Below are 72,089 nucleotides of genomic sequence, written 5' to 3'. Positions count from 1 at the left end.
GGTTTAACTAACTAAAACATCAATCATCTCCAAATTCTTTTAACATTTGCTCGAAATGAAATTCATTGGATGGAGACGTGACACGACTGCACTTGGGCATTCGGGGGCTTTCGGGGCCGTGCCCTTGGTCCACGGGAGCTTTGAAGGAACTGCCTGCAGACCATAAAGGAGACTTTGAAGGCTGTGTCCTCATCCTTTTGGCGATATTTAGGGACTGTATCCCCATCTTATTGGTGAATTTCAGGGGATGAGTGTTTAATTTACTGATACTTTTAGAACCGTGTCCTCAACGTAATGGAGTTTTAGAGGACTCGTGCCTCTACCCGATTGGGAATGCGTCCTTAAATTTTCTGGGGGTTTCAGAGACTCTGTATAGAGACTGAACTAATCGTCCGTCACATCAACAACACATAATTCAACGTTACACAACAGCAACTAATCATCGGTTAATGTATGCCTCCTACCCATTTCTACGAACAATCGCTTCTTCATCCAGTAATTATTCGTTTATATACATGCATTTGAACAATCATTAGTTCTTCATTCACATGCATTTGTTCTTTCATTTACATGCAATTAAAACAACCCTTTAATAGATCTTTCATTCACATGCAACAGAACAATCATTTGTTTTTTCATCCACATTGCCTGCAATTAGTTATTTAATCATTGACTCATTTTCATTCACATTCAGAAGTCACATTCAAACATTCTTCAGATAAATGTGACAAAAGAATGTGATTGAGTGAATAAATAGCTGATCAAAGTGAAAAATCAAATAAATAATTGTTACGTTGTTGTGGATGAAAGAAGAATCAAACTGTTATGTAAAAAGGCGGTCAGAAACTTTGTACAATGAGATAAGTAAGATTAAGGCAACGCATATACTTGTACAAATAAAACAATTAAAAAGAATTTTAAAAACTCTGCAAACAATTGTTTCGAGGTTATAAAAGCAATTCCCTTCATCAGTGCAAGATGAAAAATGGATCAGTAAGTCCGATAACGGACAAGTGAACGAGATCAAGACGAGAATGAGACTGGAAAAGGTCAGAACGGGAAACGATACTTCATGAAAAATTGCCTTGGACATCTACAAAAGGCAAAGAGTCTTAAAGGAAAGATTTCCAAAAACTAGGGGAATAGTTTGTGCTCGACAAATCATTAACTACAGTAGAATTTTTCTGCTAGTAGTAAGATACCAAAAAATCTAGATTGTATGAGAAAGAAAAACCATGAAGAATAACTTAAATTTTACAAAATTGTATTATCTAAAATGGGACTTTCTTGAGTTTACTACTGTCTCTAACCAAACCAGACATCCTAATTTCAAAGGAAAAACAGTATATTTCTGCAAAAATTTGACATTTCAACAAATAAAAGAATGAATGAATACAATCTATTAGTCCTTAATAGTTTACCGACAATATTATTACAGTCTAATTTACTGAATGCATTTCGTATAAAACTGAACAATGAGTGCTCTGCATTTTCCATGAATGAGTGCTTAAAATTTTGATGAGATATCCATAGTTTTATTTCTACATTTTGAACTGTGGTACCGTGCTCGTTTATGCTTAATTTTTTGTTGTCTATCACTTTTATTCGTGCGTTATATATATATTTTTTTTTACAAATTTTTTTTCTGGTTGAGAGAGAATTATTTTTACTCGTTATTTTTCACATTTAAATTTCAAACGAATTTCAGCCTGCTAGTGCTTTTCCACTTACTTCATGTAAGATCCAGACATTAATTACGCAAGGTATAAACATGACAAAACATGCATCGATTCAATATTGAAGCTTAAAAATTTCATATTTCAAGAGTTTGGTCTCTTGGCATTTCATTATGGAAGAGCAGCTAGTTCCCAGTAATAGTTCCCACAAACTATCCAATTCAAGTCCTTTTAAACAATGTAATCCAAGAGTATATAAAGTTGATGTTAAAGCATATTTTTCTTCTAATATTGCATTTCATTGTTAACATGAATATGCCAAATATGTTACAGCTTCAGTAAGGACATTCCATATATGCTTCAATATCAATTCTTCGATCAAATTTTCAAATACTTGAAGTACTGTTGCGCTTAGTATGTGGTGTTGGTGTCCTATTTTCTTTCGAAATATCACTTTGATTGTCTTTCTCCGTAGTTAGTTCCTACTTGAGAGACTTCCAAAAACCTTTCTTTGCGAACTTTATAATTTAAAACTTTAAAGGTTATTCAAGTTCCCTTTTAAAAATCTAGCATATGTGTATCTTTTCCTAGAATATTTTTTTGTAAGATAAAACAAAATCAGTATAGCGATGAGAAGGACCAGCGGTTGTCGTCAGAAGCAGAGCATTTCCAAGGTAATGCTTACTTGCATTTTACCATCTAATGCTTCTTCATTAGCAGGCAAAAACACATCTTCACTACTCAATATCAAAATACTTTCGTTATTCTTATCAGAAAGTGCTGGCATTGAAAGTGTTTCGATTTTGAGTACTTGAAAATGAACATTACTATAATAATGCTCGGAGAATTGCTGGTTCTTGTCATCTCAAAACTGATCATAATCTGACAAAGAAGTTATTGCATGAAAAGTAATACATACTGAAGGAAACTTCGAAAAGAAATTGGTACTCACATTCAAAGTTGGAAATTATGAAGTTAACTAACGGATGAGGTTCTGAATGACGCTCAAATTAGAACAAAAGTCGATTTTTGAAGGAATATAGGAACCCAACACCGCATACTAAACGCAGCGTTAGCCACAACAGTTCTTCAAATGCTTGAAGACTTGTTATAAATGGGTACAGAAAAGCAGAAGAAAATGAACTGAAGAGGAAACATATCGGCGAAAGCGATTGGAATAACAGAAATATATGCTGCTATATAAATTGAATCACGTAAAATACACTCCGCATGAGGACGTAGTAACTCCTTCGTAGTTAGTTCCCATTTGAGACACATCCAAAACCCTTTCTTAGTCAACTTTAAAATTTCATGTTAAATCCGTTTCCTTTTAAAAATCTCCTAGCGTATGTGTATCTTTTCCTGGAAAATTTATTCTTTGTAAGATAATAAAAATCAGTATAGCGATAAGAAAGACCAGCGGTTTTCAGAAGCAGAGCATTTCCAAGGTAATGCTTACTTGCATCTTACCATCTAATGCTTCCTCATTAGCAGGCAAAAACACATCTTCACTACTCATTATCAAAATACTTTCGTTATTCTTGTCAGAAAGTGCTGGCATTGATGAAGTGTTTCGATTTTGAGTACTTGAAAATGAACATTACTATAATAATGCTCTGATAATCGCTGGTTCTTGTCATCTCAAAACTGATCATAATCTGACAAAGAAGTTATTCCTTGAAAAGTAATACATACTGAAGGAAACTTCGAAAAGAAATTGGTACTCACATTCAAAGTTGGAAATTTTAAAGTTAACAAATGGATGAAGTTCTGAATGAGGCTCAAATAGGAACAAAAGACGATTTTTGAAAGAAATGAAGAACCCAACACCACATACTAAACGCAGCGTTTGCCACAACAGTTCCTCAAATGCTTGAAGACTATAGATAAACGGGTACAGAAAAGCAGAAGGAAATTAACTGAAGAGAAAACTTATCGGCGAAAGAAATTAGAATAAGAATATATGCTGCTATATAAATTTAATCACGTAAAATATACTCTGCATAGCGTGTGGTCAAAGTATTAGTACCCATTACTTTTCTAGAACATACCAAATGACCAAGATTGTGATTTTAACGCTTTGACAACATCCGCACAGGTTTTGGGTAATATTTTGGACCTTGCTGAAAATCAATGCCTGGGTTCAATATAAAACTGTAACTGGAAATTCTATCAGTAGGTGGCAAATCATTTGAGACTTTTTGCTGAATAGCGAGAAAAAAAAAAGGTCACTCCCGAAAGAGAAATATGGTACATAGTAATAAAAAAAGTGACCGAAAGCACAGTTCGATATGTGGAAATAAAACAAAAGATATCCGTTCACAATGTAAAGCACTCATTTGTATAAAGTGTACAAAACATGAAACGAGTTTTTTTTTTGCACAACGCATTCAGTAAATCAGTTGTGATAAAAAGCTTCTTTTCTGCAGGTGCACATGTCATTAATTTGTCAGTTATTTGAATCACTAAATCTTATGACCTAGGTTATATCGCCCTTTCGGACATATCCTGATTTTTTTCTTGTCTCTTGCCAAGAAGCGATATAACGAGGGATTACTGTACTGCTGTCCTACTCAATTAAGAAAATGTATGCCACAATTTGTTAGCGATATTTTACAAAACTCAAAGCATGACATTTTGAGCAATACAATTTTCAAAGCAGTTATAGTTGATTTCTATTTTTTTTAAATCGATCATTTAATGTAAATGCTGAGAAATATCGGTTATTACTTTTAAAACAATGTTTCAGTGAATTATATTTAGCTCTTATGCATATCTTGTTGCTTCACAAACTGTCGAGCTGCTCCCGATCCTTACTGTTTCTAAATATTTCCTTCCAAAACCTTTTTTGACATGACATTTTTTTCCTTGGTGAAGATGTCCTCAGATTGCAGATCATTTCCAGAGCTGGACACAGTTTTTTTTTTACCCATTCGGTCTGTATTTCTCCTTCACTTGTCCGTTGTCGGACTGTAATCCATTTCTTTTTTTTTTCTTTTTTTTTGACACTGATAAAGGAGTTTACTTTTTTAACCTTGCAACAGCTGTTTGCAGCGTTTGTTCTTTCTGTTTTTATTTGTACATTTATCTACACGTTGTCAGAATTTTACTCATTTCAATGCATAAAGCTTGCCTTTTAAGGTAACAGTGTGATAGTTCATTAATTCACTTTCAACACAACAATCATTTATTTGATCATTCACTCACAGTTCATTTGATTAACTATTTATTTACTCTATCACATTCGGTTGCAACATTTGAAAATATCATGATAATTTTCAAAAATCTGATATTTTGATCTACATCCAATATTTTCAAACAGCGCCAACTTAAGTTATTAAATAATAAATACTTTCTCAAACAATGTTGTTAGTATACTTATGCTTTTATAATACATCAACTTTAAATTTAATGTTTCTTCATTATTTATATTCATAAATATACAATTTTTATAAAAAAAATTACATACTAAGAATGGCATTTAAAAATAAATGATATTTACAACCATTTGTAAAATGTAATAGTTAAATCTATTAGATATAAATTTAACATAATTGATACATTTCTATTAATTTTAATTGAATTACTGAAGCATAATATGTTTTACTCATTTGTTCTTTGGTTAACTACTTTTACCAAATTTATGTATTTCAGAAATAAAAATATGCATTGGTCAGTACACATTCATAAGATTTTCCTTTTTTTGTGACCAACTTTTAACTCCCATTAAAACATTTTTAATTAAAATAGTTTCATTACTAATAAATTTATAAATATAAAATAGAAGGAATATTATAATATTAACATTATATAAATGATACATCAATCTGCTTTTTAAATATAGCATATTACTTTTGGTTATTTATAATATTGAAAGAATATTAATTAATGATTCATACATATAATTTATGTATTGCAAATTTTGTACTTCAAAGAATAACTATCAAAACTATCATGATATTTTCAAAATAAATATCGGATATATATCAGAATATATATCGGCAAACACTGTACTTGTCACACTCATTTGACAAATGATTGACTATGACTACTGAATGTGAATGAAAATGAGTTAATGAATAAATAACTGTATGAAGGTTTTCTGAATGAAAGAACAAATAAATGATTGTTCTGCTGCATGTGAATGAAAGATCGATTAAGTGATTGTTCGAATTGCATGTAAATGAAAGAACAAATGCATGTGAATGAAGAACTAATGATTGTTAAAATGCATGTATATAAACGAATAATTACTGGATGAAGAAGCGATTGTTCGTAGAAATGGGTAGGAGGCATATATTAACCGATGATGAGTTGCTACTGTGTAACGTTGAATTATGTGTTGTTGATGTGACGGACGATTAGTTCAGTCTATACACAGCCTCTGAAACCCCCAGAAAAATTAAGGACGCATTCCCAATCGGGTAGAGGCACGAGTCCTCTAAAACTCCATTACGTTGAGGACACGGTTCTAAAAGTCTCAGTAAATTAAACACTCATCCCCTGAAATTCACCAATAAGATGGGGATACAGTCCCTAAATATCGCCATAAGGATGAGGACACAGCCTTCAAAGTCTCCTTTATGTTCTGCAGGCAGTTCCTTCAAAGCTCCCGTGGACCAAGGGCACGGCCCCGAAAGCCCCCGAATGCCCAAGTGCAGTCGTGTCACGTCTCCATCCAATGAATTTCATTTCGAGCAAATGCCGAAAGAATTCGGAGTTGATCAATACCCCCCATCCCCTCAACGATCGGAAGATGGACTACGAGGGCGGCGCACCCTTCGGATATTCCGCACGTCTTCACGACGGCGAGTACGGCGGCTGGGGGGCTGGAGCCGGGGACGGCGGCCCAGGGAGTTGGCAGGCGCCTGGTACAATTGCACCTGCCTGCGTACTCGGCGCCCGAGCCTACCCCCGGTGGAGGGGGTGGGTTCGGACACCTCATCCGTGGCGGCGACTGTGGTTCCATGCGTCCCTGAGTCGTCGCTCGACTCGCCCCTCGCCTCCTCCTCCTCCTGCCGCTCATCCTGCACGGAGCTTGGCTCCTCGGAGCAGGTGGGCGTGGCAGGGGGTGCGTCCCCTTGCGAGCCTCCCTCCGGTCTTGAGGAACTAAGCCTAGTACGCTTACGAGACTTACCTGCACCACGAGACCTAGTACGCTTACCTGCTACCCTCCCGGAAGGTGCGGCCCGGGCCTCGGGCACGTCCGGGAGGGCTGAAGGTGCGGCAAGGGGGGCTGGGGCGGGTGCGGCCACTGGGACGTCGCCTGGAGCATCATCATCGTCGTCGCCGGAGGAATCCTCTTCCTGGCCGGGGTCGACTGCATCCGGGCGGCTCCTTGCAGCTTGGAAGGCCAACATGGCGATATTCAAAGCCCGGTTGGCGATGTCCATGGCGGCGCCAGCGTCCATGCGGGCAGGAGGCAAGGGTGGAAACTCTTCCCCCCAGGGAGCATCTGTCAGAGAGAAAAACACAAATTTAAGTTTGCATTAGAAATTGAACTTTACCTGTTCCTTTACCGCAGTGCTTAGTTTCTATCAAAAAGTTAGTAATATTTGCATTCGTAAGAACATATATTCATACGTAACTAGAATTATTGGCAGCTCCATTTAAATAAAAAGCTGAATTTTCCCGTGTCTAGGAAAGCACTCAAATATTTCAAGTATTCAGATCGTTTAATTATTTCTTACAGCAGACTGCACACATGTATCTATCCCACAAGCTAGACTAAAACATATATTGATTTAAGAAAATAATTGTATTTTTTGACAACTTGTTTTACAGCACAAAAAAAATTATCTAGTTTTGTTTACTTGTATTTCAGTTTGAATTAATCGTAACACTGCAAAAATATGAGGAATGCAATGGCCAGAGATTTAGGAAGTGTATCGTAAACGCAAACAAGAAATAAAAGAATTAAAAGGGAGAAATAACTAGCTTTAGTAATAGTTTAACTTCGATTTAACAATTGTCGAGGGACTGGAAAAAGTTACCGTTACATCAAGGATATCGTTAAATCTAGGAACAGACATTCAATGCAGTCAAATCCGGGCCTAGTGAAATGCATCATTAAATTGAAGAAATCTCTAAATTTGGTATCGTTATATCATATACTGCATTTAACTGCCACATTTTTAATTGAAGTAAATGGAAAGAATGTCAAATTAGTAAAAGTTTTGGCACGTTCAATTTGGAATTCAGAGCAGATTATAATAAATAAGTTTAAAAAATATATGTCAACTTTGATAACACAAGTAAAAATTCATTAATAAAATTTGAACAATTTTCTGCTTAAATTATTCGTAAAACTACGACAATTTATATTATTAGGTAACTTTATACATAGAATTACTTCATTTTTAAAAGAAAAACATTTGGATAAAAGTTAATTTTGTGCATTCGTAATAAATGACTACGCAAAATGAACCACACCAAATGTTTTTGCTTTGTGCCATTAGCGAAATAATTTTAGCTCTTTAATTTATAATAAAAATAAATTTTCCTTAGCTATAAGCATTTACTGCTGCATTACTCAGTCCAGCGATGTTTTTAACGGAACTCCTTACCACACAGATTAACAACTGTTAGCATAAGGCTTTCATTTTAATGTTCTTGGAGCAATTTCATAAAAAGCTAGGAAGTTTATAAAATGTTTAAACTTACTTGTGAATTCAAGCTATCCTAGATATAGATTGCCGTTTTAAAATGCCATAAATAACCAGCGAGCGAAAATCCCCCAAGTTTCTAAATACCTAAACGATAGATAACGTGTTTTGCCCATCGGCGGAGGTGATGTCATATCTCAAAAGTTGATCTTTTCGCCGACAGCATCGCAGAAAGTAAATTAAAAATATTAACAGATTATGCATATGTTACATCTCTTAGCAACCGAGTTGAGTTGCTAAGAGTTGTAACATATGCAAATTTTGACGATGTCACGTCGTTTGCGCAGGGTGTAACGGAGGCTGCTTAAATAGGAAGTCAATCGATCTCTTATTTGGTTCCGTTCTGCAGACGGTGTATGTTTTTATGTAAGCATATGGGCTCAATGTATTTATCGAAGCAGAGGACGTGGAAGTTTTTCTTCAGATATGTGATAACAAAATTCCTTTGCCTGCTGAAAGTGCAGGAAGTTCTAAAACAGCACCCTTACAGTTTCAAAGAAAGTTTAATAAGGAATTAAAATTTGAAGAGTTGATGTGTTTTAAGAATTTAGCCTACAGGGCTGGAAGGTTCACCTGGCATATACCAGATTACGGAGCCGGTCGGGCTGGACTGATTTCAGTACACGGTGAGGCATCAGGCAACCTCTGCTACTGGATGGTTCCTGTTTTGCCTTAAGCCTGGTAAAGAATTTCCTGTGCGACTTCTGTGGCGTGGGTGTGTCTGGGAATGATTGACCATTCATTTGTTCCGCCGTCCACGAATAGACTTTTCCAACTCGTTGAACATCTGACAAATGGATGTTGCCTTTGTATTTTTGAGTGGCCAAGTTTTAGAGTATGGACTGCCAACGGTATGAACTTTTCAAAATAGTTTTCTGGACAGTTACAGTAGTTGTTTCATTGTGGAGGGTGAATTTTTCAAAGAATAATAGGAATGTTTTGGAACTGAAGTTTATTTTAAGTAACGAAATCTTGAATCTCGTGATATTTCTGTGATGTTTGTTTGTTGGGGGGGGGGAGGTATTATTTTATTTGAGTTGCTAATAGAGGATGTGATTCTTATAAATGTTTAATAATTTTTCCTATTTACGTTTTTACACTAGTTTTTGAATAATTGTTATTTAATTTAAAAAATAAGTTCCATTTTTCATTTCTCCGGGATCGATCATTCCACACAAGTTGGTCTCTCGGTCAACAACTCATTAGAAAACTACACTACTACAAGAACTTCCCGTATTTTTTCTGAATTGAAAGCTGAAACTTACCCCGGCGGTGGATGACCTCGTAGAGGTGGTCCACGTTCCGCTGGGCAAATTCCTGGAACTGCCAGTGACGAAGGGAACTGTCGAACAGTGTTGAGGTCTGCCCCTGAAGACCTTGGATATCTGCCGAAAAAAAATCAGAAGTTTTCAAATAGGTCAAGGATATCATTTTAAATCTTTCAACACACCAAATCACATTTAAACTTAAGGATTCAATCCTTTATATCATTCAAAATGACGAAAACCGATCGCATCCTCCTTGATGGTCAAACTTCATTTTCTAGCCTGCTTTTCCATAAAAGCAAAAAATAATATTAATAATGAAATGTAAGAAACCCTACTGTATTGCAAAAATTGCGCTAAAACAAAACAGAAAAATAAAACACTAGATAAAAGTTCAAAAATAAATCGAAAGTAGATTATCAAGATTTAAAAATTGTGTCATCCTGTCTTCAGGAGTCGGATTCAAACGAAATGTGTCAAAGGTCAGCGCAAGCCAATCATATAGGAAAAACTTTTTCGTGGGGAAAAAAGCGACCCTTCGCACCCAACGACTTGCTTTTAACTTTTTCATAATGCAAAAGGAAATACGTTTAAAGTGGTGCTTGTACGCTACTAAGTTCATTGCTTCGTCGATGAAAGTAAGATAATGTAATAAATTTTTTTTCTATCAGCCGACACTACAAATGAGTTGAGAAATACTCAATCTATAGGCCCATTTATGTAAGATTCGACTACTTGAACACAGTTCCCCCTCCCCCATCTGCCAACTGTTTTCTTTGACCAAAATTTATCCAAATTATTATTCAAGTTTTCATTCAACTGTTCATTTTGATTAGAATGTGGTTTGTAAATTTATTATTTTTTTTGTTAAGTGTCAAGATTTAAAACCGAAAGGCCTTCATTGTAAAGTTCGTATCGTCTATTTATAAAGTTTGAACACACATATATACATAAAAATTAAATGAAAATACGTTGAAAACTGGAACAAACATTGATACTATTATAATTCCGTCCTGCGAACATATTCAGTTTCAGCAAGAAAAGCAATAAATATTTTAGTGTTTCACAGCCTACACCTAAGTGCTTTAACGTAGGATGCTCATTATTCAAAAGTATTTAAAAAATATACATTGAAATGCATGGCTGGAAATTTATATTGCCCAAGATGCCAGAGTCATGTAAAAATTCCGATCGGGAATGAATCTTATACGCTACATGAACGCCTGGGCATGTAATTATACTATTTTTTTTTGATTAAGTCAAAAAAATTTTATGACTAATTATGCACTATTTATTGAAACTTATTTTTTACATTGAAAAAATTCTTCATCTAGATCTAAAACTGTTAAATTAGTTTTTTGTCTGATTAATGCTATACGACAAGTTATATTTTTGTTATTATCCAATAAAAAACTGACCAATGCAAAAAATATTTAGGCATTTATTCTTTAGACAAACATGCTGGCTGGGCATGTAAAATTTAAGACTTTTCTAGCCCTGTTGGAATGTACTCATCAAGTTTGACCCCTTTTTTCAGCCAGAAATTCAAAAATTTTAAATTTTTTCCGGATGGAAAAAAAGCTTCTTTCGAATAACAAACAGAAGAAAACTTTCTTTTCCCAAACTGTACCGTTTTCATAATTGTATAGTGCCATATGTAGTCGATTCCAGTCAGGAAAAAATATTGCCGAAGATCAAAACGTTTGGCAATGCATGAAATTTAAAAAAATTGATTCTCATAATGTAATATTTTGTTACAAGTCAAAAATTATTTGTTACAATAAAATGATAATTTTCTTGTTAGGAACAATTTTTGCATTAATTGAGACCTAATATTCAATGCAGTATTAATTTAGTCAATATTAAGCTTATTCGTATTTTAAATAAATTGTACAATTCGTCAAGTACATATGGGGCAAAGTGAAATAGTTTGTTTCATTTACTCACTGAATCATCTATCTATACATATAATAAGATATGTTGTGTGTGTGGCGCGCTTCCCGGGAAAGCGGTTAGGCCTAGAAAGATGAAATTTGGAACACAGGTGCAATTTTTACCTAAAATGTGCACCTCGGGCTTCGATTTTTGATACCTTAATTAGAAGAACGTTATTTAACGTTTTATGTGGTTTTTTTTTTTTTTTGCACTTTTTCCTTCACATACCCTAAAGCAATTGCGCCAGACAAACATTTTCTGCACTATAGTGTAGGAAATTTAATTTTAAATTTGATGAACGAAAAAATCGAAGATGGAGCAATTTTTGTATTAATGAATTTGAAAAAACCTTTATTTTGCATTTTTTCCTAGGTTTACTTTTTTTCGAAACTCGTCCTGCACAATGTTTTAAAGCCTTTTAACTAAAATTTAAATATATGATATAGAAAACATTTCACCACCCTCAGAAAAAAAAAAGTTTTCAAAAATACGCAACAGCTTTTTTTACAATTTTTTTAATGCAGACCCTCCCCCCCCCCCCCCCCGTCCGTTTTCGCATGCCCGTAGATCGGCCTAAAAGAACATTCTTTCTGCTATGACGTCACAACCTGGATTTCGATTCGGTATTGAAAAATCGAATCTTAATCGCTACAATTTTTATTTGATTTTTTTTACTATTGCTTACTTATATATTTTAACGGTAGCGCTTGCTTTTTTACTTTCTTTTAGTTTAGGGGTATTTTTTTTTTTTTGATCCTCCCTCCTCCCCCGAAAGACGTTTTGCTGCATCTACACTCATGTTTGTGAAAACTGCAACACCATGAAAGAAGCATCACACTTGAATTAAATTTAATACAGTTGAGTGGTAATGGTACAAATAAATGATTACATTTTCAAACCAAGTAATAAAAAGATAGAAATTAGTTTTTTGTGTGGCCACCACGCGCCGCAGTAAGAGCTGCTACACGACTCGGCATGGAGTGAAACAAAGTTTGAATATCTGCCTGCGGAAGAGTATTCCATATTGTTTTTATGTGCAACCAAAGTTCGTCTGTCGAAGCAACAGGACGAGGATCACGAGCGAGACAAGGCCCAACGAAATCCCACGCATGTTCAATCGGTGACATATCCGGGGAATATGCAGGCCAATGAAGAAGCTGTACCTGCTGCGAATCAGTCCTGGTAACATTGTGGACGGGCATTATCCTGCTGAAATACAGCGCCTGGCAATCTTTCCAGGAAAGAAATAGCTTGGGGCTGTAAAACTTCGTTTATGTATCGGGTACTGTTCAAATTGCCCACAATTCGCAGAAATTGTGATCGTCCATGATATGCTATGGCACCCCAGACCATAATTCCGGGTGTTCGTCCACTGTGGCGTTCGATAACGCACTCCGGAATGTGCCGCTCACAGGCATAGCGCCTGACACGAATTCGGCCATCATGGTGCCACAAAATGAAGCGGGATTCATCAGAAAATGCTGCCAATCAGCACTCCAGCTCCTACGCACAATGGCCCATTTTAACCGCAGTTCCGCGATGGTTTCGCGTGAAAGGAATCTTTTATAAAGGAATCCTTGCGCGCTGCCCATGCTGCAGCAGACGTCTCCGAATTGATTAAGCACACAATGAAACACCTGTAGCTGTTGACCACTGTGCTGCACAATTGGCTAAAAGAAGCTGTGCGGTCCGTCAGCGCCATACGCACCAGGTGTCTCTCAACGCGAGCTGACGTCATATTTCGGGGTCCATTCCCAGGTTTTCGACCCTCGTCCGTTCACTGCTTCCAAACACGCATGGTTGTGCTGCTGTTACGTTGCACACGAGCGGCTACTGCACGATAAGATAATCCAGCTTCAGCTAGGCCGACGATTCTGCCCCGATAAAACTCCGAAATTTGCTCAAATTTTGCTTTCTTTTGTCGAAGAGGCACAGTAAAGATTGAGTTAACGTTGACTATCATAACCACCGATAATCATACATGCCTCACTATAGCCGTCTATATATATTCGGTTCGATCCGCCGTTCTTAGGGCGCTGCTCAGCGTACGCATGCGCTACCGGTCTGCAATTTTAATCATTTGCATATCATGCCCTACTTTACATTTCCTGCCATATTCAGCTCACTCGCGCAAGTCCTTCGTGGTGTTGCAATTTTTAAACATGAGTATTTTACGTTACATATTTGCTCGATAAAAAGTTTCTTTGGAAACTACTTTTTGCACACTACGGAGAAAAGACAGCTTTTTTTTGTTGTTTTTGTACTTTTTGATTTTACAAAAATAAAACCACGGTTTTGAGTGTTTTTTTTCTTTTTGTAAGGGAATAGGTGGTTATAAAATACAAAAAGAAAGATAGATCGTATATGCAGATATAAGCCGCCGAAGGCGGCAATTTTAGCGTAAAACTGAATGACAAACAAGCCAAACAGTCGCCATAGACAGCTGTTGTCAAAAAAGGCGAATGGTGGAAAAAGGCGAACCAGCTGGGTGCTGCAGACTGCTAGTTTAATATAAATTACTTTTGTTTTCTTATTCAATCATGCTTTTACTCGCTCGTTTATTATTTTTCTTCGTATAGTAATTAATTTATTCATTTAATTACTCGTTTATTGTTTCATTATATTTTCATTTCTTCATTCTACCTTTTATTTACCGATTATTTTGATCAAAAATAAAAATATTCTACAATCGATGAATTTTCATTGAAAATAAATTTTCATTGAAATGAGTGGTAGATAGTATTCAGAAAAACTAGAGTTAATTTTCAAATTCGTATTTCAAGTAGAAAAACTTTTAAAACCCAAAAAGCGCTTTTGAGAAACTATGCCTAGAATCTTGCATTCAAACTACAGTCGGACCTCCATATATCGAAGTAGCAAATTGCCGGAAAAAAATTCGATATATAGAAATTTTAATATATAGAAACGATCTGTTTTTATCATAAAAATCTCCTAAAACATTAAAATTAAAGCTAATTTTTGCGTATGAAACTCAATTTCTAATTTATACAAGCATCGGATTAAATGAAATCGATTAAAAAAGTAAATGGAAACATTTATTGGAGCACGGCATAGTTTCTAAAAAACCAACTGTAACGTTTCATGTTTTGAGTGAAAGTTTTTTTTAAGTTTCAGTACTTTTATTACGGCTCGCCGATTTCTCATAATAGCGGGCACTCTGCTTGCGGAAATAATATATTTGCCAAAGGTAACATTTTTGCGTCTGCATACATCTTCATTCTGCGGTAATTCAACTTTATCCGCAACATTGAGATTTTCGCTTTGACAATGTAATGGAGAGAAAAATAAAAAATCAATCTACTTAACTTGAATGATTTTCACTGAAGCTAAAGAGACTAGGAATGATAATCAACAGATGGATAACTTAACGTAACAACGACCTTTCTACACACCTCTCAACATCAAATTCCTTATGAGTTTTGTGGCAACGATTTTTTCAATATATAGGAGCAATTTTTCTGTGCAATGGAAATTTGCTAGGACTTCGATATGCGGAAAAATTCCATACATTGAAGTTTGATATATGGAGGGTCAACTGTATACTACTAACACAGGTTTTCCATGAAGAAAGGACATTCAAAAGGACTTCCACTAAATGAAGAAATGCTGCCTATACATGAGCGACAAATGAGATAGTTCTTACCTAATCCCAGCGTCACAGCATTCCTCCTTATGTCCACGACGTATTGGCCCAGTTCACGGGTCTCCCGCTGCAGCTCCAGGATGTGCCGCTGCACACTGCCCTTCAACTCCTGCAGCTCCCTTATGGTCTGAGCCTGCGCATTGACTTTGTGGTTGAGGAGGGCAATCTCACCACGCATCATCCCCATGGCCCGTATTGTCTCATCCTGAGCATTTACTTTGTGGTTGAGACGGGCCATCTCCCCACGCATCATCCCCATACAGTGCCACATGTCATCTACATTTGAACGATGAGGGTGCTGTACAATTGGCATGTTATCCTCTGAAATAATTGGTAAAGAAATTCAAGATTAATTCTGGCATACTATTTTAAAGAAATAAAAAAACTGAATTTTTATTTTTTTTTCTGTCCTGACCTCCCTTCTCCTTGCACATTAAAACCAGCAGGATTTCGTTAATTTTTGCTTATAATTTTAATCATGGTAGTAGCAAAATCCTGGAAAAAAGTTCCCGGATATTTCCCTGATTTAACTCCAAAAATTTCCCCGATTTTATAATTGTGGCAAGCATAGCATTGTTCAAAAATACATATAAAAAAGTTTATCCTAGATACCAGGACACCCGTCAATATTTTTACACTTGTGAATAGCAGTATACTTTAAGAATTTTAGCATAATATTTCAACTAAAAAATGGTTCTCAACCCCCTTTTCCCAATCTTCCAATGCATGGGGAGAGAAGTTAAAAAGTATATTGAACAACAGAGTGCTACACATTATAATATACACTAATATGCATATACATTGCAATAAAATAATTTATAAAAAAAAACAGCTGGGAAAACTATATTTCTCTAAATTTTTGCCATTTTCTTTGCTACGGCTTAAGTTAAATTGCGGGGTCATTAAACACCGTCTTAAAATTTGCGTAAGAAGCTAATATTTTTACAACATAATACTATTAGTAAGTGTAAAAAAAAGTGTCCTGGGCTGTAGTGGAAAAAAAGTTTTTTCAACCACCCTAGGCAAGCAGTAAAAGTTAGTTTGAAAAATGTGCGAAAAAACAGTAGATCAAAAAACAAAAAAAGATAACAGTATGATTAACATTCAAGATACTTTAAGATTAACATTCAAGATACTTGAAGATTAAGCTTCCATTAAATTTTGTCTTTGGTTCAACATTTAACTTGTGACATTTGAAAACTCGCTCTCAAAATGATTCCAGAATTTCAATTAAACATTTCCGAACGAAGGTTAATAAAAAAATAAACAAATTTTATTTAAAAGCCTTTTAAAAAGTTTAATGATGACTGAAAAAACAAGAAAAAAAAAAAAAAAAAACAATTCTTAACACAGATGCAAAAGTATTCTGATCAGCTGTATGAAATAAAATATTAAAATAATATTAAGAATTACAGACACGATCATCATAACTTGAGTAAATTAATAAGTAATGAAAAGAAGCGTATCTCATTTAAGATAGTTTTACAAATTTTTATCATCTTTTGCTGGTTCAATCTCTAGTCTTTGCTGGTTTGTAGAGGTTAAAAATAATTTTAGAATGTGTATAAAGTTTTGTTCGGTAAAAATAAAAAATCTTTGGTGTCAAAATAAAAAGAAATATCATTACGAAAAACTTCAAGATGTTTGGCAGTTCAAAATTATATTCTTCCGTGATATTTGGAAAAATCAAAATACCCTGATAATTCAGATTTTTTTCAGAAATTTAAACTTCCCTGTGAATTCCCCGATTTCCAGGTAATGTTACCACACTGTTAATGTAAATAAAAAGAATTTTTTTCCTTTAACGGAACTTACGAATAGTTGTAGTTAAAAAAATTTCAATTCTTGTTTGGGATGTGGAGAGATTGCTTATTGACTGCGTTCTCTCCTTTTCAAGAAAAAGATTTTTTTTAGAAAATACTAAGCACTTTTCATATTGGCATTCAAAACGACAAAATGACTTTTCTGGGTCAGAATGGACAATTTAAATATTCAAGTATTTTTCAAAAATTGACAAGAAAATGACACTGCAAATGAAGAAAAGTGTGGCTCAAGTCATGAAGAGAACTTTTCCTCATTATCTAGCAATTTCAATTTCTAAATAACATTCCTTCGGCCAAGCACTTTTTCCCCCTCTAAAAGTAGCAGTAGAGCATAATGGTAAATCATTTGCATATATTTAACCAACAAACCATTGCTAAGACTAAATGAATCTATTAACCAACATTTTGAAGCACAAAAATTGCAAATTACAGCAGGCACGTGTTTGTGCTACAAGGAACTTTTTTTCATTTCAATACAAAGTGTGACCTTTTGGATGACTAATTTGAAAATAAAATATTGCCAGAATTTAAAACTGTTTGAAATATATATATATATATATATATATATATATATATATATATACTGTAAAAAAAACTGTAAATTTTGAAGAAGTTATCCGTATTTTTTACAGAAAAAAACTGTTCGTAATAAAATACAGGATTTCTCTGTTTTTTTTTGAATCTGTAACCGGTTATATTTTGTTTTTCTTCGAATCTTCGAAATTTCGCCCGCGTGTTTGGATTTTCGTTCTCGTGCTCGAGTTTTTTATCTTATATTTATTTGAAGCGAGTAAGTTTTAAATCGTTTGCAACTTCCATTTCATTGCATTCTAATCAATATTTTATTATTATGTTTTTTTGTCATCTGTTACAGAGGCATATTCGGAAATTTACCTTTGTATACATGTATTTCGTAGTAGTATAGTAAATATTGAAATGGATTTATGAAAGTATAGTTTCATTTTTTAATCTTCATAAAATAATAAATCAGCTTGAATAAATAATAAAAATACGGAAGATTTCTGTAAAATAAACGGAAGAAAACTGGCGTCCTGGCTGACAGTTTTTTTCTGTAAATTTTACGGATTTTTTTTACAGTGTAGCAGAGAAGTATGTTGGGGTACTTAAATGTGACTTTTAAATTTTTTTGACGTAATTGACGTTAAAAATTAAAATATTAAAAGTGTTAAGGTATACACAATATTAAATATAAGCTCTTCTACCTCAACAGGCAAAAAGTAATAACAGCAAAACTACCCTATACTAGATAAACTTTAATTTTTCGTGCTTCTGGGAAATGACATAACCCGTCTGCCCAGAAGACTAGTTTTAAAGTTCATTAACAAGCATATTTACTATGAATAGTTACAATTTTATCAAGAACTAAAATTGTTTAACGGATTTAGTTGTCACATACTAATTAATCAGTGCTACTTAAATATAGGGTCATGGGAACGAACAACCATTGTAATGATCCGATACTGCGATGAGCAAGTTGTACTCAAGAGTTAAATTCGTGAATAAAAGTTCTGCTCGAAATAGATTATCATCTATTACTGATGCAGTTTAAAGCCGAACTTAAAATTTTTATTGGTTGTTAAAACATGCGCTTTATCTTCATGTCATTGTTTATCGCGCTTAAAAAATCCTTCTGTCCACCGCTGAAATCATATTCACATGTCACACAGAATGCATGTTTGTCCGACTTCCTCGATTTCTTCAAAATCGAAACAGCTTCGTGCATTCTAGGAAAACTTGACTGAGCGATTTCTTTGAAGGAATTACAACGAACATTCATTAGATGTGCGAAACTCCGTTCTAATCAAAACCAAAACAATCGGATTTGAGATGAGCCTTTGCCCAAGTAATAACAAACGTTGCCAAACACAAACCAAAGTCTTTGCTAAACCGACAGGCCAAGCTCGGTTCTGCGTACCAAGAAATTGAAGGAAGAATATTTAAAAAAAATCTAGATCTGAGATTATTCGATGGCCTTGGATTACTAGTTGCAAAAATACAATGCTGGCCTCTGGGTAGGGGCTCTACAACAAGTTTTGTTGCCAGGGGGTCCACAATTTATACATCGGTGCCTGTAAACCGAGATTTTTCGCGTAGTGAACTTCACTTTAATGGTCAGCGTAACCAAAAAATGTTTAACAGGGTGATTTTCAAATGCATTGATGCATTAGGTTCGACGCAATTTGAAAAAATTTGTTGTTTTAAACATAAAAATTTCATGGGTATAAATTCCTTAGGGTCTGGTGGGGTAAAGTGGTCATAAAATCGTAGGTTTTCAACTTAGGTGGATAGTAAATGCAACAAATTCTTTAAACACTTCAACTTTTTTTTGTTGTTATTTTACATTGCATTATAAAAGAACATGGTACATTGAATTTTAGGAAGAAAAATATTGATTTTATTAGTTTTATAGAACTTTCTTTTCCCTATGTTTTTATGAACACTTTACCCCATGGGGTGGGGGAAAGTGGTCATAGCATGGGGTAAAGTGGTCATAGTTAAAAATAGTAGCAAAACCATTATATAGAACCCTAATACTTGTAATTATAAAAACAATTGAAATATACAAGTGTATTCACGAGTACATGCGTGTGTACACGAATATATACGTGTCGTGTTATACACGAGTAAACACGTTCCTATATGAGTAGATACATGTATACATCAGATACCTGCATGCACGTGCCTACTCAAGTATTATACGTGTATATAATATCATGTATACTTGATTACCTATAGGAGTGTAAATGTGTCTACATGAGTACATACGTATCACATGTATATACGTGTCATGTATATGTACGTGTCACGTGTATATACGAGTATATACGCGCATGCACTTGTATTTCGAGAAAATACGTGCATACTTGAGTATATACGTGTATAGTAGACGTATATACGCATATATAAGTGTACATGCATACATATACGGGTATACACGAGTTAATTCGTGGATACATCCAGTGCGTCTTTGTACGTGTCTACTCACGTATATATAATATGGAAGCACGAGTATATACACATGTACACACGATTATATACCTGTATAGACGTATATACGTACTTTAACGTATATACACCAGTATATATATATATATATCGACCGCCGCACCCAGCCGTGCGGGGGGCGTGGCTACACGGTACGAGGTACAGCGGATTTTCGATAAAGGCTCGGTTAGAATCAGCTATATTATAACAGAACAATATTGTTACTAAAGACAAATTTAGATGGTGTACAGAAGATATAAAAGCAGATTTTAAGATTAAAATTTAATAATTATAAACCTCATTTTGAGAATTGAAATAAATTTCGTAAAATAATTGAAATAAACGAAGTTATATTAAACAAAATATCATTATGCAACAACAGTTCATTTTAAGCTGGAAAACATCGAAAGTCTTTCAGAAATGATTTTTTTTCGTAACCTTCTTAAGCTATTGGTTTTAATACAAGAAAGTATGACATAATTGGAGACAAAAACCCAGAATAGATTCAGATTATAAGTTATAAAAACACATTTAACAGAAATGTAATAAGTAATATCAGCTGATATATACGCCGTTAAATGTCGTTAAAAATCAGTTTAGTTAAACTAAAACCTCAAAAGTCAATGCCTACTAAGAATTTAATTTTAAATTTTGATGTCCTAAAATAAATTTATTTCGCATTATATTAAAATGTTGAATTTATAGTGGGGAACGTTGGAGATTTAGCAGGACACTGTCCAACTGTGCCCAGAAAGCAGTATTTTAAAACTGCAAGTCCAAATTCCACGAAATACAGAACGTTACGTACTAATAAACTAGTTTCAAAAACTAGTCATTGAAATGAGTTATAAACTAATACTTTATACTTCGAATTCAAAAAAGTCAAACTAGCATGATTGTAAAAACAATGATAGCAAAAATTTAAAGGGATATGCTTAAATACAGATTCCCTCCAAGATGAAATATGGCAGTGGCTAGTTTTACGATAGTGCTATAAAGCACACAAGTGGTGCCCAAACTTTATACAAGAGGGTCGCACCTTATTAAAATGATTCTCATGTGGGTCAGAACACAAAATTTAAAAATATTCGAAGTTTTCCTAAATAACATGGGAAACGGAAAGAAAAATAAAAACGAGTAACTGTTATTGTTAATTACCGTGCATCTTTTATTAAGTGCGTCTGTTTGTCAAAAAAAAAAAAAAAATTCTGAATATTTGACTTCAAAATTATAACATTATTAATCGTATTTTTGGATTTTGTAACACTAAACAAAACAGGCCACGCGGATGAGCTTCGTGGACCGGATGTGGCCACTACAGCTGCATTTTTAGGAGTCGAATTTGAAAAATATACTGCAAGAAATTTTTGACACTGAACCTCATCGTTTTCACTAACATCATTAAAGTAAGTCTAGAATTGCGTTTTTAAGACTTCAGTGAAAAAAACATTTCCTGGAGGGAACCCAAAAAATTCCAACCTTTCCTCTTCCTAACATCAGGAAGGTCGTCTAGAGTTACTTTTCGACAACTCCAATACCTAGGAACTGCACGGGTGGGGGAAGAGCCCTTAAATCCCATCTTTTATTTTACTGTTCCCAGTTTTAGCACACAGTCGCGTTTTTAAGACTTCAATTTCAAAAATTTGGGTGTGAAGTCTTCAAACCTCCTCTTTCCAAAGATCGTCTTTAATTGCGCTTTCAGAGCTTCAATTTTGAAAGTTTCCGAACGAGACTCTCCCTAATGCCAGCAATGGCCAAAATTGCATTTCAAGGACTTAAATTTCAAAAAAAATTCGGGGAGATCCCTCGAGCCCTATTTTTCTATCATTGTACAAAGTCGTCTTTTTTCCTAAACGTCAAAACAAGAAAATTTGCAAATACAGTAAATCCTGTGAAGTTGACTACCTGTTTAAGTTGACCATTAGAGTAGTGCACCGCAAGTGGTCAACTTACACATCTGTTATTTTGGAAAACTACCATAGGAGTTACCTCTAACCCCCTTTTTCTCTTAATTTTTCGAAGGCTCTTCTGTTATCTAGTTTCAGAACTTGAATTTATAAAAAGAAAAAAATGTACGAAACTATTTCTAAACATTTAGAGAAGGTTCATGTTAATACAATATATTGCTCTTTGTCCCCATATGTGATGCAAAACATAGATTTCTGATGATGACTTACTCTTAAACAAAACGCTAGATCCGCTATGTCTTCCATGTTTAAAAAAGAAAATGTAGGCCTCCGAAGGCCGCCCCTATTCCCATAAAATAATTTAGAAGTGCCTTGCCATGCAAGCTAAGTGTTCTCAGCCTTTTTTGAACAGAGGACCGGCAAAAGCTTCTAAAAAAATCGCGGAAAGGTGACTTTTTACTTTTCTCTCTTTAACTTGAAGAAAAAACCCTTTAATTTTGGAACATATAATAAAATCATTCGTTTTCTGCAAATGAATTAACAAATAAATACAAATTTATTTTGTTAAAGAACTGCTGGAAAACCTATGTAAATATTAAGAACAAGAAAAGTAATTATTGAAAAAAATATTGTTGAAAATCATAGAAAATTTGAAAAATTAATCATAAAAATTACGTAAAAGCTGCTGTCGTACTGGAGAGTAAATTCTTATGTTTCCTTTTTTTTCTTTAAACAAGAAAGATTAACGAAAAATAACCCCGAGAACCGGTCAAATCTTTCTGCGGACCGGTGCCAGACCACCGGTTGAGAATCGCTGCTCTACCTTACATCACTGCCTAGCTACGGTCCTACCCCAGCATTTCCTTTGCACCCCCACCCCACTTTTATGGTGCACCGGCCGTTTATACGGAGGGGCGACATATTCTATTTTGCACGCTGGTGCTCCGATACCAGGTGGCGAGATTGGTCATGAAAGAAAAATTAATCAGTTCAAAGAACAAATGCATCAAAATATTTCGGCATCTAATGATAATATCAATGAAATAACATGAATCTTTGACGATGATTGCTATAATTACACTGATGTCTGCACTAGAACAACTATGAACAATGATAATTATATTCAAACCAGGAGTGGACGATATCAAGGCCTATTTAAAAGAATATGTAACTTAATTTTCTTTAATTTTTCTTGCCCAAAAAAAAAAAGCATCAAAATCAATTTTCGAAGTTTCAGCTTTTTGTCAATTAGAGTGATTTTTACCAAAAAAAATCCAAATGAAAGTTAGTCGGTCTTTAATTATATACTGGGGGCTCCGCCCTATGCTCGATTCGCTCGCTAATCTCCGTTCGCCACCGCCGGCGGTGGTTAAATGCCACCTGCAGCGGGTGGCAATTTCTAGCGAAAAAAAAACCGACTTGTTGCATTTAATAAACAAAAAAGAGGAAAACATTTAAAAAAATAATCGAAAAGGTATGCTATATGAGCAGTGGCGTTGCTAGGGAAGGCCAGAGGGGGTGGTACACCCCAGGGGGTACTTTTTGGAGGGCGGCAATTTTACACTTTTGATGCGAAACAATTTAACGCGTTTTCCCAATAAGGAACTCATGCTTTTGATCTATTGGCACCGACTTGGACTGGAGATTTGACTGGAGGCAAAAAAGGTCTTCGAAATGTAAGGTTTTGGAACGACTGTGATAATAAAATTACTATTGTGCGTTCATGAGGAGAAGAGACTTCGGAACGCCTTCCCGAAAGCAAAGCTAAGTGAAGCTAAGCTAAGAAGCAAGCTTGAAAGCAAAGCTAAGCAAAGCTAAGCGCGGGGGTGATCGCTACCGCTTTCAATTGAGACAACCCTAAATTTGGCGGGCATTTAAATTTGTAAAAATGTCTGTGTTCTTTCCTTTCGTTTCTAGCTTCGCGTAATTGTCGTCTACGGGGAATCTATACTTTTTAAACTGAAAATTTCAGAACAAAAATATTGTATTTACAAAAAAAAGTAAGGCATTTTGTTTTCCGAATGAAACATTTCTATTAAGGATAGGCTTTCTGAATTTTGAACGATATCCTTTTAAACACTAACGTTCTATATTCGAAATTGCAAGTGCGCTGATGAAAAAAAAAGGGGGGGGGGACAGGAAAACTTCATTGCCACACAGACTGTGGCATTGAAATGCTTAAGGGTTGCGTTCGTTTTGAAGACTGAATATCTCTCTCCATTTCCCTCTCCCTTTTCTTGAGGGGGGGGGGGTGACTCAGTAGCTCTTACGGGTTGGGTCTTTTTGATGCATCTGTATGGATTGTACAAAATTTCAGATCATATAGAGCGGATATACAGTCAGTAGATCTACAGTAGGAGTTATTTTTGAAAAATGATGAAAACATTATTCGAACAAAAGTTGCCCCCCCTCCCCCCCCCCAAAAAAAACTTGGTTGAACCAAAGGCGGGGACTGGGCAATTGTTCCAGAAAGGATTTACATGTGAGAAATAAAAGTAAATGAGAAAACAATAAAAAATCAATCTGAAATATTTAAAGCAATTGACTATTAAAATCAAGGCTATTTCTCTAAGTATTGCATGAATATTAATGTTTAGAAATATGTAATATTTTGCGATGCGTTATAAAAAGTGTCTGTGGTTTGAATACTGTTTTAAAATTATAGGTTCATCGGTTGGGCCGGCTTAAGAGATGACGACTACCCCCAGGGCGAGTATTTTCAAGGCGGGGGGGGGGGGGGGGAGATAACCAACTTCGTTTCTGGGGGGGGGGCAGAAACGAAGTTAGTTATAACACTTCAGTACACAGTAGCCTAACGTAAACACGGATTGTCCATAAAGGACGTTACACTTCACCTTAGCCACTCCCCTCGTCACATCTCACGCAATGTTCGATGAACATATTGCTATAACGAACGCTTTTATTTGGACCAAAATATGTGAAGTCATATTTCTTATAATCCCCTCCTTCCCCCTTGAGACTAACTGTCCGAAGTTCATGAACCCCGAACCCTCTCTCCCTACCCCTTTCAAGCGTGACATCATTTGTGAACGACGCCTTAGGTTTGCTCTAAGTCGCCAAAATCGCAGTAACAATTGTTTTAAGGGAAAAGACCGGCTCCCCCCCCCCCCCTGGATAGCTCTAGTCACAATTTGTTTATGATCATGTATGTTTTTAATAAAGAATCATATCGCACTCCGGCAAGAAAAGTGACAATTCAAAATCTGGGAAAACCGTACCGGCTATTGATTTAAAATCTAAATTTAGTGCTTTTTCTCGACACAAAAACCGCAAAGTTAGCTCACCTAAATGGTGCGGAGGGGGGGGGGGCGTAGAAACGATTTCATCAATAATGACACATCATTAAAATTTCATAATTTGGAAGAATATTTTTCGAGCTTAAAGTATGCATTATATGTATCTATACTTCAAAAACTAATTAATAAACATCACATAATAAGTTGACTGCGCATATTGTAATGTTTGAGACTAAATCACTTAAAATTACTATTGCGTCAAACCTTAATTTTCTCCATTGCTGTTTTTTTTTTCTTGTGGTTGAGTCAGTTTCCTTGCCAGTGTGCCAGTGTGGGATATGTTGAACAACTGAATAGGTTGACTATAGCAACGTTTCTTGATAAAAATAACGCACTTTACATTCAGAGCCAAGGACGGATCCAGAAACTATTCAAGGAGGGGGCGATTGATTTCACACCCTTACCCTTTTATAAATTCGCAAACCTCCGCCCCCCCCCCTTTCCAAACACCATGAAAGATCGTCTCATTTCAGTTATTTTGGGAAGGGGAGGGACTTCCTTTTCTACAAAATTGCGGAGGAGTGTACCAAACCCCATCCCTTACCTTAACGCCATCAAAGGTGTCCCATTAAAGTTCCTCTTTTTTTTTGGGGGGGGGGGGACTTCAATTTTCCAAACTTTCCTGAGAAGAGCCCTTGAACCCTATAACCCTATTTAATATCATCTAAAATCTTCTAAAATTGAGTTTTTGGAACTTTGAAATACTTCCTATACAAAGTTCAGATCTCTATCAGTAATGTGTTAAGAATAAGATATGTGCTACACTTTCATTTTCCAGACAGCAAGAGCTTCGTCAAGCTATTGAAGATAGGCTAAAACAATTTCCAACTTCAGTATCAAAGACATGCCGTGGAAGAGTTCTGCATCTCGACTCAAGGAAGGGGCGGTCGCCCCTTCCTCCCCCCCTCCCTTCCCCCCAGATCCCTTGTTCGGATCTGTATTAGAATACGGGCAACAAACTTTTGCCTATTTTATGATCCCCACACGTAACGCTGTTCTGTAAAAGTACTGGAAGAACTGAATTACTTTTAGAGTAATCGAAAAAACTTGAATAAAAAAAGCATGTATATTTTTTCGTATTTACAAAAAAAAAATAGGTTAAAACAATAACATAAAACGTTGTTTCAGGCACTTATTCAATTATTCTGTAGATAATCATATTGGCATGTGAAAAGCTTTAATTTTTGTTTTGTTCCTTTTTTCATTTCTGAAGAATAAAAGCCATGTTGGAAAAAAAAATAGTACTAAAGTATTGAAATGTGTCACACAGAGTGCAACTTACCTACTGAGGCTTCCAAAATTGTTCGTTGGCTTTAAATGTGTATGGTTAAAAATGAAGTGCCTAGGAATCGAAATAGTAGTTCAATACTTTTTCATACTGTCTCTACATGATTACATCAATTCAACATTTTTTTAAACAAAATATTGACTGTTTGAAATGGGCCAAAAATGAGGTGACAGAGAAATATTTTCAGAAAAATTCGAAATTAAAGTTATCGTCTGTCGTTTTTTTTTTTTTGTTATTTTTTCAATGCGGTGATAGTTAAAAAATCTTTTGGCATTAATTTTTGCTTGTTCACTTTACAAATCTACGTATTATTTTAAAAATGACTCGTATTCGCAAAGTAACAACAAACACAATTCGAAAACGCATTAATTCTTCATTATATTCGAAGTAAAACAGTTCGAAATATTGCAAAAATAGTTCATTTATCCCTAAGCACTGTGTAATATTTAATAAACGCTTTAAAGAAGAAAATCGGATCGAAAATAAGGTGAGAAATGGTTGACCAGCAAAGTTGACAATATGCGATTAGAGATTTATAATTAGAATACCTATGAAAAACCCACGTTTGAGAGCTGTGAAAGTTTCAGCAGAATAGAAGGAAAAATTTTCCTTCCAATTTCACCTGCAACTGTTCACCGTGTTTTCAGAAAATGTTTACTTAGCGTGAAAGACAAAGTTTAGGATTTCCTTCGCAAAATCAATGATAAATTAACCCAAAACGTATAGAAATACACTGCAAATCTTAAAATACTTTTAGTCGAACAAATGTCTTAGTAGCACACCTTTTTTTCGGGAAAGAAGGTGGGAGGTAATTTCTTAGAAAATTATAGAACACTTGTCTTCTTACAGCGCGATAACGATGGCCAATTGCAACCTTTCTCAGTGTTGGTCTGAAGCCTCATCCCCAAAAGACGCATATAGAATCTTCCGATACCACGTGTTGGTGGCGTGGCCAAGTCTCAACTAGTGAAAAACGGACAATAATACAAAACATGTGTTTTTCTTGTTGACATCTCAGCCCTATTGCTTGTTTTTTCTCTTCCTCCGCCTGAAGCAACAGACTGCAGGTGGTAGTGTAAAGTCAAGGGACCATGTTTTTTTGCTGTTAAGGTAAATTACGGAGGAAACAAATTTCAAAACCTTCCGAAGCTATCACTTGATTTTGAGTAAGTTCGGAGGAAACCACCGTATTAAAAAAAGAAACATTTTTAAAAGGAAAGTGACAACAAGAGAAAACGGAGAGAGGTCACAAATGGTGGGCGGTTTATTACTAATTTCCAACATAGCATTCCCTGTTTCAACAATCGATTTGATTGGTCATTGACTACAAAATTTTCAGTAAGCCAAAATGCATTTTATATAGGGCTAGTGGTACCCGCACGGCTCCGCCCGTAATAGCAAATTAAAAGGTCTTTTGGTTCGCCTGTATATTTACAAATGATGTGTAGTGAATTTTCTCGCCAATTGGCTTGTGCCCACGTTACCGTTCCACGTTATAATTTCGTATCTCGCCAATTGGCTTGTGCCCATGTTACGGTTCCACGTTATGATAATTTCGTAATTTATTCGTCCATCTTATGATAGTTTTGTTCTTAAAATTGGAATAGAAAAAGAACAAAATCGAATTTTCGAAAAATCGCTTCGAGGTGCACACCCCCATGCTACATACTAACTTTGTGCCAAATTTCATGAAAATCGGCCGAACGGTCTAGGCGCTATGCGCGTCACAGATATCCTACAGATATCCTACAGACATCCAGTCATCCTCCGGACAGAGAGACTTTCAGCTTTATTATTAGTAAAGATTCACAACACTAATAATAATTGCTTGTACTACTGCACTATATTAACTAATTCCTTTAAACAATGAGTTTCACATTTAGTCATTCATTTTAAGTAAAGTTTTTTTTTAATAGTAAAATGATCTCTAGGCAAAGCCTTTCACATTTCAACCGCTATGAATGAAAAAGAGAATCATCTAAATTTGGTCTCGAAACATTTCTAAGGGATAACGCCTACCCCATCCCTTCACATCTCATCTCATCTTTTAGCCTTGTATTGATTATTGAGTTTTTATAACTTCAATACCAAGAAATTCCTGAGGGTGGTCAAGCCCTGACCCTTCCTGTATAATGATTAAAGATAGTCTAAAGTGTGTACTCAGGACATCAACGTCGAACTTGAAAATTCCCATCTTATCCAATGTCTCCAAAAATTGCTTAAAGTTAGCTTTTCGAAATTAAAACTTCAGAAAAATTCTAAGATTTCTAAGGCGTTGAGCCACAGTAAGTGGGGAACAGGGATTAGCGAGCGAATCGAGCAGAAGGCGGAGCTTCCAGTATGTAATTAATTGCTGGCTAACTTGTTGCATTTATTAAATGCAACAAGTCAGGTTTTTTCCGCTAGAAATTGCCATCCGCTGCAAACGGCATTGAACCACCGCCGGTGGTGGCGGCGTGCGGGAGTTAGCGAGTAATCGAGCAGGTGAAGCCCCTAGTATATAATTAAAGACCGACTAACTTTCATTTGGATTTTTTTTTGATAAAAGTCCCTCTATTTGACAAAAAGCGAAAACTTCAAAAATTGATGATTTTGAGGTTTCTTTTTGCATTTACTGTACAAAGCTATCGATTTCCGCCTTAGCCTATTCGTAATCTACGCAAAAAAAAAAAAAAAAAAAAAACGAAGAAAATGACACCTCACCCAGCTTTATCACAGAAATGACATTTTTCGCTCTAGCTGATAGACTATTAGATGTAACTGAACCGAAAGTATTGTTTAAATTTTTAAAATGTTAGTTGGTTTAAAAGAAATATATTGTGTTGTTTTTAAGTTTGGCTCCTACTTTTAACATCGTTCTCTAAATAAACCAACTGACAAAATCAGCCAAATTAATAAAATCTGCTAGTCCAGCAAAAAAAAAAAGAAAAAGACCCTTTCGTTAAAATCGAACACTGGGAAAAACAGTGTTAAACGGATTTAAAGAAAACTTAGAACTTAGTAAACAAAGTCGCTAATCGCAAGTAGTATTGGCTCTATTGCTTTACACACAAGGGGCATAAAACGTTGTATATTTAGGTGAAATATATGATCAAGAACAACCTGGTGAACGTAGCTATATTTTAATGAAAATTGCAGGTACAGTCAAGTGCCCATACTTGGGACAGTTTTGAACTTTTACCTTTAGTAGCATATTAATCATATGTTTTCCATTCGAACGAAGCATCTTATTTTTAGGATGTGCCTTAGTACTTCACCTCAAGACAAGTTAGATGTGTCGATACGTCCCTTTAAAAATGTTTAGTGTCCCAAGTTAGAGACCTCCCTCCCTAACTCGGGACACTTATTATTTTGATCTTTCGTTGGTGTATTTAGCAATAAATATTTTGGGACACCAACTATCATGTTAAATCGTTTGAGTTCGTTCAAACTTGACCTAAGCGCATTTTACTTTTAAATAAAAAAGGGGGGTGGGTAAAATTACGTTTTTTCAGAGGAAAAAACATGATTTCAAAATGCAAAACTTCATCTAAATACAACATTTTCCAGGTTACTAATTCCCTTCATTTAAGATTAATAAGAAATAAAAACACATAACGTAAAACCCTGTCTTTTATATGTGTACAGGTAGATATCGTACATAAAATCTATCACCAGTTGTAATACGACGGGTACAAATTTCTTGGCCATTTCAATTCCATTTGTACAAAAAAAAAATTAACGAGTAGAGTCCTATTGCAATTCGTGATTGCGAAATACATAACTTAAATTCAAGACGTCAAAATTCAAATGAATGCTGGAATTTTCTTTTTATAAAGATCAAGTTTATTCATGTTTTCTTCAAGCATGTTGTGCATACGTATCAAAATAGCATATTAGGATTTTTTTTTTTTTAACTCATGGAACCCCGGGTCCGGGGGATAACGCCCGAAGTAGAATTGCAAATTTTTTAAAGATATGTATACATAAATTCAGAAATTTAATCTCCTTTTAAAAAGTTGGATTTACTCTATCAAATGCAGTTGCATCACCATGGACGGGGGGGGGGGAAGACACCCTCTTGAGGGGGTTGATACCAAATTGAATTTAAGAGTAATATCTACATTATTAAACATTAAAACATTTTTCACCTTTCTTATTCTTTTGCGTTTGAAGGGGGGGGGGGGTGACACCACAAATTACCTCCCTGGGTGTCAACCATGCTAGGTACGCCACTGGTATATACAACCAACTTGGCAATTCTGTTCCCTAACTTTAGAAAAAGTAACCTTTAGATTTTTTTTACGTAGAATTAGTTTATAGCTCGGAACACTAATTACAATTTTAAAGACATTCATTTTACAACTAAACGCAGAAAATAAGATTAGCTAAAAACAACTCCTTCTTCTAGATTGTTAAAGAGTAGAATGTATATTTGTAGCAAAATATATATTGCTTGCTTTCCAACCCTCTTAATTCTTCTGAATGTTATACTTCGTACACATTTTTACTGTCTCAATACCAAACTTTGAACAATGTTCCAAGCTAGGAGCACATTTGCAATTTCAAAAGTTTATTAACAAGCAAGGTAAACTAAATTGGTTTAGTGGAAATTAATCTGCGTAAAACTTATAGCTGAGATAGAGCAAGTATTCATAAGTAAATTATATATTTGGAATTTACTTACCCATTTTCTGATGAAATGGAGCGTGATTTTAACACTCAAAGAACTCATGAAAGACGCAACTAACTCTGCGAATGAATCGCAACTGAAATTGCATAAGCAAACTGACGAAAAAGTAGGTGGAGCCCGCGTTTATTTGTATTTGAGTTGTATAGTTGCTGTACAAATGAATTAATTGCAGTCAACCGTTTCAGATGAAGGTATACTTGATCAATGTAAGATTTTACAATGCTTTTTTTTTTTAATTTATACAGCGGCAATCTCAAACCTGGATTAAAACTATTTATTTCCACATTTTTGCGTCATATTTTTAAATCGATGACTACAGTACACTGAACCTGCAGAGATGTTTCGAATTTTTATTTTATTTTTATTTTCCCCTAAAGTCCCACGCACCTACAATTTTAATGGTGTATCATTCTTAGGTGCTGAAACAAGCTGAGCAGATGGGACCCCAAGGACAATTCAATACAGCACAGCAAATACAAAAGCAATTGCAAACACAATTACAATAAAATTACATAAAAAATTACAAATACACGTTAAGTCGATGCTTATTAAACTAGTATCTTGTGGCCATCACGAAACTTTCTTTTATATCCAAATCATGAATTCTTGGATCTAACACTTATTTTAACATCCGAGGTTGCTTACATTGTTCAGCTCGGTATTTTGATTGCAAATGCATAAAATCTAGATTCACACAGTTAAAAAAGCGTCTTAAAAAAGACGATAGTGTCAAAAACATTCACATCTGACTGCGAAGTTGAATGAGTTATAGTTACTTTTATTCATTTACTTTATTTATTTCATATAAGGTGCGGCTAGTTCGCTGAATGGAAGCAAGAAATAAATGTAACATTTGTACAACACGTGAAAACGAAATTTCTTTATTCACCGTCAAAGTAACAACCGTCGGGCACAATACGTTTGACATCATTGATAAAGTTGCTGGAATGAGTCAGCGAAAGCCCCTTTCGGGATGGATGGAAGAACCGATGTCACACGTCGTCGAATGTTTGGTTTATCTACAAAACATGTGCCCTTTGGAACACCCTTGAGGCGGGGGAAAAAAAAGAAATTTGCTTGCGCCAAATCAGGCGAGTACGGTGGATGTGCAATAACAGTCACATGGAGGTGGGTCAAGAAGGTGCGTAAACGGATTGCAGTATGGGGGTGAGCGTTGTCATGCAACAGACACTACTTTCCATTTCTCTACAACTGTAGGAGAACACGTTGGACGCGCAGCAACAAGCGCTTCGAAGCGGATTCAGAGAATATGGCATAATCCGTTGCTCCAGTTCAATTTGGCGTAAGTTTTCGCACACATATTGTTCGGATGGTTGTAGCAGAGTAATATGTGTCGCTTTATTGAGGTACTTGCTACGCGGCGTCTCTCCATAAGTCTCTCTATGCACATGCGCGTAGTCGCATTTTTCACTCATTTTGCTTTTGAGCCATCCATCTATTCAACGAACATTTTAAGCTCCTTGTACGTTCATGCCTCCCTTGAAGTTCTAAGACCCCGTGGGGCTGCTACCCCCCCAGATTGAAAATCGCTGCTATATAGCGTGATCGGAAAATGTACTTTTGGGTTACTTGAAAATGAAATTTACTTTATACTTCGGTAGTATTTACCAGCTGATACACTGTAAAAAAAACTGTAAATTTTGAAGAAGTTATCCGTATTTTTTACAGAAAAAACTGTTCGTAATAAAATACAGGATTTCTCTGTTTTTTTTTTGAATCTGGAACCGGTAATACTTTGTTTTTCTTCGAATCTTCGAAATTTCGCCCGCGTGTTTGGATTTTGGTTTTCGTACTCGAGTTTTTGATCTTATATATTTATTTAAAGCGAGTAAGTCTTAAATCGTTTGCAACTTCCATTTCATTGCATCCAAATCAATATTTTATTATTGTGTTTTTTTGTCATCTGTTACTGAGGCATATTCGGAAATGTACCTTTGTATACATGTATTTCGTAGTAGTATAGTAAATATTGAAATGTATTTATGAAAGCATAGTTTCATTTTTTAATCTTCATAAAATAATAAATCAGCTTGAATAAATAATAAAAATACGGAAGATTTCTGTAAAATAAACGGAAGAAAACTGGCGTCCTGGCTGACATTTTTTTTCCGTTAATTTTACGGATTTTTTTTACAGTGTACTACCGCCTTTCCATGGGATTTTAGTTGCGTTCTGTTATACGTATCGAGCTTCGAAACATCGGTATTTTTTTTTAAGCAAGCTGCTTTACTTTCCAGAAAATGAAACTCATTACTACGTAATTTTTATAATGTTTAAAAATTTTTCTTTTTATTATTAACTTACAAAAAAGAAAACATTTATATATACACTGGCAGAGGAAAGTAAAGCGCAGTAGTTGCAGAAATGAGTTTTTCAGATACTTGAAGAATTGCGTTTCGGACTGCGTATACAACAATAGGGAAATGTTGGAATTTGACATTTTTTCAGGCGGTTTTTCGGCGGAAACCAAATAAGCAAGCGCGTACAATAAAGCTGAAATATATGACAAAAATGCAGGCACTTAAAAATAAAAAAAAAAGGAAATACTGCCATTTACCTTCCCTTAACAATACAGAAGTTTGCAAAATAGTTAAGACAGGGTAACACTAGAATGCTGGAAGTGTTCCTTCCCCTTGAACTCCGATTGGTGTCATTTCGACACTGGTCATAACTAAGCAAGATATTCGAACAAAATACATGCCATTTTCATTTTAATATCTTTATAAGTTATGATTAGGGAAAAACAATAAAATGACACCAAATTTACTGATATATTAATTATTACATCTACAGAAAAAAAAAATGATGCAGAATGCATTTCAGAAAAACTTTCCTGCATGCACATTCAACACAGAAGTATTTTATATGTTTGGGGCAATTTCCACATAGTACCACTCTTTTACAGACATAACTTACTTTAGTTGCCACATTTGTATTATATTTTTTATCTGACATTTTTTTGCGTTTCAGTGGATCGTTATTTCGGAATTCATGTCCTTTCATGTCATTCCTTTTCTTTTTTCCTGCGTAATTATTTATATATTCTTCCCGCATTTCTTCAGATAATCTTTGAGTGAATGTACGTCTGGGTAATTTCTTTCCTACGGTTGCTTCAAAAGTGATACAAGCATTTATAGCAGCAGAATCTAAAATATTGTAAAATGTACATGGGTGCAGTAGGATGGGCCGAAACAAAACCGAAGTTCTGCAGAGCACTTAACTTTACCAGGGAACCTTAGGACTTCAGTAATCATGGAAAAAGTTCAAAATGGTCGCATTCGAAATAGAATATCTAGACATTTTTTTGACTCATAAATTGTGTGCCATTGTTTTCTCGTTTTCGAGATACAGGGCCTTAAAGTATGCCGAAATCTCAAGAATAGTCGTCAGATTTAAAGACTTGGCAAGAAATTTAAAACACAGCGCGATTTCATCGTTTGCATCTTGTAAGACATCTCATTTCCATTTTGAGTCATCTGAAAAGCGTGTGAAAGATGTGTTGTATTAACCTTTTACTTGTGCGTGTTAAATTAAAGGAATCACCATCAAGCTTTTGAAGTAAAAAGTAGTAAGCTTTATCCAGAGGACCAGAAGAACGACAACTTTACAATGAAATTAAGCATAAATTGTATCATTTCATTCGTGATAATAATACATTTCAGAATTTTTCAGTATTTTAAGTGTATTTAATTTAACTTATTTAAGTGTTAATTCTTATTAACGAAATGTGTTGTACTTCTTAATAATCTGGGAGAATTAATATGAATAAGTATAAAAAGCAGACTAGGTTGAGTTCATATACAGATAATAAAACGAATGGTCTTTGTTGTTGAAATAAAATGGTCATGGATATTGGTATCATTTTTTTTAAAGTGATACATAAAATTTATTGTCTAACCACTGTGAGGAAAAATATTTAATTTTTAATTTAAAATAGAAAAAAAATTCTAAAAAGAAAACAGCAGATAAAAAGTCAATAACCTAAGCTTCAAAATTATCGATATCGGAAATTACATCATGTATGGAGGGAAATAGTTATTTTTGTCCTTAAAAACTGTTGATATAGTCGATGTTCGTTACAACTACGCCTGACAACCGAACAAAATCTGCCACTACAGCTAAAACTAGGTATAACGTAAATGCACAACATATTGCATGTTTTTTTATTCATTTTTAAAAATACCGGAATAACTTTCACAAGTTAAGTTTCGATCAAACTACAATCACTTATTTATTTCCTGATCATTACAACCGCAATACTCAGACATGATACTATATGCTTGGCATGAGTCTGGGTTATTGAAAATTCGGCCACCTTCATTTTAAACAACTTCGCAATTTTGCATTTCAGAGGAGTTTGACGGTTGAAATATCTGTAGAAGTCTTAAATTCATGACATGCTTCTAGTGCCACAATTTTCTATTTTTTAATCATTATTTTGTTCAGTGTCATATTTGTTCAAAGTCAGAACCGTATTTTTAACCTTTCGACAGGCTTCTTTCATTTTTTTACTATATCTCTCATTTGTATTTAACATTAATCTGTCAATTAAAATTCTTGAATTATATATTTTTTAAATTTATATTGCCTTAAGCATACAAATTGACTTATTATTTCATTTTTATTTTATTTTAGCTCTTGTCTGTATTTAGATTAATCTTTTGATTAAAATTTCTGAATTAAAGGTATTTTTAAAATAAGTTATATATAATTGCCTAAAGTAAACATATAAGCTTTGCACAGAATCTAAAAGAAATACTCATAATTAATACTTATAAGAATTATAATAAGAAATACTTAAAATATATTATATCAATAATGTTGTAATTAACACTTAAAGTACCAAGATAGAATCTACTAAAATGCAAAAATATACTTTTATCCGGCTCGTCTCTTCAAAATTTTACTGGGGAAAATGTCAATTCTGCGCATCTTCTGGGAAGTTAAAACGCAGTATCTGCAGAAATGAAGTTTTGAGATATTTAAAGAAACGCGTTTTGGATTCAAAAAGGGAAACGTTTGAATATGACGTTTTTTTCGTGCTAATTTTCAGGGGAAACCAAATAAGTAATTTTGTACCCTAAAGCTAAGGCAGAGGTGCCCCACCCCAAGGGCAAGGGCGCACCCCCCTAAATATCACTGAGACCCCCCCAAAAGCAAGAGACTCCTTCCCAAAATGAGAAAAATACCTCTCAAAACACTGCTTCCTAAAAATTTCATTAGCGCAGTCTGCCCTACGACCCTAGGTGGGCACCCCTGGCTAAAGTACAGAATGTGGCAAAAAAGCTAAAAAAAAAAAAAAAATAGAGAAAGAGAGAAATTTGCCGATACCACGCTTTGCTTTCCCACGGCAGAATTACAGAATTATACAAAATGCTTATCATGCCGAAAAACAACTGAAAACACACCCACCTACAAATAGTTAGATTTGGAAATAGTCTCGGAACTCAGCTTGGGGTTTTGGGACTTGCCAGTAAAAAAGGTGGTTTGAAATCAATTACATTTGCATTGCTTTATACAAAAAGGGAACAAATATTTCCGGTGACATCGTTCCCCCGTCTGTATCCCCCTTCCCTACCATGTTACACTTTTGCAAGTACATGTAAGTACATTTTTGTTAAGGGTCAACCTTAGCCCCTTAAATCCCCCCCCCCCCCGGGCCTGCTTTTGGCCTGATTTTATCATTAATAATAAGATAAAACTTAAGCTTATTTTTGATTTAAAATTGTTCCTCTGAAAAACTTTCCACTTCATAAGCTTGATAGTGGTTTTTAACTTTGATGCACACAAGTAAAACTGACTTTATTGCGTTTAAATTTTTAAAGAAGAATTAAATTATACAAACCATCTTTCACGCGTTTTGGTAAAGGCCAAAAATGACAATGAGATTTCTTGTCAAATGCAGATCTTGAATTCGCGCCATACCTACCATTTTTGAACAAAACTCGCAAAATTTGGTGACTTAAGTAAAAATTTCGGCAAGTTTTAAGAACTCATATTTCGATAACGGGGGTCGCGAGGGCACGTAATGCTTGTGCCATAAACATGTTTTACGATGCTACCAATTTCAATTTTTTTCGAACTTCCTTGATCGTGAGGTTTCCTGGTTAGTATGGAAAATTTGACTTCCTAGCGCTAATTACTGTGTAAAATGTCGTAACTCTGAGTGAATATCTTCTGCTTTGGCAAGAGACTTGAATTTTTGAGATTTTTAAAAAATATAAAATAAAGAGAAAATTTGTAAAATATTTTTCAATTTCGCTGAGCTTAAAGCTTTAGTGCGGTTATTTTGTTACTTCCCAACACAAACGACTGTAAAAATTCAATTCAAGCTTGTGGGTTAATTATTTCTGCTCCGGAAGAGGATTGAATTTGGAGAGTTTTATACGAAATTCCTTAAATACGAGTGACACATTACAAAGTAGCTACATACCTATTACTCTGCTATACTTCGAATTTTTATTCATATCAACGACATCAGACCACCCTTGAACCAGGTCCGCCATTTTTGTTAGGGGGAAAGGGGTCAATTACTCCCCCCTTACTTAAAAACAGCTAACGTTTTCACATATAAGTCGGCATGGTTTTATGGTTTTCAGAAAAAAAATCATTTAGTTCACGCCTTTATCCCCCCCCCCCCTTGTTGTTGAAAAATTTGAAATAACGGGACTGTCTTTAATTTTGTAAACTCATAAAACAAATTATTATACAAAATTACCTACCTCTGGGTTCCCTTTGCTCTGGCAAGAGGTCTGAATTTCAACGAAAAAAATCCACCTTTTTTTCTATCGTATGTGTGACTGTTGAAGTGGGTAAAGTTTCAAAATTTACAAGGTTTTTAAGTATAATATAATCGCATGTAAGAACAAGTTCGATTAAAAATTTAAGTTTGTCTACGGTTACAAACGTTCTTTAAGAAATAGCAAAAACTAGAACTGCATTTAGGATTTAAACGTCTGTTCATTAAGGAAAAAAATATAAAATGACATATAAAGCTTGTCAACTGTGCGTTATTAAAGCTACAAAATGTTCCTTTTCGAACAATTGACGAGATTAATTACTTTGATATATTTTACGCAAGTATCTTGATGAATGAATTCCCAAGCCTTTACTCCGACTCGAATGGTTGTTTTTCATTTTAAACCAAATGGAGTATATGCAATACAAAAAAAAAAAAAAAACTTGACCAAGATTTGAAATTCAGTTGGTGGTTTTATAGTAGAAATCTATAATCTCAGGATTCTATTAGTTGTGTTCAGTCATCAACACATATTTAGCGCACAGAGTTTGCGGTTAGTAAGATAAGGAGAGCATATGCCTTATTTTGCGCAATGTGATATATGAATAATAAATAGTGTTTATCTTCACTCAATACCCTTCAGTCAACTTGCAATCTACTGGCTTACGCTTAAAACTAGCTATAGGACGCTTTTCAGAGTCGCACAGGAGTTTTAGCTCATTCCAATTTTACCGGAGTCAGATTTATTGCCTGACGTTGTACCATCAACAAACTGGAGAGATACTGCAATGAGAGTTCTTTAAAATGTAAAAGGCAAATAGACCACTCGAGAGCTCTGCGATGATTTCGCTCTTATTGTCAAATGATTCTAGCTTTTAATCCAGTAAATATTGAAATTATTTGAAAGATTTATCAGACACAAGAGGCAACATCTAACACATATTGAAATCGCTTGACTTCCTCATCATTTCACCCGTATAAACATCGAAGTAGAGCCTATTTCAGTTCAAGACAGACCTGTTATTTTGATTTTTTCCAGGAGAGCGGGAAGGCATTAACCCGAAGAAACTTTATCGAAAAACCACAAAACCACTCCCACTTATATGCAAAAAACATTAGTTTTTCAAAGTAACGGGGGGGGGGGGCAGTGACACCGTTCTCTCTTAAACCCTCTAAATGACAGGAATGGTTCAAGAGGTGGTCTAAAGTCGTTGATGTAAATAAAAATTCGAAGCATTGCAGAATATTAGATACGTAATGCGTCACTCGTATTTAAAGATTTTTTTGAGAACAGAAATCATTAACTCACACGCTTGAAATTTTGTAGTTAGTGTTAGAAAGTTATAAAATTCCTGCACTAAAGCTAAAAGTTCAACGGAATTTAAAATATTTTGCAAATTTTCTCTTCATTTGATGTTTTTTTTAAAATCTCAAAAATTCAAGTCTCTTGCCAGAGCAGAAGACATCAACTCAGTTACGAAATTTTGCACAGTAGTTAGTGTTACGGAGTCACAAATTTTCCGTGCTAAGGCTAAGTGCTCTGCAGAATTTCGATTTTTTTCGGCCTATCCTAAAGTACAGGCCACCTTCTTGAGCCAGCTTTGAACGAATATTGTTTTGTCATTTGATCAACAATTGCATTTCGTTTGGTTATAGAAAGATATGGTTTTAGGCGCTTTCTTTGAATTGTTTTCAATGGCAATGCTTGAATGATAAGGACTAATTTTTCAGTTTTCTTAGTTTTAAATTGATATATAGTGAGTGTTGCATCAGAATCCTTATTTTTTTATATTTTTGTTGAGTATAACTCCTTTTTTTCGTTTTTTATACGCAATATGTAATTTTTCTACTTTTTTTGTTTATTGTATCGACTTAACTCGTGCGTTTCTTTCTCAGTTTCTTTGCCAACTCAAAGGAAGTGAAAAAGTTGTCAACAGTGACATTTCTTCCCATGTTCTGAAAGAGTTTAAATTAGTTTTGTAACCACATATTTAGGGAATCTTTGAGTTTTATCATCTTACTCATTTTTCCCGAAAAAACGCAATTAGTATGTATTTAGTTTCTAAATTTGCAGTTATTCAAAAATTTTGCCCATTTTTATCAAGTTTTGTAGCAAGAACTGACTACCAAACGGCACGACATTGAGGATAACGGATCTGGACGAAGTTAAAGATTTAGGTCCATTCGTATTAGATATGAACCAAGGTAAAGCGGTTTCTCTGCATAGGCCCTAGTCTGTCCGCAATGGAGGTTCAAAGTTACTAGTTCAAATACGGGAAAACAATGGTTTTTCCTTTGAAATTAAACATTTTTACCCTTTTCTTGCTATTGCATTGCAGTATCACCCAACTGAATACGTTCACAATATATAATAAATTCCCCCGCCCCTGCATTTTACTAACCAAAAGACGCGAAAGTTATTAGGAGAGTAAATATTAAGTTAAATCTTCAAATCTCAAGGAAAACACTATTGCGATTCTGAAGCCGAACAAGCAAATTTAGATCCTCCGTGCAGACGAACTAGAGCTTATGCACTAAAACTATTTTACCTAGGCTCATATCTAGTATGAATAGACCTAAATCCAGAAGTTTATCCAGATTCATGACCCTCAAGTTTTTGCCTTTTGAATCAGACTGAATTCTAAAACTCAGGAATTGCAATAACATTTTCATTGGAATTTGAAACCTTAACACAGTATTTGCCCTCTTAACACCCTCGGTGTCTCTTGTAAGTACAACTCGGGAGGGGGGGGGGAGGGGGATTCTATGTTGTGAATGCATTTAGTTGGCTAATACTGCAAAGAAATTCGAAGAAAAGTGTAAAAAAAGAAATTGAAAAACCATTGTTTTTCTGGACTAAACTAGCAATTTTGGACCCCCGTTAAAGCCGAACTAGGACTCATGCAGTCGACTCGCTTCACCTGGGTTGATAGCTAGTGCAAACTGACCTAAATCCAGATTTTCGTCCAGATATGTGACCCTCATGCCGTTTGGTAGTGAGTAAAAGGACAGCGAGTCTTGCATGGAAACAACTGTTCATCTATATTAATATTTTGTCCCGGCTTGCAACAGTTAATTCAATTTTTAAAAAAAAACTGTTCCATACCTCAGAGATTATGGCAAATGTATCAAGTTTTATTCTGGCAGCACGTGTTGATTTGATAATCCATCTCAGAAACCTTGAAGCTTCTTAAAATTTGTCTCCATTTCTTTACAGCAATTAAAACCCCCGTGTTTCAGACCACGAGGAATGAACTTCCAGATTTTTAGCTCCAGAGGCTCCACGAGTAAGCATAAAAAATTGAAAGGCATGCTAAAAGTTCTTCTCTAGCAAGAGACTGCGATTCATTCTTATTTCGTCGATGTGATTCCGAAGTCTTGCATTTTATTATTTGCTCTAAAATAGTTCTGTCAATGAAAAGGAACCAAACACTCAAACCACTTGAGGAGTTCACATTTCTTTTTGTACAATTGGTTGGACCTCTGCTCCCCCGCAAAACATTTTTACTTGAAAATCTACCAGATTCAGAACTAAATTCTTCCCACTGCAAGCCATCACGCGCAATAAATGATTCAGTGTCTTGAGAGAGAAACTGTACACTCAGTATCATCATCATTTTTAGATTCGGAGTATGCAGGAGAAACAAAATACTCATTATCAGGACCTCCATCAATTTCAAATAGTTCGCCACCTTCAGATTCGTTTTCCGACAATTTTCTTAGAAGCGCCGCTATTTCTTCGTGCCACCTTTTTTTACGAGACATTTTTTAATTTTCAAATTAAAATAATATCAAACTCACGAATAAAAACATTATAAATATTCCAAAAAGCTTCCAACAGATATGCAAGCTATAGTGATGGGCATAATCGAGTTCTCATAATCAAATCACTCGGTTATTCAAGATCAGTCGAGAACTCGGTTATCACGAGTTCTCGATTGTCACATCTCGAGTTCTCAATTATCGCAACTCGGGTTCTCGATTGCCACATCTCGAGATCTCGATTATCACTTTCCGAGTATTCGAGCGATAAACTGCTCGAGTTCTTGATTATCACTTTTCGAGTAATTGAGGGATCAACTGCTCGAGTTCTCGCTTTGTGAACTTCTCGAGATGTTGATTTCTCGAGTTCTAGAGATGTCGATTTCTCAAGTTCTCGAGGTGTCTATCGTTCGAACAATGTATTTATCGAGCGATTTCAGAAAAGAATGAACCTCTCAAGTAGTTGAGTTCTGGAGTAAATCGGTTGCAGGGGCAAGCCCGTCGTTTTATGGAGCAAGACTTTAAAAGATTGATGTTAAATTTAGGTTAAATGTTTTTACATATATATGAGCGTAGTTTTTGTTGTTTTTCGAAAAAAAATCCACTTGAGCATATGTTCTTTGCCTCCTCCTTCAGAAAAATTTGAAATGGTGGATCTGCACAGTTGCACCCACAGGGGGGGATGGAGGGGGAGGGCAGGGGTGATTGTGAGTTCATCAAAAAATACCTGAAAGTTTCAAAGCGAGATTGGGGGGGGGGGGCAATCTTTGACCCTTATTACTTAAGTGCACCTTTGCCATAGTATTAAATAGTTCTGAGTCAAAATATTGTGTGCACATGTGATTAAATTTTTAATGGGTTACAAAGTTACTTTTGAGCTGGTGTTATACAAATTATCTTGACATTTATTTGTCCATCTTAAGGGATAGGTGTCCATCTTAAGGCTCTTGCAGGTATATTTGATGAGTATTATATAATTTAAAAAAATTGCGGAGGTAGGGAGATAAAAACATAACAAAAAAAAAAAAAAAACATAATTCCGGTATTTTCGGACATAAAAATACCGGAAATACGTCCGAAAATACCGGAAATTCGGTAAAATACCGGAACACAATCACCCCTGGGGGAGGGGTTCATAACGCAGACTGCGCCATTAAAATTCTTTGGGAATGTTAGTCCTTTTTTTGGAAGTACTCTTCTTGAGGGAAAGGGGAGGATTTGTTAGTTTTAAGGGTAGCACCAACTTTCTTGAGGAGTGGACACCCCTGTTCTTTGCTGCCTTTTACATGGATTTATATCTTTCTGAATAAAGCCATATCTAACAACAATCACTCGATTATCAGAAGTACTCGATTTCCTAGATCTCGATTATCAAATGGTCTCGATAATGCCCAAAACTAAGTGCAAGTGCATCTACTATCACAACAAAAAAGAAAATTTAAAATCCAGGGGCAACTGATGAAACATATCACATGACCGTTTAGATGTATCAGAAACTATTATGTGCTAAGCAGGTGGGAAAAATTAAAATTTGTTTACAGACATTGGTGACCTTCAGCATTCAAATGCTTATTATTATACTACCAGACGTCCCGGTTTTCAGACGAAATCCCGGTGTCTTCGCTGGTTTCCTTAACGTCCCGGAGAAAGATAAATTTGATTATCAAAAAAACCAAAAAAGTCTAAAAATGATTTCATGTGAAGGAATATTTAAAATAATAACTGTCATTTCTGTACCCCAGAGCCAGACTGGCTAAGTCCAAAAATTGCTATTTTCAGCTTATTACTGCAAAGGGTCACGTCCCGAACTTGTTCAGATTGAAAAATTATCTGTCTTATATAAATATTATGCAGATTCTTTTGTTTTAAAATATCATCGTATACAACATTTTTTGTTTCATTTTTATGAGGTTTTGTAAGAAATTGATTCACTTCATTTCTTAACCAAGAGACATGCCAACCAACTATTTCCTACCAACAATTTCCTGACCAACACATTTCCTAACCAACATTTACTTCCCCGTGAACAGCGTAATCTTCCCATATGTAACGTTGTACGTTTGTCCTTCACTTTTGATGATGGTGATGGCATAAGAAATTTCCATTGGAAGTTGCAATTACTCATATTGGAAATGGAAATGTGCAAGGACCATGGGATTTCGAGAAATATTCCAGATTGATCTGTTGTTGGTCTAGTAAGAATAATACGGTAAATCGTATCCTTATATATTATTTCTGTAGCCTGTTTTTGGTTTCTACGAGAAATTTTCCTCAATTCTTGATCGATTTTTTTTATTTACACCTTATTTTAAAGCTTATCGTGCTGGCTACTGACGAAAAATAGACCCACGGTCTAAAAATTGTTTCTTTCTGCCAAAAAAAACTGTTTCAAAGAACCAGAATGAGGTTTTCGTTTAAATTTATAACTTTAACTTGCCCGATGACCGACAGAGCTGAATAGCTTGATCGGCAGAGCGTTCGCCTGGTAACCAGGGGAATAAGTGTTCGGGCCTACGTCCGGACAATCTGCATCAAAAAGAATTAGAGAAATAGCGCGCATTAAATGAACACTTAATAACAATGAATATCAAATGTGAGGGAATTGTATAGAGGAGATGGAAACGCTCTTTGCTGTTATGAAAACTTGATGCAACACGGAGCTTCATTGTAAGGCTTTTTTTTTTCAGCTTTGGCTTCGGTAAGAAAATTAAAGCATAGAGTAAGCGAAAATATAAGTATCAGGTTTAAGATTTCAGACTACAATAGAGTTTTTTTTGTTCAGAAAAAAAAAATAATTAAATCGTATATTGAAATATAGATTATTTTAATGAGTTTTTGACTCTTTGTACAAATAAAAAAATTACTACCTCAATTTGAAGGGTAAACTACATTTTTTTTCTTCTTTTTGTAAAAAACAAACAGCTTATATTTTTACTACATTCTAAAAGCTACGCTTAAAAAAAACAGCTTAGTTCAAATTATTTTGTATTTTAACCGTGCTGTTAAATGATGAACACGTGCTGCCATCTAAGTCATAACGGTTCAAGCAGCCTGCGATAACAAGTTGTAAAAATTTTCAAAAATAAAAACACTTCTATTCAATATCTTATCTTATATATTATTCCCCTCTCATTTTAAAACTTATCAGGCCGGCTAATGACAAAAAATAGACTTACGGTCGAAAAGTTAAGTTTTCGGAACCGCCCCTTGCTGTTGCAAAACCTTCATGCAGCCTGAAGTTCTTATGCAGATTTTTTTTAAAGCAAAGTTCTAATACAATTTTCTAATTTTTTACGTCGTTTTCGGCAAGAAAAAAAAATAAAATTAACCTGTGTGTGTGTGTGTGTTTTTTTTTTTTCTTTTTACTTTCTTTCTTTTTTTTTTTTTTAAATAAATCTCAAAAGCACTGGACTTAGTTTTTGGATTAAATTGATAAGTTTTTTTTCGGTAGAGCGTTCGGCTATAAACTAACTGAACTTCGGGCAAGTTCGAGCTGTCCGACATAATAGCAAATTTAGATTAATGTTATACATTACATGTACTCATAACATACAGCAGATAACACACGTAATAAAATAAATGCAATGAGAATGCTACTTGGTGGTTCGATTCCTTTATGCAGGCTATAGTTATCAATCGGATAAGTTGACTGTTAATCGAAGGGTGTTCTTCCTTTTTTTTTTTTAAGCTTTGACTCCATCCAAACCACTAAGCATAATGTAAGTATAAAAAAGTATTAGATTTACCTCAAGGGAATCCTTTTCGTGCAAAAAAACATTTTCATTGTATGCGGAAATGTAGATTTTTCTAAGAGCAGTGTTCGACCTTTTGTACAAATGAAAAAATACTACGCCAAACTACGAGTTTCACCCACTAAACCTTTAATTTTTTATTCGCGCGAATACGATATAAAACATCAAAATAATTATCAACTTCATTAGTAAGAAATCATTTTCTACTCCTCTGCTTTCTGCTGAAAAAGAAATACATTTTGTCTACGTTCGAAAAATTACACTTAAGAACGGACTCAGTTCAACTGGTTTTGGTTTTGAATTTTAAGTGTTCGATTAAAAGAGAAACATGTGCGGGTATTTAAGCCGTAACTGTTAAAGCAACCTTCTATGTGAAATAGTTCAATATTCAAAGATAAAAACACTTATTTTCAATCTAATTTGTTACTTCTCTAGAATGTTTGTTTCAATCGCTACGTGAGATCTTCGTCATTCTTTACTCAAATTCCATGCTTTACGAATAATTTTAAATCGTGTCATGCTAGCTAATGCCAAAACATAGACGCATGATCTTAATTTTTTTTCGGTAAAAAACTCTTTTGCTGTTTTTTACTACGCATTCCTTCAATGAATAGTATTCGAAAAGGAAGGCGCTATTGCTACGTTTGTTGAGGTGTTGGGCTGTTAATCAGAATGGCGCCAATTCGAATCCGTGCCAATAAATATCTCTTTAATGTTTCTTTTTTTCCCGTCAGATGCTCACATGGGCAGGACTGTTTTTGCCACAACCTGTTTTTTCACATGCTCAATTGCTACTTTTTCACGAGTCACTACTCAGCCACACTTTTAATGATATTTGTGTTTCCATTGAAAGTACGTAGAACAAAAAGGTGAGCGATGATCAAACTATCACAACTTTGTATTTAACGAGATTTTGTTACTGATGGCTTCAAATTACATGCCTTCTCTTGCGCGCTTACGTTTTTCCGTTTACTTTTTTCGGTTCTTCTTCATAATGTTCTCCCTTTGATATTTTTAAAGAGCGAAATGCCTCATGAAACGATTCGAAGCACAGTGCGGAGTTCCGCACGGGTCGACTAGTTAGTCCATATTGATTTTACTTGAGGTAAGTTTATTGCATAGGGTAGGTGGGGGTAAAACCCCGCGATTTACAGTTTCTATAACATCACAGCCAAGAAAGGATAGATTTTCCCACTTTTTTTTTTATTAGAGTCGTAGAACGGTTTGTTAACTATAACTCCACCGAATTCAAACTCTGTCTGATTTGTAATTATGCAGAAATAAACAATTTAGTTGAAAATCAAAATTGCGGGGTTTTACCCCATAAAATGGGGTAAAGCCCCGCAATGCGGGTCTTTACCACATTCAAGATGAATGTGAATAATAAGAGTGACTGCTTGATGAAAACATTTGACAACCCCTATAATGTCATTGGTTTATTGTTATTCATCAGTATTGAACTGGAATATCTCATAAATTTAAACATGATTTTTTAAAAACAAGTACAAAAATGATTCCGTCTCCACAAAGAAGGATTCAGTTATGTGGGAAAATATGACAGCCGCATTATGAAAAATAACTGACTGAAACTAAGCTATGTATATTTGGGACGAACCTAACTTGGCTGCATAGTGAAGGCTCCCTTGATTCTTATCATAGCATTACGATGCGACGCTGCCACGTTAGTTTTACTGCAACTATAGGTACCTACGTAGCATGCAGTTCACCCAGTTAAGTCTCTTAAAACAGTTATTGTGTTGTGAAACCATGCTGTCTTGTGAGGTTACGACAATTTTTTAATTTATGTCTTCATTGACAATGAATGTCTTTGTGTCTCAGTAAATTTGCTGGCTACTGGAATATTTTTTAAGCCTTTTACATAGCCTTCTCCTTCTTGGCATATTGGAGTTATCTTGGCCACATTGCGCAGGGATAAGCTTTCGGCTTTTCGCAGCATTGTTACTCAAAGTGAAGAGAAATCTTTCTTTTTTGAAATCCCCACACTTTTGTTCCATTTTTCAGAGATTTCTTCTTTCCATCTATTTGAACCGATTTTTAATGTCTACCATACAAAACACAGAAACGGTGGCAATTAAGTGCTTCATTAAGCTTGACATTTCTCATAGTTTCGAATTATTTCTTGGGAAATCATACGTACGTAAATGAACAAAAAAAAGGAAATTATATTATTGGAAACATATTTGAGTTTAAATAGACGTAAGGTTTTATACATAAAAATCCTATCCAAATTAAATCTTTATGAATAAATGTCCACCGATAATTCATTTTTAAAGAAGAATAAACTGCACAAAACGCATGCTAAACAAAAATGTCAGTAGAATTCCAAAAGTTACAATTTTAAGCGCAATTGAGCAAATTTCCACACTTTTGGAGATGCGGGGATTTGCCCCAAAACATCTGCAGGGATTTTCCCCATTTTGCCGCTTTATGAAAAACGCTCCCTTGTTGTTTTCGAACAGACATTAGAATAACTATTTTTACTCAAAGGTGAAGCTTGAACGCAACAGTATCAACGTGTTACTCCTTGATTATTTTTTTCAAATCCTACATTTTCCAATGTTCAAATAATACTTTAGAAAAGTTAGATCAAAGTAGTAAAAAACAGATTTACCCCTTTTTCTCGTGTCTGGATTGCCTGTTAAGGACAAATTTTCATGACACAATAGATTTTAGTAGGACGAACCTACAACCTAAAGTAAACTTCTCACGCCAAGGCGGTCAGATCAAAAAGTCGGTGCGGGTTTTTACCCCGCGCGGGGCTTTACCCCCACCTACCCTACCTAAGACAAATTAAAGTTTTGCAACGATATAATTGGAACCTTTAATTTTAACAGATTGAACATGGGCTCTTAAAAGTGTTCTTAAAATACAGAGATCGTACAGAGTTCCTAAAAGGAGACGACTTTAAGCAGGCTTAAAGTATATCTTTTCGCGTTCATCAAGGGAAACACAGGAATAGTTTGATAAGAGACACCGACAAATGGGGAAAATGACACCTCTCTCAATGTTGTCTTAATCTTTTAGTTCTTTTAGAATCCATGGTTTCAATATTGAAAGAGTGGCTCTTCAAAAATCCGTAATACATTATGAGGCAGACCTTTTGAAGACCAAATGGCCCATTTTTTTCTTATGTAACGTGCGAAGTCTTTCTGACGGGAGACATTCAAAGTACAGTCGAACCTCCATATATCGAACTTCCACATATCGAAATTTTCTATACATCGAAATCCCAGCAAATTTCTATGTTCATTACATAGAAAAATTGTTTCTATGTATCGAAAAAATCTCTATATATCGAACTTTTTTTTCGAGACATTCGTAGATTTTTTTTTTCCACTTTTAACTGTTTGTCTCATGAAAACTGAAGGTTACGGGAGAAAATTATGTTCAAAGGTTGCTACGAAACTCAGAAGGAATCTGGGGTTGAGGGGTGTGTATATAGGTCGTTGTTCCGTTCTGGAGTTCTTAAATTTCCTTAAGTTTATTTCAAATCTTAGTTTTAACCAGTAGCACTGTAATATAATGTTTCAAGTTATCCCTTTTCTCTGTTGATTATCGTTCCTAGTCTTTCTAGTTTCAGTAAAAATCATTCAAGTTAGGTAGAATGTTTCTTTACTTTTCTCTCGATTACATTGTCAAAATGAAAATCTCCTTTATGTAGCGGATCAAGTTAAATTGCCGAAGAATGAAAATGTATGAAAGCGCAAAAATGTAATTTCTGTTAATTTTTTAAATATTAATTTTCATTTAATCCGAAGCTCGTATAAATTTGAAATAGGGTTTCATACACAAACATTAGCTTTAGTTTTAATGTTTTAGGATATTTTTATGATAAAATAAGAGGGTTTTTCATACATCGAAATTTCTATATATCGAATTTTTTTCCGGCAATTTGCTACTTCGATATATAGAGGTCCGACTGTAGTTTAAATCTGGAGTGATCAGTTTTTCGACTACTAAGCAAAATTGCTGCAATTAAGTTTTTAAAAAAACTACACACAAATCCTCAGTCTGCCCGTTGATTTTGGTTAAAGTTATTAAACTTTTTTCAGTTCCAGTATGCCGATAAACACCAATTTGCGTTCTGGTATCATAGGCGAGTCGCCGATCGGTTGCTAATTTGGTTGCGTGATTGGAAACGTACTCATTCAGTGGGTCGCAATCATGTATCCATAAATGTTCGTACACCTACAAACATTTGTCGCAATCATGTATCCAAAAATGTTCGTACACCTACGAACCATTTTCGTTGAAATGGATAGGGTCCTATTTCAACGAAATAGGACCCTATCCATTGGTTAGAATTAATATTTCGGAATAGGTATTTAATTATAAGAGCTATGATCAATGTTCAATAAAACTACATGAATTTTTTTCAAAAAATATTAAAACTTAATGTTTCAAAAATCAAAAACCAAAAAGTGCCGGAAATTTTACCTTGCAAAAGTCTTCGTACACTTAAAAAAAATGTCTATATATTATTTTATAATTTAACTTTTTATTACGTTATTATTTAGTAGAATATCATGCAGTATCAACAACACCTTTTAAATGTCTGGGGATAAATTTCTTTCCTTTTTCTTGCTTTTTTTTTTGCGTAATTTCTGAGTAAGTGTTTAACCACACTTCGAGTCTTACTTTTTCTTACTCTATTTTCGTTTCAAAGCCGTACTTTCGTAATCTAGCCTCCAGATATCTCTATATATGTTACATTAAGTTAATATCTGGAGATTCAAGGGGTATTTTCTACACTTTAGGACACTTTTTGAGGCACTAGATGCAAAAGTTAACAACCGTGTGCTTTTTATCGTTATCTTGATAAAATACGAGTTGATCACATGACTTCCTTTTGCACCAATTTAATGTTATTTCTCCATTATTGGCTATTTTTAATAAGATTGAATTGTAAAACTCTCTAACTGTCACCAACAGTGCCCAATTTGAAACCAGATTTAAAACAAAAATAATAAAAAATCGCCAAATTTGTCACCAAGTTGGTGACAAAATTTGGCGACCAAAAGACTGGCGATATATTGCCAAGTTTCCGCTAAATTATATCACCACTTGAGTTTGCAGCGAAAATAACAATGATTTTCCCCTAAAAAGGTGCAAAAGACCTCTTTAAAACACCCAAATGCAACCAAAAGAGGAGGTGCACAATTATACCCCACTAGGAGACTACGTACCAAATTTCAACTTTCTAGGACATACCGTTCATGAGTTATGCGAGATACATATTCACATACGCACACACGTACATACATACGTACATATAGACGTCCCGCAAAAACTCGTTGTAATTGGTTCGGGGATCATCCAAATGGATATTTCGGGTGTCTATACGTTATTTGGCATACATTCACATGTAGTAGGATTCAAAAAAAAAAAAAAAACAAAAAAACTCTACATTCATTCGGGGGCGAGCAAAATGGAAATTAAGGTCTATTTTCGGGTCCAAAAATTTTCGTGAATACAATACTTCCTTTACCATAAAAGGAAGTAACAAAGTTGTTTCCGATAAATAAATTTTTGGCTAAGAGTTTAAAATTGGTTTTTAAAATGTTTAAATGAACAGCATGATTCATTATTTCATCAAAAAAAAAATCCGAACTACCAAATCCTGATGCTGATATGCACCCTTCCATACGAACACTTTCACAGTCCTGCTTAACTGGTCCAACTAAGTTTTTAAGATTAAGTTCCTATTTTTTTTCTTCTATTTACAATTATACAACAATTTAACCAAAAATGTTGAATTCATTTTTATCTGTAAGTGAGATGTAATTCCAATACGGTTTGAGCTTATTTATCATTGATTGTGCGACGAAAAACGTAAGCTTTCTGTTTTTCTCACGGCCAAGAAAATTTCTGCAGGAAGAGGTCCCATTTAATCCAGCTAATCAGAGAACTTGTCAAAAAATTTCAGGTGAAAGTTAAATGTAAAAATTTTCATTTAACTCTGCAGAAACTTTTACAGCACTTAAATGTGTATTTTTCATAATTTTTTTAAGTGTAAACCTCTGATCACGCTTTGTTAACTTTGCCGGCTAGGTTGACCTTTTCTTACCTTGTTTGAGATCCGATTATTTTCTTTAAAGCATTTTATCAAGCACTTTACTATAGAATGGAATAAACTAACTAAATTAGAGACATTTCAAACCAATTTACCGCTACTGTGAGGGAATAATTTAAATTTTGATTGGTTTTTGTGTTTTTTTTTTTTTTTTTCAAATACCGGCCATTTTGAAGTAATAGGCACAATATTAAGGAATAAATAAACAAAAAAAAAAAGCCAAATGACTTTTAAATGTCAAAACAATGCAAAAATATTGAAAAAACGACATATGATAATTTTAATCATGAATTTATTTGAAAATATTTGAGTGTACGATGACTTTTGTTGCGTATTATTAATCTGTTTCTTCGTTTTTTGACTCATTTCAAAATGAAGATTCGTCAATATTTTGAAAAATCTACAGGGATTTAGAATGACATAGGAATGATGTGAAAAAATATTACACTTCATATTCGAATTCAGTTGCGTGTTATTTTGGTTTTACTAAAAAATTTCGAACTGTACAAACACTTTTGAGAGCCACTGTAAACGTACAAAAACCGATCTCTCTTTTTTTAATATTGGTACAGGTTATACTGTGCAAGTCATTCATTTCATTAATGTGTCATTCATTTGAATAAATTTTGATGAATTAACATTCTGCGACACTAAATGGTTCGCAATGTCCAAGGTTATTCGAATGCTATATACCTTATCCTCTGCAGCCTCATAAACATGTAAAGATTTTGGCGGTTCTTATGCCGCACAACGTGATTTTTATTGACTTGCTTCCATTCCTTTGCATTCAGTTCAAAGGGAACCTTCAATTTCTTTGTAATCGCAAGTACAGGACAATTAGCGCTTGTGTTTATGCAGATAAGAATAGATCAGTACGAAACATAAACTGGCAGCGAAGACAAACTATTGATTTGAAAAATTAGTATAAGCACATATATGCATAATTTAGAGCCTATGTCACTCAGTAAGACTGCACCATTCACATAGTGAAAGAGTTTTTCAAATAGCTGCAATGTTTCTGGAGACTACCTCGAACATACAAACATACAAAAAAATCAGTCCTCTCTCTTCATAATATTAGTATAGATATAGATTGTATGTAGAATCCTAGTCCATATCTAGCCATGCAAACGCAATTCTAAACCAGGGGTTCTCTAACTTTTTTGACTCGCGGCATCCTTTGAAGAGTTAGAATTTTCTCACTACATCCCAGTCCATCTCTTTTTTTTGAGATTGGTGCCTAAGTGTGCCAAATAACATCACCATAAGTTCAAAACCTAATATGTCGTATAACCTAATATCTTTTACGATTGAATTGCTCCTGTTTTTGCATATTCATCAGATGACTCATAAAAAAAAGAAAAATAATAAAACCAAGTGAACAATGTAAGTTTCAATTACAATTTCCAACAGTTTTAGAAAAGTAATGATGTTGCCTTATTAGGAACATAGGCTCTATTACGAACAACTCTGCGCAAAATTTACTTCACGCAGAATCGAAGACGATATCGCCAAAAAGTACGTACTTTCAAATTAAAACGAATTACAAGTCTTTAATATCAGTATGTATCAAACCACATTTCATAACCTCAAAAACATTACCGAAAATTTCATGTTTACTTCCATGCAAAACGAGAAAGATCAATCGTCCTATTCGGGTCAACTGATAATTCTTTATTTTCTTTTTTTTTCTATCACTCATGCGTACAATTCGTGCACATATGTGCAGTATATGCAGCACATGGTCATATTTCCACCCGATACTCTGGTGTGATTATAAGGACATCGGAGTGCTAAGAAGGCTAACCACTGTTTAAACGGCCAACAACCAACATTTTTAGGCTATCAAATCACAGGAAAAATGACGAGGCTCAGCGACATTTATCCTTGTGAATTCGACAACTACATAAATTTGACTATAAGAACAAAAAAAAAAAAATTTTTTTCTACACCAGTAACCGACAATCAACCTTGAAGAAGAAAAAAATCACAGTAAAATAAGATCAGGTAGTTTTTACATTCCTATTCTACAATAGCTTTTGTCTAGATATTAAAAACTGCTTCTTGTTAATGCTTTATCATCAGTTAGGATTTCTAATGACGATGAAGTAACGATTTAGCGAATTTATATCACGCTACATCAAAAAATAGGAGGATGGATTTTAGGACTCGACCGATGTATCGGCGCCGATGGTTCAAATATTTAGGCATTTGCATCGACATCGGCGACCGATGCTAGGCCGTAGCCAGGATTTTGTTTCGGGGGAGAGGGATAGATAAATTGTCGACAGAAAGACAAAAAAGTCACCTGTTGGTATGATTTTAAGCATATTTCACATTGGTAGACATATGGCAATAGGGGCGGGGGGTGGGAGGAGGGCAAAACATAGAAATGAAAAAAAAAAAGTAAGACGGGGGAATTGGGCAGGCAGTATTATTGGGTGTTGTTTTTTGGAATTTTTTCTGTTGAACAGTAATTTTACTGAATTACCAAGAGTTAAAGTTACTTTATGAAAGTGTGAGCAAATGGGTTCTCAGATAATTTAATTTTTTATTATAATATCATTTAGTCAAAATTAAATAATATACAAGTTTTGTTGGTTGAGAAAAAGATGCGTGGTGACGTAAATGTCGCCACTACGAATGTGATACCAATGACATAAGGACCTTTAATTGGCCCTCAAGTTGGACATGAAATAGCAATATGTACCACTAATCACTTTTTATAAGCTCTGAAGGGTCAGGAGCGTCCAAATGATTGTTTGTACAGGAGGTGTAAACCTAGGAGTATTTTTAGTATTTTGAAATACATGATAAACTGACATTGGGTTCGGTATCTCATTTTAGGCGCAATTTTAAAAGTAATTTTTTTGAAAACGTAATTTCAGGCTATATTTGGTAGTAAGAGAAAAGGTTCGGTTTGCGCGGCGCTCTAAATGAAATTTTTGAAGCCCTAAAAACGCATTTGGGACTGTCCCCGGTAAATTTTGTTATGGAAATTTTGAAATGCAGTTTTGGTATGCATGTAGACTAGGGTGGTCCTTATGTGAGGTTAGAAAAAAAAGTTGTGAATTTTCAACGGGCCATCCCTTAGTTTTGATCTAGTATATAAAAAATAATTACTATCATTTTTTGAGATTTTTAAGAGAAATTTTAGGGGTCGCTACCGCAGTTGAAACGTTTTGAATTTTTATAAATAATTTCGAAATTTCGTATTTTCATCAAAAACAACAGTATTTATTAAACATTTCTTACAATTTATACTTAAACACATGTATTAAGATTTTTAAAAAAATTCAGGTAAATAAATAAAAAAACAAATCACAGTATATTACCTATTAAGACAATAAGATGCTTTTTTTATAGTCCGGACATTGGCTTCAGACCTGTTTCACTATTAGCAACAAACACTGCTTTTGTTCTTTGTTTTTTCGAAGAAGTTTATTGATATAGGAATATGAGGAAAAACTTTACTTTGGGTCAGAAATTGGCTGACTGGAAGGAAACAAAGAGTAGTTGTGAGAGGAAATCATTCTAAACGGAGTGATTTTTTAAGCGGGGTTCCTCAGGGTTCAGTTTTAAGGCCTTTCTTGGTTATTATTTTTATAAATGACATCAATGAGAATATTTCTGGAAGCATGAATTGTTTTGCCGATGATGTAAAAATTATGGGGATTGTAGAAAAGCAAGAACAGGTAAAACAGCTTCAAGAGGATTTAGATTATATTACTAAGTGAGCGGATAAGTGGGGTATGGCAGTTAATGTAGGGAAAGTCAAGTGCTACACATAGGTCATGGAAATGGTGGTATGAAAATCGTGCCATAGCATGAAAATGTGATATTTTTTGGTAATTTTTGACAGGCAGGGAAGTGCTTTATTCTGACAAGGCTGAAGTGGATCTGGTAACCTTACTGTTTTACTGATAACGAAAAAGTAATCAGCAATGAACGCTATCTACCAGATTTTAGGGTTAATTCACTGGAGCTTGGGTTAAATTTCAACTTTTAAAATATAACCAAACGGGCAATTGTATCGTTTAAATGTACAAGCAATTTTCACCCGTCATACCTCGACGGGCGATTTTATGTTTATTAAATATTTGTTATAAGATTGAAACTCGTTCTTTATTTTTCTTCAATTTTACCCAGAATGAATTAATTCACTGAGCGAACACTATTAAATCATTTTTTTTTTCAAAAGCCAGTCAAGAGAAAATTTCTAATCTTAAAAAAACATTTACATCATCAAATTAAATTATTCAGCCATAATTACAACTTTACTGAAAGAAATATACCTAAATATGTATGGGGGAAAAAGGGGGAACATGTGATCATGGTTTGTTTTACTAGGATAACGTCAAGCAAAAAATTCTCAAGTTATAGCAGTACCAGCCCTACTATTTAACCAAACCTTCAGAGCAAGGAAGCAGTTTATGTTCGTGTGGCGACAGCTCCTTTGTTTTAACAGATACTGATGTACTTTTATCGCTGTCTTCTTCGTGGAAAAACATATTTTTAACTAACTAATAAGCTACATTTAATTATTGCAAACTATTATAAGATTATTCACGCAAATTTATGCCAATGTCTAAATTTTGTAATTAAATTAAAAATTCTTTATTTTTAAAAATTAGTTATAAGGTAGATGCCGGGACACTTGTGAACACAACATCTAGGGGCGCATGTGACCAGCTCGCATATCCTCTCCGCAAATATAATATTAGTGTACGCTTATTATAAGTGTTAAGAGAGATGTAGAGATTTATAACTATTGTTTTGCTGCAATCAGTTAGTAAACTTATTGTTAATTCTTATTACATAATTACTAATTATTTGTTTTATTACTTCAAAAATTTTTAATTCGTTAATTACTAAATAGTTGGCTAAAATTTTAGTAGTATATAATATTTGCACGGAAAATAAAGACAAAATATTTTCTGTTGCCTAAAAACTGAAGTTTAGAAAATTTTTAAAATTCATCAGCATATTCTGTATGAAACTTAAACGTACTATATAGCAAGAATATACTTCACATAATAAAATATTCTTTGTTAAGTAGTCTTATAAAATTTTTTCTTTACGATCTATGGATTAAAACATAGTATCAAACTTCAAAATTTGAAAGTGAGCAGAGTTCTGTAACTCAGAAAAACATATTTTCTTATTAACTGCTACTGTGCAATTCAAACTGACAGTATAGGTTACAAGCCCTTGAATAGAATTACTATGTACGTATATGCTTTATTATAACGAGTTTTTTTGTTAAAAATGATGTTCGTCCTGCATTTTTCAATCGTGTGCACATGTGAACAATTGAAGACATTTTTTAAAAAATTCCAAGTATAGAACTAATTTTTACAAAAATCTGAAAAAATTCCACGGCACAAAGAAAAGATTAATCAATCATGCGGGCCCCTTTTCTGTGAGAAATTGAAAAGATTTTCTGAGAAATTAAGAAATGAAAAAAAAAAAATATTCATATGTGCCCCCTTTTCCCCTACATAAGTTTGAAACATCATAATTGGTATCAAAAATATTTTAAACAAAGGGTAAAAATACTTTTTTGAACTTTTGGTGCTTGTCACTTGATTGTTTTTTGAAATAAAAAGTTGAATTATGAAAAGCCTCAAAAAACCAATAAAACCGTGACTGCTCAAGTATAAAAAGAAATTTAATGGGTAAAATTTATTTTTTACAGTACTCTTTTAATAGAGTTATGAATTCTGCTCTTTGCTCTCCTTTTCTTTTTCATAGCTCCAAAGCTTCTTTTTGCAAAGCCATTCGCTCTTCATAATGTTTTCTCTTTTCTAAAACCAAGTTATTCAGCTATTCAGGACATTTCCGTTTGGTTGATCCTTGTGTCTGGCTTTGCCCAGAGCTTGGCCCTGCACCGGAATCTGTTGAGGAAAATAGACCAGTAGCATAATCACAACCAAACACTTGTTCAAGTATTTGACAGCAGTTTGCAATAATACAAAAAAAAAAAAAAAAAGAAACTGAACTTTGAATATGATTTGATTGTCAAAGAAAACTAATACAAAAACGGAAAAACAGCTTCTGGTTTAGGTGAATGGGCGATAATATAGGTCTAATTTTGAAGTTTAAATAGGAGAACTGTGTTGAATTTCACAAAATATGCCCTCTCCTCTGGATGCACACATGCTGTCCTTCTAACCCGTTTCCTCATTATGATTCTTAAATTTTTTTTGTGATATAGTAAAGAGTATAAACAGAACAGTTAACGGGGTTTTATATTTAAGAATCATTTGTAAGTTGTACAACTTACCTTTTGCCGGGGGTGATGCCTTGGATGAATATCCATAGACAAATAAAAAAAAAAAACTCTTAAACCATATTCCAAATCATTTGAAAACTTAAGATTGCAATTTTTTTAGCCATGGTTTTGCAGAATAAAGCTTTTGGCATTGGATAACAATACATAGAAGAAAAATAAAATCATTATTTATAACAATAAGGAAAAAGGTTGTGACTTTGGATGAGGAAATACTTAAGGAAAAAACAAAGCATTGACGATATTTTTGTGATCAAAAACATTGTATTTTACATTTTGGTGCAAAAAGTCACTACCTAATTACTCGGTACTTGGCCAAAGTGCTACTCGGTACATTTCTAGCCCTACGCTCAGGGGCAATAAAACTGTTCTCAGTGATGACCCGAGTTCCTAATTAATGATAATTTGACGTAGAGGGAAGTATCCTAAAAGCAGTATGAATAGCTCCAAAGGGAGTAATTCTCTAATATTCGCTAATACTATTGCTGGTGAACTACTATCTTGCTTTGTTGTGCATGAAACAATATGTTTCTTATTTTCCGAATTTTCCTATTTACTTCAATGTTTATATTCATTTCTTGCATTCCTTTGTTAAATAAATAATTTTAATTAATAGATAGTGAGGTTTTATTCGCTCGGGATGAAGTTGATTTTGCCCAATAAAATATTTGAAGGCATTTTCCTATGAAAAGTATAAGCGGGCAATGTCACCCCTTTTAGAAGGTTGACTTTGCTCACCAAGTTTTTTATTTTTTAAAGATATATCAAGTGAGTCAAAAATGAAATGCACTAGTGATCTCAATTCCTTTTGCCTTCCCCAAATAGCAATTTTTGTTATTCCAACATTCTTGTGGCAAGAAGAAAAAATTGACTCTAAACTTGACAGTGTCACCCCGGTTAACGGTATTAATAAAAAAAAAATAAATCAATAGGTTACTTACCATTAAAGTTTTACTTTATAGCCTAACTTTCCACCGCAACGGGAGGAGTGGCATCTGGTCTCCCTCTCAAAACTTGATCCATTAATTCTAATTGCTCCCATGTCACTTTTCCGGCACCAGAGGTTGACGATTTATCTTTGTTTGAATATATTTTCAACATTGATGATTTTAAAATGTAAAAATGCACAACAATTATGATTTATAATTATATCATTTTTAATGATAACAGTTTTGTAAGAGCAGCTTTTGAAGTTTTTCTTTAGAATATATGCATTTGCCTTGTATGTTGCAACCATATTTTATCAAACTTTTTGCAGTTCATAAACTGAGTGCAATACTAATATTTAATAAAAATGTAAAGTGCTACATGCGACATACTGTGATGAAAGATATTCACCAGTATTCAGTTCTCTTTAAACATAGCACCGTTCTCTTCTAGATCTTCTATGATGTTAGTGTTAATACATCCTAGACCTGATCAATTATTGCACATACTTCAGCAGTTTAAACCACTATTTCTGCACTCGCAGTGACGGACGCATTCGTCTTTGCAAATGTACACTATGAGGGAAAGTAATTCGTGGGGAGCTGCAGAACGCATTGTTATAATTGGTCTCAGGTGTTCACCAATCTTTTCCCACCCCAACTGGAGCGGATTCTTTTTCTCATCCAGCCAATGTTGGACCTGGTGGTAGGCTCTATATGAATGCTACCAGGAAGCTGCTGAAAAAGGGGGGTAGTGCAGCCAACATGAACAATGAATATATGGGCTGCTTTGCAATAGCCTGCAAGTAACACTGGTAGCAAAAGCTATCTGGATCTTCAGTGTTCTTGGCTCCAAACATTGCAAGAAGGAAATGCTTTCCTGCGTCACCATTTAGAGCAGGAATTAAAATGGAGGGAGCAAGTAAAATCATCGGCTTTGCAAAAGCTGACCCAAAGACCTCAACAACGACAAATGGTTGGCACGTTTCGCGTGAAACAAGCGAAAAAAAAACCTGATTTCTTTCCTTTGCTCTAAAATCTATCAAGGGACTTGGGGTCTTGGTTTCATGAATGAAAGTGTTCACTCCCTCCATTTTATCTCTTCTGAATACGTCAGCCAATGCACTGAGGTCAGCATTGGGATCGTTAAAGACTAGAAGCTTCGTACGAAGAGCGTGTTGGCTTCTACTTTTCTATGCGGTGAATTTTTTCTCTTCTTGTAGATAGATAACACAGTGTCACATCCTGTAAAGGCGTATATTGCTAAGAGTACACCTTTCATATCTCCAATGCCTCGCTGAATGTCAGAAATAGTGTACACTTTTTCCTGCTGATTGTCTTTCTTTGGTACCAACATTTTCAATTTGTTTTCTGATGGTTTGTGAACAGTCAACAGGACTAAATCCGTATCATCACCAATCACACAAGCTTCAATTCCATTCTTAGCTTTACCAATCGCTTTTAAAGCCTCTTTGCTAGTGCATTGTAAGGAGAGAAAATAAGCTCAATTTTGTCTTTAGCGTTAGCTAGAAATTCACTTTGGTTGATAGTTACATCGATTGAGTGAATTGTTTTATTGAGTCGAAATTTCAATATTGAAACTTTGAATAGCGGCAACTCTATGATTTGAGCACTTTTTGCTTAGGCAATAACCCTATACCATCGGTTTTGTAATATTTTTACCTACATTTGTTTTATATAACTTATGTGGAAACTCGATGAGGGTAAATTACCCATTTTTGGGCACCTTTTACCCCCTGGAAACCCTGATTAGTTCACACGCAACTGGTAGGTAACCTTACTTTGTTTTTTTTTTTACAGCTTTTACTCTCATTTATCACAACAATTTTTGGAAACTCGATGTGGGTAAATTAATCATTTTTAGGCAGCTTTAAACCTCTGGTGGAAACCCTGCTTAGGGACCGGAGAAAGGTGGGCAACCTTACTTTAGCGCTTTATTTACAGCTTTTACTCTTCATTTTTGACAGCAATTTCCGGAAACTCGATGAGGGTTGAATTATCTCCCACTCTGAAAACCTTTTATTCCCTGTCAACCTTGATTAGGAAGACGAAAAAGGTAGACAACCTTAGTTTAGCGCTTTATTTCCATCTTTTGCTCTTTATTTATAGCAACGATTTTCGGAAACTCGATGAGGGAAAATTACTCCTTTTTAGGCACCTTTCAAGCCGTGGCAACCCTGATTAGTTCACGTGAAAGAAGTAGAAATTCTTACTTTCACGTTTTATTTACAACTTTTACTCTTCATATATGGCAACAATTTTAGGAAACTCGATGAGGGCAGGTCAAGCCTAATGGAATCCCATTTGGTGCCTCTTAGCTTCTTTCAATAAAATTGTCTATTTAAGTAGTAGTTGGAATTTCATTTTTCTAACTACTAACATTTTTCTAACTTTAGATTTTTTAACTCTCCATGTTCCTCATTTCACATCTTTTCACATTCATTTTCTTTCATAATACGTAAAATTTACAACAAATAAATTAGTCTCAGCTATACTTTAAGACCCATATTCGTTAGTAGAACTAACATATGCAATATTTTGGTAAAATGTCTTTCACATAAAATACACCGCCAGGTCGCCAGGTCAGTCATTCCAGCCGAGGACTGTCGGCTCTATTGACTAAGCTGGCGGTGAATTTCATGTATTTCTGCCAAAGCCCTGGCTATAAGTAGGACTTCTAATTCCGCGCCAAAACTTCTAACCCGCAGACTTCTAAACCCGCGGGATTTCGGGATTGTAAGGAGCCAATGCCGCGGGATCCCGAGATTCCGCAAGTTTCGACTGAATCCTTCAAAAAGTTAAGTTTCTATGTCAAAAAGAAAAAGTTGTGCTTTATAGGAAGGACTGCTTTTGTCATATGAATTAGTCTTTATCTCTACTTCGGTACACCTGTTGTAGAGTATTACAAAGTCTCGTCTCAATTTGCAGCTATATCGTTCGGAACAGAAAAGTAGGGGAATGTGGGGCAAAGTGAAATGGTTAAGATGACAGAGCTTTTTCTAAATGAACAAATGAGAAATTTGTTTTTAAAATTTCAGTAAATAAAGAAAGAACATTGTATCCACTATAATATTAAAATCTGTTCGCGTCCGTCTGTCTGTCTGTCTGAAGATCGATCTTTTCGAGAACCACTGCGAATCGGGAGTCAAACGAGGTACCGATCAATTCAAAATTTTCCAAAGAAAACAATAGGACCAATCTCATAATTGTACGACTTTAATTAGCGGAGATATTAATTAAAACGTTAATTAACATTACATTATTCAGGAATTTTTATTTCTTTCCTGTTGCCATTTTGCATATGGGTGAACAAATAAAATTATAAAAATTGTTTTAAAAAAGATTTTTTTGGCTGCTGTCCAAATCTTAAAACAACGTTTCCATCTAGAATTTCATTTTAAATTAATTTAAAATTGGTTGCTCCATTCGGACATTTATCGTCTGTCCTTTCTTATTTTTTCACATTCAACGTTCTTAACTCTTTTCAGCATATGAAAAATGTTTCTTTAGTAATGTTTATTGATTGTAGTGTAAGTTTATCATTCACCGGCCTCATATTTTGGTACATTTAGGATGTGCGACTAATTATGTTTATTTTGTTGGACTTTTTACCGTCACATGGGTGAGTTTTCAAATTGTAATAAATCTCTTTTTCCTTCCTGTTTCGATTTTTGCAATACAGTTTGTATCGTTAAAAGAACACGTTAAATTAAGATTGTTTGGATTTCTTTAAGTGAAACAGAGTTGAACAAAAAAGATTGTTTTTAAGGATTTTAACTAAAGCTTAATTGGAATCTGATGACTTGATATTAAATTAATGCTTATTGGTATTTAATAAGTCTTGGTGCTTTAGTTTCACGTAATCAACAAAAAATGGGGGGGGGGGGGGCATTTTATGTAAAAAGCTGATTGTAATCGTACATGAATATTTCAGATATATTCTATCAGATTTAATTCAGTTTAAAGTGAGCACATAGTATAGTAGAGAATGCATATATTTTCATCTTTTGTGCTAATTGAAAATACTCATAACTTGTATTATTGATAAATATGATTAACGTTAAAGAGGTTTTTGCCAAAAATATGATCTACTGGTGTTTTGCAAACCTTGCATTACGCGTAATTATTTACTCCTTAGCGCTTTAGAAACTGATGTCAGAATAATACAAAAACATCAATTGAACAGCTCTTTCATTTTTTAAGTAGCCCGTGCAACGCCGGGCACGCAGGCTAGTTTTATAATAAAATTTGCATTAAAACTTTATTTTTCTAAAGAAAGTGGAAATTTTTAACTTTTTTTTTTTATCATTGAGCAAAGTGACAACTGAAATATTTTCTTTTCGATTGTGAAAAATATTTTTGAACAAATTAATGATTAAATAAAAGAATAATCGATTGATGAAAAGGAAAAGATAATGAAAATTAAACTAATACATTAATTAATTAATACATGAAGAAATAAAAGTGGGTGAATAAACTAGAGAATGAATTAGAAAATAAATGAATGAATGAAGTAATAAGAGAATTATTAAACGAAGGAACGGTGAATGAACACGTAATAGTTAAGTTAATAGTTAGTTAAAAAATTAATACGTAAGTGATTTAATTAATGAGTAACAGCAATGAACTAATTTCATTTTACCCCGCATGCACTTGACTAATTGTGAAAAATGTTAAAAATTACAAATAAGTTAAATATGAACTAAATGAATACTGTCCCAAACAGTAGAAGGTCCCAATTTTAAAATGTTAATAACAAGAACATTATCACTGATAATATTAAAATAAATTTTGAGTTTTAAAAAAATATTACAATTTGAGTATCAATTTTTGAAAATTAATTGTAGTATCATATGCTTTGATTTTCAGAGGTAATTTTTTCTTGACTGGAATAGACTACATACAGTGACTCCCAAAAGTGTTCTCGTACACTTTGAAATTTTATAGTGAAACCAAAATAACGCAAAACTGAATTCGAATATGAAGTCCAATTTTTTTTCACACTATTCCTATGCCATTCTGAATAAAACCCAGCAGTTTTTTTTTTTTTTTCAAAATATTACAAAATTTTATTTTTGAAATTTGTCAAAAACGATGAGACAGGGAAAAAATACCACGAAAGTCATCGTACACTGAAATATTTTTGAATAAGTTCATGATTAAAATTATCATATGTGGTTTTTTTATTAGTTTTGCATAGTAATGATACTGTAAAGTCATTTTCCTTTATTTTTTGTTCATTTATTCCCTAATCTTCTGCTTATTAATTAAAAATGGCAAGTATGCGTAGAAAACAACAAACACGATTCGAAATTTGATTTTTTTCCCCCTCACAGTAGCCATTAATTGGTTTGAAAAGTCCCTAAATTAATTAATTTATACCATTCTATAGTGAAATGCTTGATAAAATGCTTTAAAGACAAGAATCGGAGTGAAAACAAGGTAAGAAAAGGTCAACAGGCAAAGTTAACAAAGCGTGATCGCAGGTTTACAGTTAAAAAAATTATGAAAAATACACATTTGAGCGCTGAAAATGTTTCTGCAGAATTGAATGAAACATTTTACGTTTAATTTTCACCTAAAATTGTTCGCCAAGTTCTATGATTAGCTGGATTAAAGGGGACCTCTTCCCGCAGAAATTTCCTTGTTCGTGCGAAAAACAGTAAACTTACGCTTTCCGTCGTAAAATCAATGATAAATAAGCTCAAAAAGTTTTGGAACAACATCTTACTTATAGATGAAAATAAATTCAAATGTCAAACTCATGAAGGAGCTTAAGTGTTTGCTGTGTTTTTCAAAAAAAAAAAAAAAAACGACGTTTCGAGGTGTGCGGCGTATACCCTTCAATACAGCGCTGTATTCCGTGCATTCATTTTCAGAACGGAAATGTGACAGCACTTAAATATAATATGAAAACAAAATATTGATTCTCAAAGACAAAAGACATAATTTACTGTTAAAAAAACTCATTGAAAATATACACTCTAAGACAAAAAAAAAAAGTTGCACCAGGAAGGTGTGGACTGATGTGAATGAAATTTGGAGGGATGGTTCTTCTGCCTAAGATATGCAAATGATTAAATTTCCAAGTTAGGGTTGCGCATGCAACGCGCGCTGGATGGCCCTAAGCACAGTGCAAGACCAGCTATATAAGGGCGTCCAGTAGAGCAGCAATTTTAATTTAACTCAATCTGATTTGTTAGTTACGTCGTTTAACATTGGATTATGCCTCGAAATAAAGTTCGCAAGCAATTTACGCTACCAGGAGTGTTCGAAAGGGGTCGCATAATTGGCCTCCGAGAAGCTGGATGGTCATTTCGACGGATAGCACAGCACGTTGGTTACGCTGATGTTACTGTTGCACGCATTTGGCGGCAGTGGACTCAACAAGGCACATATCAGCGTCAACCAGGCTCAGGGAGGCCGAGACAAACCGTACCGAGGGAGGACCGGAGGCTCGTAAGGCAAGCTCGTAACGATCCAACCAGCACAGTTGCAGACATCCAACGGGCTGTGGGACCTTCCATCAATCAGCCAATAAGTGGTCGCACCATTTGCCGACGGCTGCACGACGTGGGACTGCGCTCACGTAGACCGTTACGACGACTGCCATTAACAGCATTGCATCGTCGGAAAAGATTGGAATGGTGCCGTACAAGACGGACATGGAGCGTCGAATGGTATCGCGTAGTCTTCACTGACGAGTCTCGCTTCTGTGTTGGTGGGGACGACAATAGAATCCGCGTGTGGAGGCAACGTGGTCAGCGCCAAGATTTACGGTTTATTGTACAGCGTCATACGTCCACGAGACCTGGTGTCATGGTGTGGGGCGCAATTGCATATGATGCAAAATCACCTCTAGTGTTCATTAACGGTGCTTTGACCGGCCAACGGTACGTTCAAGAGATCCTGCAGCCAGTTGCTTTGCCATTCCTGAGCACCCGTGTTCGGCCGCTATTCCAACAAGACAACGCTCGACCCCATATTGCTGCCGTCTCTAGAGCTTGTCTTCAAGGCCTAGACAGCATGGAGTGGCCGGCATATTCACCAGACCTGTCCCCAATCGAGAATGTGTGGGATGCCATGGGACGAGATGTCGACACTCCACCCGTACCTCGAAATCTGCCGGAACTCCGTAACAAAGTTAAAGCAGCATGGGATAGACTACCACAGGACTTCATTAAGAACCTGTACGATTCGTTACCAAGACGATTAGCACGTTGTATTCGGAATAATGGCGGCCATACCCCATACTGAATGTTACCCATTTTGTGTATGTTGTTCAATAAATTTTGCTTATATCGTTCTCATTTTCTAATCATTTACTCTTCCATATACACTTAGCATACCTTCCAAATGTCATTGTATTCTAAGACTTCCTTCATGGTGCAACTTTTTTTTTGTCTTAGAGTGTATAAAATGTCTAACTCAGTAAAGAGCTAAGGGTATGCGCTGCTTTTCGAAACAAACCGGAAGGTGTACAATGTACACTCTAATATGCAGCATTGCATTCCGGTTTGGTGATCATTTACTTTTAGAAGGGAAATGTGGAAGCAGATAAACATGATATGGACACAAAATATTAGCACTCAAAGGATAAATTATATCACTTTTTAAAAATCGTGATAAATTAGGTGTATTTTCCTCTTATGTGATATAATAATAAACGCTCCTCATGATGCTTCCGTTATTCCAGATAACATGCTTATATCTCTTATATTGAACACCAAATTTTTTCTGGATGTTTTATCAATGTACTAAAATAGTATAACTAAGATTATATTTTTGAAAGTGCGGAAATAAAATCAAAGTATAAAATGCATTCGTTCAGTTTTTTTTTCGGTAATATCTCAATATTTTCTCTTCTAACACAGTTATCGATGGCATAGACGGAAATCGTTAAACTTCTAATAAAGAACATTTTTATCGAATTTTTATTTTCAATAATCAGTCAAGAATTAATAAAAGTAATTAGCGAGAGATTATCGATTAATCATTAATCTTTTAATCTTCTTGACAATTGTTTCAGATATAAATGAACTTTGCTATTTTCTTGAGAAAGATCTAACCTGATGTTACTTACTAAGTAAAACTTAGTGCAACAGAGTACTTTATGAAGGTTAAATTTGAATTATTTATTGGATTAAAAAGTATTTTTCAAAAGTGACACTCCCTTTTTCAAGTATAAATGTAGCAGGTATTTATTTCTATAACTGCAATGAACATGTATGTGTAATTTTAAATAATGTGTAACAAAACCTTTACAATCATCTCTCATCAGCTGAAACAACTCACTTCAAATTGATAGTTTCTTAAAACTTCTAAAAACAACTGCTCCTCAAAATTATAGGAAAATTTTCTGAGAAATAGTGCGTGGGGTCTTCTCGAGAAAATTGTACAAATAAGTCTGACGCTTTTGACTTTTTTCTCATTAATATAAATAGATACCACCAATTAATCGTATTTTATTTTTATTGATTCTCCATTTGTTTGTGTAAAATCCAAGTACCAATGGTTTCTACATTAATAAATAATGAGAGGTTGAAAAAAAAATTGAACATTCTACTACACATATAACAGTCGGAACTAATAACTAATAACAGAGTGAATGAGTTAAAATTTCAAAAAAAAAAAAAAATGTTTTAATCATAAATACAAGTAACAATTACAGAACACACATAAAATGAAATAATGATAGTTATATTCCGTTTGCAAGGGTTCAGGTCTTAACATCTATAAGCTTATATTTTCTTATAAGCTAATCGATGTGAAGACTATACTTCTCGTATCGAAAAGGTTGCTTTGAACCCCGAAACATTTATATACAGTATTTCCCCAATGTGTTTGCCTTTTTAACGAAGTTGTCTATGTTTTTACATAATCATATGCTGAATCCGTTGAATTTATTAATGTCTTGCCAGTGGGAGAGGTTAAAGATGACACGTTTATTTAATGTCATTCAGATACTGAAATGCATGAAAAATACCAGCAAAAAAAATTTACTGTTCTGAGAAAATTATTTTTTGAGTCATTAGTATGGTGACCATACGTCCCGTTCTAAACGGGAAGGTCCCGTTTTCAACATACTGAATGACAGACATACTGAAATGTCCCGCTGCTTGAAGAGACAGACCGTTCGTTACACTGAATGCATCAACCAAACGTCACTGTGTGGAGCGTTTTGAATATTTCAAAACCAATTAAATTAAGTCATACTTAACTATTCAATATATTTTATGTTTCCCAGTGCCTAATGCACTCATAGAAAGGATATTTTCGCTTATGACTCACATGTGGGGTAGCAAAAAAGGAATTTCAATTCGCAGTACTAAAAAGCATTGCTGGTTTTAAAAGTAAATTGCATGAAATTCTGCCTGGAATTTCATTTTTATTTAAAATTAACACCAATTTTATGCAAACAAATTTCATTAGAATTGCATTTAAAAAATTACATCAATGCTCCTCTTCTAAGTGTGCATTTATATTCTGTCAGTCATAAAGTTAAAAAAAAAAAGCCTTTTTTCTTTAAATACACAGTGCACATGTCAAAATTTGGTAAATGACTCATTTTGAGAAAAAAAAAAGGTGACCTCGGTCATTAGGCAGGGTACTCTACCGCGGAGTTCATACTTCACATTTGAACCTGTTTGGTTCAAGGTTAAAATAGATGCGCTGCTATTTTAACTTTTAATCGAATTTTTCACTTTTCGCACACCGGATATCTTCAGAGGAAAAATAAACAACAGTTGTTTGAACAAAAACACATTAGCTATTTTTATTTTTTCAATTTGAGAACTTTCGGGAAAATCATTCATCCAAAATACTCATTAGCTCTCTGGGAGGTCTCAAAAAAAAAAGTGGATTTTTTTTTTTTTTTCATTTTTTCTCGTATCAGGCAGGTCCTTGCTCAGTTGTGGTTTCGTAGCGTTTTCCGTTTGGTCACAAAATTTGTGGCAGAACGAAAAATCCGCAATAGAAAAGGTTTTTTTTTTTTAAATTTATTTTTTCATCAGCAGCGCTGATGGTGTACTGTGGTTAATGGCAATGGTGGCGCAATATTATGTTTTATACTTAACAAAGTCGTTTCAGAAATGATTTTTGCGAAAGTTGTTTTTCGAAAATATATAAATTAAAAAAATTACTTAAGACATAGGAATGCCGAAATTCAATATGCGTTTAAGGAAACGAAATGTTCTCAATTTAACAGTACATTTTAGGAAAGCAAAACAGAGGAATGAAGGGATTTTTATGCCTATAGGTTTACAATGTTTGTAATCAATGCCCGTTTCCCTTTATGTGAAATTCTAGTAAAAAATGATTCCATTCCCTGTTTTCCAAATTTTGCTCCAGCAATAAGATATACTAGTCGACCCGTGCGGAACTCCGCACTCTTGCTTCGAATCGTTTCACGTGTGGCATTTCTCTCTTTAAAAATTTCAAAGAACATTATGAAGAAGAATGGAAAAAAATAAACGGATTTAAGTAAACGGAAAAAATAAATGCACAAGAAAAGGCATGTAATTTGAAGACATCAGCGACAAAACCTCGTTAAATACAACGTTGTTATGGTGTAATCATCGCTCACTTTTTGGTTGTACGTATTTTAAATGCAAACATTAAAGATGTGGCTGACTGACTCGTGAAAAAGCAGTAGTTGTGCATGTGAAAAAACGGGTTGTGGCAAATACAATCCTGCCTACGTGAGCCTGTGACGGAGAAAAAGAGGCATAAAAGAGAGATGTATTGGCACAGATTCGAGCTGGTGCCATTCTGATTGTCAGCATGGCACTCCAACCAACCGAGCATCTTCGCCTTCGTTTTCGAGTGCTATTCATTGAAGCAATGTGTATAAAAAACAGCCAAAAAGCTTTTTGCCAAAAAAAAAAAAGACCATGCGTCTATGTTTTATCATTAGCCAGCTGATGTGCTTTAAAATTATTTGTAAAACATGGAATTTGATTAAGGAATGAGGAAGATCTCGCGTAGCGATTGAAACAAACATTCTAGAAAAATAATATATTAGATTGAAAATATTTTTTTTAGTTTTGAAAATTGATACAATTTCCCATAGCACGCTGTTTTAACCGTTACGGCTTGAATGCCAGCACATGTTTTTCTTTTAATCGAACACTTTAAATTCAAAACCAAAACCAGTTGAACTGAATCCGTTTTTTTAGGTGTAATTTTTCGAAAGTAGAAAAATTTCAAATTTTTCCGACGAAAGCAGATGATAAGAAAAGGATTTCTTATTTTTGAAGTTGATAATAAATTCAATGTTTTACATCGTATTCGAATAAATAGTTAAAGGTTTACTGGATGAGACTCGCAATTTCAATTCGGCATAGTAGTTTTTTATTTATACAAAAGGTCGAACACTGCTAACCGCAAAATCTACATTTCAGCATACAATGAAGAGTTTTTCTGCGCAAAAAAGATTCACTTGAGGTCTGAATTATTTAATCTAATATTTTTTATGCTTACATTATGCTTAGTAATCTGAATGGAGTTAAAGCTATTAAAAAAAAGAAAGAACACCCTTTGATTAATAGTCATTTTATCTGAATAATAACTGTAGCTTGCATAAAAGAGTTGAAATGCCAAGAAGCATTCCCGTCGCGTTTATGTTATTGCCTTACGTGTGTTATCTGTTGTAATGAGTATTGTGAGGCTCTGAAAAGTTAAGCCCCGACTCTGACAATGCTTACCTGTGTTTCGGTAAATAGGGAGCGATAATTGGTGCTAAATTGAGTTGAAATGCTTTCTTAGTAGTTTTTCAAAAAAATTCCTACTAAAATCTGAGCCAATAACGCGTCTATGCCTTTACTATAACTCCCCTAAAACAGGTAAACATAGTCAAGGTCACAGCTCAACTAACCAGAGCTGCACTATACATGTACAGTCGACTCCCGCTATAACGCGATCCGACTTACACGAAATGGCTATAACGCGAGCTTTTCAGGAGCAACGAATTTTAGAACTAAAGCGAATTTCTCGCTCTTAACACAAAAATATTTAAAAAGAAATCAGGATGTTAAGTTTCGGCTTTGTTACTAACTATTCGGCTTTGTTACTAACTACTAAACATGAATTCGTGAATGTACTTTCATCCTTCCAGCATCACTGACTGCGCAAGAACTGCGCTAAACTTTGAAAATGGAAACAAAAAGCGAAAGTTTGCGACAATTTAAGAAAAGGTTAAGATTTTTGATACGCTTGAACAACTAGAAAGTGGGTCGAACGTAGCACGACAATCAGGCATGGGTTATCTTTCATACCTATAATTAAAAGTCAAGAGAAGGCAATCCGTATAAGTCGAAGGGGTCCCAGAGGGGTGTTACCATAGATGTAAATGTTATAAAAGTAAATCTGAAGCTACTGTATTTAAAAATGTATTAGAATGACGATTTGATTGCTCAGGATAAATCATCATCTTCAACTTTTAAGTTATAAATGTAACTTATTGTATCTACTGTATAGTACTTTTACAGTGCAGTGCTTTATTATTACTACATACTGTACGTACCATACTGTTTTTTTTTTTTTTTTTTAATTTCTCTCTCCCATTGATCATTGATTTTGTGCATCGTAACAGTATTTAATGTTGAATAATGCAACTGTTTTAAAAATAAGGTAAAAATTCAGCTCTTTGTGTAAGAAACGGTAATATCCAGTTTAAAAAGGTCAAAAACAGTTTAAAAAGGTGTTTAAATATCTAAAATGATGTTAATAAAAAAATCATATACACAACACTTTTCCACAACGCGAAATTTCGACTTACGCGAAGAGTCTTGGAACGCATCCCTCGCGTAAATCGGGATCCGACTGTAATGCGTTATATTAATCTGTAATGCGGTAATATTATTCTAAATAAGCTATAATGGCGGACCCGAAGTTCAGCTAATTTATGGCCGAACGCTCTACCAAAAAAAAAAAAAAAAAAAAACTTATCAATGAAACCGAGCAACTAAGCCCAGTGCTTTTTTTTTGAGCTTTATTAAAAAAAAAAAAAATCGCCGAAAGCGGTGCAAAAAATCGGAAATTGTTTTAGTTTTTTGAATTTAAAAAAATCTGCATAAGAACTACAGGCTGCATCAGGGTTATGCAAGAGCAATGGGCGTTTCCGAAAAAATGATTTTTCGACCGTAGGTCCGATGTTTTCATTAGCCGGCTCGATAAGCTTTAAAATGACGGGTAAGTCAAAGAAATCGATCAAGAATTGAGGAAGATCTCGCGTAGGAACAAAAAACAGGCTACAGAAATACAC

Source organism: Uloborus diversus, chromosome 1 (genome assembly GCF_026930045.1).
Source record: "Uloborus diversus isolate 005 chromosome 1, Udiv.v.3.1, whole genome shotgun sequence".
Classification (NCBI taxonomy): Eukaryota; Metazoa; Arthropoda; class Arachnida; order Araneae; family Uloboridae; genus Uloborus; species Uloborus diversus.
The sequence above is the reverse complement of the archived record's forward strand: the minus strand, read 5'-3'. Positions refer to the sequence as shown.